The sequence below is a fragment of the Nothoprocta perdicaria genome, unplaced genomic scaffold (genome assembly GCF_003342845.1).
Source record: "Nothoprocta perdicaria isolate Ctin4 unplaced genomic scaffold, notPer1 scaffold_56, whole genome shotgun sequence".
Lineage (NCBI taxonomy): Eukaryota > Metazoa > Chordata > Aves > Tinamiformes > Tinamidae > Nothoprocta > Nothoprocta perdicaria.
In genome coordinates this window covers 3,836,804-3,902,867 of record NW_020455821.1, presented here as the reverse complement: position 1 = coordinate 3,902,867, position 66,064 = coordinate 3,836,804, and the positions used below count along the sequence as shown (strand labels likewise).

Genomic DNA, 66,064 nt, shown 5'->3' with positions numbered 1-66,064 from the left:
GGGATGTGTCACTGTCACACACACATGGGCTGGTCACTGTCACACACACATATGGGCTGTGTCACTGTCACACACACGGGATGTGTCACTGTCACACACACACATGGGCTGTGTCACTGTCACACACACACGGGCTGGTCACTGTCACACACACACACGGGATGTGTCACTGTCACACACACATGGGCTGTGTCACTGTCACACACACACGGGATGTGGCACTGTCACACACACACACACAGAATGTGGCACTGTCACACACACACATGGGCTGTGTCACTGTCACACACACAGGGGATGTGGCACTGTCACACACACACGGGCTGTGTCACTGTCACACACACACACGGGATGTGGCACTGTCACACACACACGAGCTGTGTCACCGTCACGCACATGGGCTGTGGCACTGTCACACACACACAGGCTGTGTTACTGTCACACACACATATGATCTGTGTCACTGTCACACACACATATGGTCTGTGTCACTGTCACACAGACACACACATGGTCTGTGTCACTGTCACGTGCACTGTCACACACAGGCTGTGTCACTGCAAGGCAAACACACACACAGAAATCGGAGGTGCCTGGGCCTGTGCTGCAGCAGGGCACACGCAGCAGGGCACACACGCACACACTGGTCTGGGGTGTGAACACGTCACTGACACTCTGAGGCACCAGGGTTGTGTCATGATGGCATGTGAACACACGAGGCACGAGGGCTGTGTCAGGGTGACACCTGCACATGCCTTTTGACCTAACAGTACGTGTAGCCCCTTTCAAATGTGKGTGTATGTTATGTGTATACACAAGCGTGCACACACAAAAACATGTGTGTAAGTTTGTGTGTGTGCATGTATAGAAACCTCACAGGGTTCAGCTTCCCCTAAGTGTTGGTGGTGGCAAACAAAAGAAACACCCATTTCTAGCATTTGCAATATTTCCTCGAAGACGGGGAGATAACTAAGATTAGATAACTAATCTTAGAGCTCGGTAGGCTCCAGCCGAGGTTCAGCAGTGATTGGTGKCAGAGATAAATATGGAACAGAAGACTGAAAGGGAGCTCCTGATGTTTAAGTCTAGTTTTTCCTACTACTACAATCAGCTAAACTGTGTATCACCTCAGTATTCCTACAGAATAAATGCTCTGGACCTGTCCTAGTTAGAAACTGCTACTGTTTTTCTATATTTCTGACCAATTTATCTCCATATGTTCTGTGCTGACATTGCCATTTGCTTTAAATACTTCTTCCGTCTTTCCTATGTATGTATTTATAGAATGAATTTATAGAGTGAAGCCAGTGTCAGGCTTCATTTTGCTAGTCTGAGCAAGTTAAGCTTTCTTAGTCTTCTCCTGCAAGGTTCTCAAATCCCTCATAATTCCCCACAACCTTCCTTGCTCCTCTTCTGAATTCTGATCATGTTTCTTGGGTACAAGGAGGCCTAAATTAAACTCCATATTCCACATCAAGTTCACCAGTACCTGATACACTAGGATTGGTGTCTTCTCCTTCAGCTGGAAGTATCTCACCTAAGACATTCTTTTTTGGACTTGCCAAGTTACATATGTGATGAAAGTCGGCTCCTTTCCCACATTTGCACCCTGCACTGCTTGTATCTCACACAGTGAAATACTGCTACTTCTTTCTGCTGCTAACACTTCACATGTAAGACACAGCTCCTTGGCATTTCACAGATATATATATATTCAATAGCAGATGCCATGTGTGATTTAACATGGCCTGAAATACAAGCCTACAGCTTGGCTTTCAGAATTTTTCTGTATAGAATTTTAACCTTTACTTTTATTCTGGTGGTGACTTCCATAGTAAGGTTAACCGTAAGTCTTGCAAGCCGTTTGCTTCCTGTGATTCCCTACACGCCAAATACCCTCCACAACACTCGAGGCATAGAATTTACCCCAAACTCCCTGGGATTCTCACCCGAGCACATCCAGCCTTCCCAGCTGAGCTTCCCAAGCAGCTGAGCTCAGCCTTGTTCATGGAGACATGGGCACAGACCATCATCGCTGGCTGCTTGTCTCTTCACAGCCACATGCTGGCAGCTCAAAGACCCCTGATCGACTTCTGCACTGGTCTCTCAGCTCATCAGTCATTTGCAGACAGTGAGGTCCAGCTATGTAACAGAAATCCTTCTTAATGACTTTAACTTGTCTTTACCYGATACCTTACTCCCAGTTCCAGTAGTACCAACCCACATTCAGTACCACATCAAATGCCTTGATGTCCACAACTACTGCATTTTATCTATCTGGACTGTTGGTAAGGAAAGTTTGTGCCAGAGTAAATGGTTTCTACTCTTGCTTCATCCTTGGGAACTTTATTCACCTCCAGCCTTTCATTCTTTCTTTCAAAGTTTGTTCTAAATTATCCCCTACAGTTATATCAAATCTTTTAGTTTATCTTGTTGTTTATTGTCTTATTGTTATTGCTATTGTTATTGTCTTATTGTTATCTTAAATCTTACTGTTTGGTGTTTTGTTCRCTGAATAACAAAAATTGTATTATCTCATTGTGGAATATGTATTTGTCAGAATTATGTCYGTGTGTATCTTTACAGTTTGAAAACATGAGCACAGAGGATAGTAAAATGTAGCAATACACTCAGTTCAGACACACACACATTCCCTCTGAAAACGAAAGGCTGCTAGTCAGCACCASACATCTAGAATATAAAAATACCCTGTGCTGCAAGAAATACCTGTTATGGTATTTAGCATTACTATTCTTGCCTGCTTTTTTCACTTATTACCATACTCTAGGTCTATTAACAGGCACTGAAATCTTTTTCCAGACTGAGTTTATTTCTGTTCATTTGCTTGCTTTTATTTTTTCYTTTTGGTCATATTTTGCCTGCCTTTTAAAAACAATTCTAGCATGAATTGTSCTTCTCAAGGGCAGAATCTAGCCATCTTAGCATGAAATAACAATGTTTTCAGCTATTTGTTCTTGATAGCTCTCAGCGAGGCACAAATTCTTCCAGGATGTGTGTGATATGACTTGTAAATTGACAGATACATTGGGGCTAACACTGAGGTTAGGTGGCGAGTGACAGCAAATTTTTCGGGGCTGCAGTTACGGTATAGCACTGTCAGAATTACATTTTTTTTCCAAAGAATAAATTGTACATGAGTTTGATAACTTTGAAGAAATTAGTTCAAAAGCATGTGAAAATCTATATTCTGAATGTAGTAATCAGTGAGTTRTTTGGACAAGTTGCATTTAAAAAAGGAACTGAAATGGTTCAAATTTTCTTGCATATTTTCATGAAAGTCTTCCAGAGTGCAGCAGAGGGTGCATATATTGAGCATGCGGATGGTACAAAGCTGGAAATGGCAAGAGTCCTGGAACAGGAGTCAAAATGTTATATGGTTGCAAAAGAAAGCAAACATCGTGACAAGATGGATAAACAACCTATAAAATACAGAAAGGAGCCTGTTTCACTCTGGGCTCTGCTGAACCCCTAAGCTGGAGCGTGGTGTCCAGATTTGGCTCTGTTCTGCACTGCGAGGAAGATGGGATCCAGTTGGAGAAAATCCAGATGAAAGCCAGAGCACACGAACACAGGTCTGGAAAACAGGCCCTGTGATGAGCAGTTGAAAGGCTGGCGCTGTTTAGTCAGGGAAAAGCCGACCAAAAGTGACACGAAAGCAGCTGCCAAATGTGTAAAAGGCTGCTGCAAATTCAAAGGGAGTAATGTATTTTCTCTAATTGTGGTGGACAGGGTGCAATGGAAAAATAAAAGAGGATCTTTTATGTGACTAACCAACTGATCTGATAGATAGGAGCAAACTTTATTTAGATTTCAAAACMACTATGTGACCTCTAAGGATATTTACAGTTGAACACAGAAGYACTATGTCTGAGGGGCTGTGCAATCCCTCTCTGCATCCTTGGATGTTTTTAAGAACAAATTAGGCAAATATGATTCAACACTAACCACTCTGACTTAAAACAACTATATTAACTGTGCACATCCCAATACTGTAGGCCTTTTTTAAAGAGTTTTGTCCACACGCTCAAAAAGTATGCATCCCCTTGTTTAAATAGCCAGCTCTAATACTTAGGTAGTCCTTAGAAAGCCAGCCAGCAGCCACCTAAATCTGAATTTTTTTACATTTTTTGTGGATGGGCATGTGCAATTTAGCCACAGTTCAACAAGCTCCAATTGCAGTTGAATGGAGAGAGTGATTYTCCCACCAGTGGTCCTGTTCTGCTAGCAGGTCCACCTGGCAAGCAGTGACCATAAACCCAAGGAAAGGTCCCATCAAACTGTGCTGGGAGTTTCTCAAATGTGGCAGACATTAATTCAAATCTGTGTTTTTTTCCCAGCTAGAAACATGAACAGGAACTAGCATGAGCGCTCTAATAACTGAATAATGTAGTGTCTTTCTCTGACCAATAAATAATGAAGGAGATAACAAAATTTGAGGCTTCTTTGTATGATTTCAGCTGTTCGAGTAAGTAATAGGCACAAAAATGTCTTACAGCGACAACTGAGAGATTTAAACTGAATTTTTAAACTGAATGAGCTCAATTTGATCTATCTTTTCAGCTGATAGACTCAAGTGAAGATTCTGCAGAAGGATGTTTGTTTTAAAGATTAAAGGAATATTGCAATAGAGTTTACTCCTTTATATCTGTGAGAGCATAGCCTGAAATCCGCCAGGTTTCTGCTGAAGARCTGTAGTAAACTCATTGACCTCAGGGGAGTGGAGTTAAATCCACTGCTTAACAGTTTTATGTTGCCAGATGCAATTAAGAAGCTTTTTTTTGTTCTCATTTTGTTCAGAATATTAAGAGCCAGATAGCCTGTCTTAGCAATTATACCTGAAAGCAATGTTGCTAAAAAAGAGGAATGTATTTAGAATCAGCGCAGTAGGAACAGTCACTTGGGATCTTAKTTGGTAGAATGTGATTTAAAAGCACAACTAATAAGCCTCACACATTCGGACACATTTGTTGAACTCCGTTTACTAAGATGAAAAATACAAAAATGAAATACATATTGGAGTACAAATGCAACATTTTATACAATACTTCATTAAGAGCTTTCAAGCTTCTTTTTGAAGTTTCATACAATACCAAGTAATTCCTACATTAAAGTTGTGTTGTCTGTGTTATACAGTTTTTAACCATTATTACATAGCTTAAAAAAAACAAAGCAATACAGTGGTAGCCCAGTAACATTTTAGCAAAAGAACAATTGTTTCTTATTTCCCCATTGAACRAAAGAATTTTCTCCTTACAGGCTGCTCCTAAAGACTTGAAGCTTTCATTATTGCAAGACCAAGTTATGCTGATAACATTTGATCATATATAACTTTGTTACTTGCAGCCAGATAATTAAGTCCTGTGTAAGTATAGATAGAATTGTGCCATAGAAAAGCTCTTTGTATTGGACCCTGAATAAATCAACTTAACAAATTGGTCTGCCGATCTGCTTTAGCAGATTTCTAAATGTAAAGATGTCAGTTATATGTGGAACTCCTGTCCTTTTAGTGAGAACTGACTTCTTCATCTTTTAATAACATTTCATTTTCTTACAGTTACAATATTTGCACCAGATACATAAAATCTCACCAGATATTTAACACAGTCTTCTGTGCACATTTTCACATTTTATTCTTATGAGCTTTTTTTTTATTGCTCACTCTGATCTTCAGGTACATGTCCAATTTTACATTAGAATAAGATCTTATTTTTACACTTCGCTAAAGAAAGTCAAAAACTTCATCATTTCCTGAAATATCATATAGAATTGGTATTGATATTGGTATTGATAAAATTCTCTTCATGAATTTATATGACCTATAACAGACACTGCTGCAACAGAAGCTGAAGAAAATAAAGCAAAATACTTATTTAATCCAGTACAAAGCATGAAATTTTTTTAATGTGTACCATGCATGTAACTATTTATGTTCAAAGTGGTTCAGGAGTAACTAGATATCYGGGCCCCTGGAATCAACAAAAGCCTGGCACCAGAACATTTTTTTTSGGGAAATCCCACCTTGAATTAAACTTTATTTACAAGAAAGCAGTWTTAACACATGGAATCAAGTGGTATATCAATCTATCCTCATATTCTGGATGTTCATGTTTTTGTGACGGTTCCTGACCATGCCTGGCTCTTGGTAGTTTTCCCCGCTTTGTGTTTTTCCTTGTAATTGGTTAATAATGATGTGTGCTTCTGCTTTCATCAGGGACAGAGAGCTCATTGCCTGCACTGAGAGGGCAGGACTGCCCTCTGTAGCGTGTCTGCCAACTGCAGAGAAATGATCCTCAGGCAACTGGAAATGACAGACATGGACACTAACAGAGCATGTGACCACAGTTAAGGTCAGAGATTCAAAGTCTATAGGATTAGGGCTTTAAAGATTCATGCATCAGTTTAACCCTGTGCATTATATATTACTGAYTTAGAAATACCTAAAAAGTTAAATGTGCTTGTAATTCTCTGTGGAACCAGGCTGTGGTAATCCTTTAAGGACATGCTGATAGGCTTCCACCAAATTTACTCTTTTCCTTATCTCCTTCAGAAAATAAATAAGAAGTTTCTTAATTTGCTAAATATATGCCCCCACTGCCAAATAGCTCTGATTTACGCATAGATTGAAAATGTTAAAAACAGTGAGTTCCAACCTCATGTTAGCTCAAATCTAATTTACTCTATAGCTTATGCCACCATATCCTAATGCAGATTAAAAATGGATTAAAGGTCTGATTTTTCATGTAAGTAGTGCAATAATTAGGCATTTTTTTCTAAAATAAATATCRAAAAATAAATCACAGTCTAGATTCTCTCTTTCATGTTTAAATTTATATTTCCTGAATTATATTCACTTTCTCAGAAGACACAGAAAGAATCTACTGTAGTCTCCTCTAAATTAGATGTTGGAATTGCAGAAGGTTATTATGTTTAGATGCTTCCTTTTTACAGGACTGAGACACTTTAATCCTTATATCAGCTGAATTTTGCTTTATAATTTTATTTTATCATGCACTAAGTTATTTAATTTACAAGAATAAGGTATTGCTTTAATTTTTCAGATTTACATTAAGTATAATAGCAAAAGTAGGTAAAACATTCACAGTACAGGTGACCAGCAGTATCGAAAAAAATGCTTTGGTCTGTTTTCAATATGTTTATATATTTTTAAAAACATACTTCTAAAGACCAGTAACTGTGAAACGGAGGCTAAAAGATGACCATTTATTTAGACAACAGTGGTAATGAAAACAACTACAAGACTTCTAAAGGGTAAGTAGTGCAATATCTGCATAAACTCCACTCGTGTTTACTTTGCAGAGTAAATCTGCACAAGTGTGCAGAGCAATAGCAGGAGAACATCCAACTTCAAGCAAAATCCTAGGAACTTGCTCATTGGTCCCTATCAAGATCCCTATCACAATCTTTTCTGAACATTTACATGAACATGGAAATTGTAGACCTATAACTCCTATTTTACAACACTTTTCACTATCCACTTGCCAGCTATACCAACCATTGCTAAATCACTCTCACAATGTTACATCATCCATAGCTAAACAGATGAATTCCTCCTGATTAACAATCAATTAACAAATCCAGATTTAGCTTTTGTTAAATGTACTGATATTTCCATACTCTCCCTTTAGTCTCTTTGCTTCTTCACCTTTAAGTTGTTTCTTCCTTTTCTCTGACTTTGTGCCTTGCTCTTTTCTTTCTCGATTTTCCTGCATTCAAACAGAATGACAAATAGAGAGTTAAGTAAGAAAACCTACTGGAGTAAAAGCTGGCTATGATTTGCAATGAGTAATTCTAAATGAGTCTTATACCCCCTTTTTCAGCTGCAGCAGTTTGAGGGCAAAAGCCAGACCGTTCTGATCAATGCCTCAGGCCTTCTCTATGTGATGATGTTACTAGCAAATTAGTTCATTAGTTTTACCTGTAGAGATTCATCTATGAACTGAAATGCATTCTTAATTAATCCCAAGGATCACAAAGCACAGCATTAGTTCAACTTAATTAGCATTCTAGATATTTATTCCATAGCAACTTTGATTTTATGAGAGTTGCGTTCAGGGATTTCTACCAGAAACTTCAGGAACTTGTCAGTCCATTGAACAACAATCCACAATTCCTCTTTAGACACCCACAACTTTGCCAGCTGTATTGCTGCCCTGGTGCTCAGCAGCAGCATCCAGGCTGCAAATTTGTTGGTGCCAGTCCTACAGCTATCAGGATAACTTATCCTATTGGGACTCATGCAGTCAAATGGGACCCTGGTTTCATCAGACCTGCTGGCACAGGGATGCTGTGAGCAATGGAGGAAGAGAAAGAAATCCAATGATTACTCTTAGTAAAGGAAKACCTATATTCAATGGAGGGATATTTCTGGATTTAGACAAGTAGCACAGTGGAGAGGGGTAATTCTGAATGCCTAGGCTAACAGCAGTAGAACATCAAGTTCATTTTCTTAACAGCTTATGCAATCCCTGTTCCTGAGCTGCAATCATCAACAGAACATTGCCATCACCATCTGGAAGTCCACCTGCTTGCAACAGACACCAAACTGGTTGTAAAAAGATCAGTTATTGGGCCACTTGCCATGGCTTTGCGAYGTTGTGAGGAGGATGTTGCGAGGAGGATGTTGCTGTGTCACATAAAATTTAATAATTTCCACGAGGATTTTCATTTGCACAGACAGGATTCTTCATGAGACATATCTGCTCTCCTTTGCGGATTTTGACAGCAGCAAAGCACTGATAGATTTGTTGATTGTCATGGATAAGTTCCAGAAAACATACACAATTTCTTAGAGTTTTTACAGAAGGCAAAATACGAGGAGCTTTTGGTCCTCAGAAATACTTCCAGACAAATAAAGCAAAGGTGTGAACATAAATAGAATTARTCTCTCAGAATTATAGAATTGTTATGCACACTTTCGCTGGATGCTTGGAGAAGGAGAGGAAACTGGTGCATTATCCAGTTAGCTGGATTCACTTGCCTTGAAGAAAGGGTTCTGCTGAAAAATGAGATACAGGYGGTGAAGTCTTATAAAGAAGCTAGAAACCTTTCATCATTGTATGACTCCTRTGTGTTCACCTGATAAATTCCTGCTGTGTTTTAGAATGTTTCCTTTGAGATATTTTGGATATTGAGAGACTTTCAAAGCTGCAGGTCCTTGGAGAATGCCTCTATGTTACATTGCACARAAAATAAAAGGAGGTGAATTCAGGGATACCTTGTTCTGCCATTTGAGCAGAACACTCAGTAATGAAAACAAACCAAACCCCATTAGGAGTAAATCTATGGACTGATCAAGCATAAATTGAATTGTTCAGAGACAGATAGAGAGGGGAATAAAAGTCATTGGTGATTTGACGCAAGCACACTGCTAACAGAGTTTCTTCAATATGAGAAAGCSTACTAAGGCAGAAGAGGAGCAAGGAGGAGGAACAAATGCCCACAKTCCCTTCTCCAGCTCTAGAGTCACTAAAGGTTACTATAAGAATTAGACTAGATAAAATTGGGACATTAGATTCTTGTTTGATGTTTGAATTGAAAGATGCTCTGTGGCAACTATTTACCCACATACTATCCAGCATCCTACTGTCTCCAGGTTACTTGTCCAAGAGAACACAACAAGCARCAGAACTGGCTGTTTGACATTTGTGAAGAACTGAGTACTTCCTTGAACGGATTTTATCGTTTTTCTCCTTTTTCTGAGTTTAGATGGCCTCTTTATAGAGCTCCCCTCTTTGAATAGCTGTAACTGTAAAGGGAAAAATCAAATGTTTCCCACATGCTCTRTAATTACATAGTATTTCTCTTCCACACAATTTTAGAACTCTGTGCATCTCTAATACTGTACTATAACTTCGAGCTGGGAAGCTATTTTCTCCCAATCTTCTTCCTCCTGCCATCTGCTCCTTTAGTTCTTCTCATAAATAGACAAACATACAGCCTGGGTTAAAGAGAAGCTATTTTCACTATGCCAGTTGTAGGGGTCACTTGGGTATTTGAAAGACAATTTTTTTCTCATCAAATAGATGGAGAGGAATGCGAGGTGCACATTAGATGTTTTGTTTGTGTAGATCAGTCCTCATTCCCAAAGGATAAGAAACCAGAAAGAATCTTCAAGAGACAGAGGGAGAAAAAAAAAAATCAAAATAAATTTGGGTAAACCTGGAAAGATGAAATACCACAATTTATCAAAACAATTTCCTTAATTACTTGGTATGAGAGTGGAAAGCCAGCATTAACTATTTTGGTATGCCAACAGACCTGCTTTACACAGAGCACTTATCTTAAAATAAAAACCACATGTTAACCAAATGACAAAAGCCTCAAACAAGATGATGCAGGTGTCTGATTCTAGTGTAAAATCTAAATAAGAGAGTAATAAAAATGTTTTAAAAATTGAAAGYGCAAACTATTCAGCAGGTTGCTGTTCTGAGCACATTGAGTATCTTTACTATAGTGACAGAGAGAAATGGTTAACAGCTGTGGTATATCTGAGGTGAGGTATTGATGAGAAATTGAACCAAAAATAGATAAAAAGGAGGTTACCTATCGGCTARAGGTAAAGCAGTTTCTTTTCATTTGCTCCAACTTGGCTGTGAACAAGCAGAGAAAGAGAGTTGTTCGTGTCTGCTGCGACATATTACATAACCTTTATTGGGACTTCTTCTTTCAAAGATCTTTGGTAACAAGAATTACCCTTCACGTTAATTTTCCAGCATGGCTGCATGTAGATGTTGAGCCATTATCCTCCTGACTCTCTCAATACTTCATCTCATGGCTGAACTTTGAGAGTCAAGTTTATAGCCAAATATTCTCTGACTGATAGCTTTTATTTTTTATTTTTCTTCCCTCAACTATCCCCTCTTTTCTGTACTTATTTATTTTTATACCTCCAAGTATACTTATTTTTATATCTCTAGGTAGAGGGAATATTATTGGATCTCTTTTTCATCTTCTATCTCCAGAAGCTTTCACAGAAGTTTCTTCATTTGGATCTAAAACACCCATCAAGCATCTTTGCTGACATTACGCAGCATAGATGTCTGCCTTACAGCAATACTTTGCATAATGTGCCTGAAAATGCCTTTTTTCTGTAGGAGACAAATTCAGTCTTGTGCTCTGCAGGACTCAGCTCGGGAGCAGGTTGTTACTACTTTAAAAGAAATATGTGAAGCCACTATGAAAATACTAGAGAAAAAACACTACTTCAGGCATGAAGTATGCAGTGAGATATATTATCTAGAGGATTACTGGAGGTTTAGTAATTAAGAAGAGCTAATCTACACAATCTGTATGGGAAGTTGCTCTTTCTTAATTCTTATTTCAAGGAGTGTTACTTTATGACATCTTAAAGGTATAAATATCATCTCTTGGGAAGTGGTTTTGAAAACAKGCTGATTTGAACTAAATAGATCTACATGTAAACATATCTTGTACAGGCTTTGCCTACTGCACACTCCTTCTGTTTAACCTGCTAGGTTGCTCACTCTTTCACACATCACTAGCTTCTATTCTATTGAGTAATCTGATTAGTAGTTTTACACTGGAACCAATCTTAAAGGTATTAATTCTCCACACCAATTAAAAGAGTACATCTTGAGTTTGCCCACATACTCAATCCTTGATGTTGACTGCAAGCGAACAAGCAACTACTTCCATTTACTCCTGGAGCCAGGGTTTAGGTAACACAACTTGAATAAAATAAAATAAAAAATAAAATAAAATAAAAAATAAAATAAAATAAAAATAAAATAAAATAAAAAATAAAATAAAATAAAAAATAAAATAAAATAAAATAAATAAAATAAAATAAATAAAATAAAATAAAATAAATAAAATAAAATAAAATAGACATTCTAAGACATTCTTGTTTGTTAAGCAAAAGTCAGTCCCGCTGTATTTCTAAAAATTCACAAATACAAACCACCTGTAAGGCCTTGAGGAAGAGCTCTCTGAAGGTTTTCATTGTGATAAATAGATCTTCCAAGGATATTTTTTTTCGGTCTTCACACAGATAATCAGCAAGTTCTTCCTTCTTCTTTTCAATGACGGCAAATTCCTTCTGCAGGTCCTTGGAAGCGATAATACTGCCCTGTGACACAGTTTACAACACAGTTTATACACATTAAGAAGTAATATATTCTGAGCTACCCAGAAGACTCAAGTTAGTTAAYGCAGAGCAACCCATTTTTAAGGAAGTGACAGTTAAGATTGTAAACCAATGTACAATTCTTTCTTCTTAATTGAGCTGTTTGCATTTCCCATCCCTTTTTTTAGGCCCCAGAGCAACTCATTTTATGTTGTTCCTTTCATCATACATCCACATGGAAATTTAACTCAGCCTGGGATGACTAATCAAGAGATTCTATTTAGTTATATAACCCCTTTTTGAGAAGAAGAAATGGTAGAATCTGAAGGATATTTGGGAATATACACAGGGATAAAAAAAAAAAAGAAAAAAGACTGTAAATCTGTTCACTTTCTTTTTTTATTCCCCCCGCAAAGATCAGCTAGTCAAAATATGTTACTGTACTGCACTATACCCATTTATAGTTGCATCCTACATTTCCTTTTTAAGGCCTTCCTTTCTTTTGCCCACACAGATTGCTGACTGATTCTCATCTGTTTCCTTTTCATAACACCACATTACAGGCATGGAAAAACCCCAGGATGCGTCTTCCACAGAGGTGAAGAGGGAGCGTGGTTATGATCTGCTTCCTCCAGAGCTGTTTCCATTTGCAACCCGCAATTTCAGTGCCTTTGAGAAACAGCGTTTTGAAGGGTCTGAGAAAAAGAACGGGAATTGTGGTACACCCACTTCACCTACTTGAATAGATTTTCCGTGCTGTATTTTTAAATCGTCTGTTGACAGAAGTAAACGCTTCTCTATTTCCAGCAATTTCTTCACRTTGGCACCTGCTTCAGCCCGCATAACTTCAAAGTGGATTCTGAAATGTCCACAAAAGGGAAAGTAAATTAAGGCAGCAAGTCTTTTAAGTGATRATTACAGACAATATTATCTCTGCAAATGAATAGAGGATAAATTGCCTAATGCAGGCTTTGCAAATAATTCTCCTCCACTTTGCAGAGGGCCCCTTTTTAAGGTTCTAAAAATTCATCTGAGGAAGATATTCCCTTTGCATTCCCACTTTGCATCCTTTTTTGCACATCAAGCTCCCACTGCCTCCACGGGCAGACTGTGAATGTCTTACTGTTCTAGTATTTATAAAATTTCTCCAAGGCTTCCAGCGTATTTTTATTCATAGACAGTTAACACTCATCTCCTTTGTGCCAATATTGTCTTTACTTAGTTCTTTTCCCTCCCTGCTGTTTTTCTCCCTAATTTATTTATAGTCAGAAACTGTATCTCTTTTCAGACTTCATTTAGCTCACATGGAGACCCAAACATGCATGTTGCATAACCAACACGTTTTGCTGTTCTGACCATCTCTTTGCAGAGACACGAATCCAAACAAAAACTACTGGATCAGCATTACATGACTTGGTGTTTTAAGGTGCATTCAGACGAGTGAGTGGCATTAAAAAGGCCCCTTGGAGGCTTTGCTTTGTAAACAGCTCTCCCAAGGCTGATTAGCAAAACAATTTTATGGCCTTGAGAGTTTGACTAAGCTATAAATTACTTACTAAAAAAAAAAAAAAAAAAAAAAAAAAAANAAAAAAAAAAAAAGAGCACATTTATATTAACTAGGAGGATTTAGATTCAGACAAGTCTTTCCATTATTACACAAACCCAGAGAAAAATGCCGGTTTCAACCTACCATCCAGTTTAAACTCTGTGCAGAGAACTTGTAATGCTTTCTGCTGCATTACTGAGTCAACATAATTTTTGAATTAATTTTAAATAGCTGTTTAAAAATATCAGTATGTCTCCAGATTGCTGTTTACCCCAGCTTCTAGTTATAAAAAAAATTAAAATACTGTAAGGTTACAGAGTTCATAAAAGATTAAAAATGCTAATTCTGAGCTGTAAATTTGAGTTCCTGCACAGTGTAATTTAGCATATCCTCATGTCATTTTTCTGAGCTAACTAGGCTGAGTTGGTGTTAAATTCATGAGGCTTTCAGGCACATGGAAGGAAGTCTGCAGGAACAGGCTTCTTCTTTCCACCCGCATATATACTGTGCTGGTATTTATCTCTGGGCCTCGTGAGGTCCCTTGCTTGCTACTGAATTGTCCCTGCTGTCCTCTCCCCACAGCAGCTCTGCACATGCACCTCCTGAGGGGCTTGTTCACAGATGAGACTGGAAAACGTAAGGGAAAATACCATTTCTATTGCCAACTATGGGAGAAGAATCTGGTGTTTGAACAGGAAGGTGTTAACTCCTTGCAAATCCCACTGAGATACATTGGAGTGACTTGAACCAAAATGCCTTGTAAATCTCAGAACCATTTGGGCTTGGAAGGAAACCTCTCCCACACGGCAGAGAAAGGTTGTGACCTTATTATGCCACCATAAAATGCCTCAGCTCATGTTTGGTTCTAAGGAGATTGGCAATTGATACAGGACAAAGCCAAACAAAAAGTCCTACCCTGCTGCCTTGGAAACTAATTCAAGATCACTGGGAAGCTGCAGCAAATCTCTGTGGTTTCTTTCAACCTCCTAAAATTCAAGTGGAAAAGCAGTTAGTTTGTACAGTCAATGAAAAAGTATGGAAATTTCTCAGAACAGTATCAGGACAAAAATACTAACACTTCAGTTTTGCTTTTTATGAACACTGGGGTAAGTTTAGCCTTTACCAGGGAGCAAACATGTTAAGCAAATCTCAGGAAGGAAACCTAGTATTAACTATCTGAACATTTTATATCGTAGGTTTCCTTTCTGCCCAGGAAACACTGGCAAAGCTCTGACTGTATTTGCAGGCATGGAAGCTCCGTGTAAGGACCTTCTTTTCAGGGTATATTTGAGACCAAGGCACACAAGACTGACTTGACTTCTGTGTCATACCTCCAGAATATGGTGAAGTAGAGTAACGTGGCTTTGGTTTGCTTTTGTCTCTGTTAGCTTGAGCAAGGCACTAATTTTAAAGCCTCCAGCATCTCCACTGTGATGCCCCTTGGAAGATGTAAGAAAAAAGAAAATTGCTTCAGTTTCCAAATCTTGCATTTGAATTTTCTGCTATCTTCAGAAGTACAACAATTATAAAGAAATAACTTTACTTACATAGTTCAGAAAGTTTCCAACTTTAAGAATCAGCTGACAGAAAATTGGCAGTCGGTGACTAGTAAGAAGGGCTGAAGAATAGAAAGGGACATTTTAATAAATTAAATGAAGTATTCTGAAATAGAATGTTCCTTAGGTATGACAACAGTGTTAAAACATTTCTCATCTAAGATTAGGTAAAGCCAGTATTATTACGAATTTGGAAAAAAAGAACAACATAAAACTGGTTTATACAGAGCATGAACAGAAATAATTCAGATGAATGAAAGCACAATGAATAAGTTTATTTTGAGGTATCTTCCCTAATCTATAAAGAAAGCTAAATTTCTCAACAATTTTAGACTGTACACATACCATCACTGCAACCCCTCATGAGGAACAACTACACATGAGAAAGTATTTAAACTTGAGGTGGTCAGTAGCCATCATTCTCAGCACATATTGCTACAGGTAAAAAAAAAAAAAAAAAAAAAAAAAGTGAATGTTCTTTGGCCTCATAAACAGCGTTAATGAGAATAATGAGAGGCTGTGCCTAACGACAGCAGAAACTGGAATACGAACAGCATTTTTGGCAGAGCTAGAACAGAATTCTCACCCACATTCTGGCCCACACTGCTGGGGGCTGAATGAGACTGCAGAAAGTTGTTTGTTAGGACACAGGAGCTATAGTACTGATGTCAAATAATCTTGTATGGCCAAATTTTACATACAAACACATAAAAAATGCAGCAGTTGAACTGGCCCATAGGAAATCAGGACTGCTTAAAGTTACGGATCTGAAGCTATAACTCAAGAGCTAATTTAAAAAAAGAATTGAGTTACAATCAAAATGGTAGCTGATTTTGTATGGAGGGAGTTTATGAAAGTCCAACCCACAAGGATTATGTGCTCTGTAAAACARAACAGATTATGTTTTGTTATTCTGACTGGATCCATCAGAGAGCTAGCCTGGGCTACAAACAACTTGGAGAAGAACCTGGAACAGTTTCATTGCTATAAAAAAATTTTCTGCTGTGCACATAAATTCAACTTYTATTCAAAGAAAATCTAGAATTTGCATGTAGAAAATTTCCTTCTTCTCTATAAGGGACTGCCGGTAKGAATGAACTAACATGTCAGCTTTATTTAGCTTGATAAAAGCTCTTCAGAATAGCACGAATTGCAACTCTGCAGAATGAACTCCGGAAACAGAATCTGTAGACAGGGTTTTGTTATTCGCTATATATTCAGCAATTAAAAGGTTAATTTTGATTAGGTTATAGAATATGATGTGATTAATTCTATTTAGATAGAAGTTTTCTTTGCCTGAGCACTGGACATAAACACATCACCAAGGTACTTACTTTCACAGGCTCCCCTGATTGCTTGTGCTTTTGGCCACAGACAGTCCAGCAGATTTTTTGTTTCCTCACATACCAGCATACATTCAATCCGCAACTGGTAGCTAGGGGAGTCAGTAAGAAAAAAGAAACACAAGCCTGATTAATTGTCTCAAGTCCAGTGAAAGAATTTCCCATTTTAGGCAAAGAGCTGCACCAGTGTTGTTATGTTACCTTTAACGCTCTGACAAGAGAGAGTTCTCATTGAATTGGAATCAAATCCCTACATGTTTCCAAAAATGTCCTAGAAACAATTATAACCTCCTCTTTCAGGAAGCAATGTTGTAATCAAATCTGGCAGTGACTTCCTTGCATAACGAGGCAATAATTTTTGACGATTCCTGGACAGCACAAGGCAGGGCTTTTGTTATTCCTTTCAACTTCTAAAGCAGAAATTCCAACTACTTTGCAGTGCTGTCTTTTAATAGTATCTTTATGGCTCTTCATTGTGGATCAGTGTTGTGGAAGAGCCATGAAAATATTTTATACAGTGCTTTTAAAGCTAGTTATAACCTTGAGAAAATTAAAATCCATGTTTTCTCCAGCACATTTTACCACAAATGGCTGGAAGATAGTCAAGTTTTCACATTTCATGGGGACTGTTCCTTTGATTCACAACATATCACTGTGATATTTTGAAGAACAAGAAGTTTTCTTTCTGTGTACCTCATGTGGCTTGGTAAAAAAATCAAGAGTTGGTCAAATCAGAGCCACTGATATAATTTACTCATGGCTTTGTGGGCTCTTTTTTTTTTCACAGACTGAAATCTCTAAAATAGAGACGGAGAGAATTGGCAGCCAGCATTCAATCTGTAACTACAGATATATACTATCATACAGAGAGTAACTGCGCAACAGCCAACAGTTTTCTCGCTATAATTTACTAATACCTAGGTGAATTTTACAACAGTTTGCCGAAGGCATCAGAAAATCTGTTTGGCCTTTGGGAAGGAGAGATTTCTCACCCATTACTAGTAGAGAACTGAGACCTCTCCAAATAGCCATCACATGAGTTCCCCTGAGGATTGAATGTTACAGACATCCTTCTAATACAGGAAACAGAGAATTCCTATGGATTACCCCTGTAAGACACATGCACTCACAGGCAGAAGTCAAAGAAAATTTTACTTACTTAGGAACTTCAAGGAGATGGAGATAAAATTGATCTGTATTTGCTAGTTCAGATTTTTCTTCTTTGCAAGATTTCAGGCTATCTATCTAAAAAGGAATGAAACAGTAAAATCCCTGTAAAATATTGTAAAATATTTCTGGGGCCCTAATTGCTTCTTACAGAGACTAAGCCGGATTTTCTGAATTATCTGTGTGCACAGGCTTGAGGCAGGTTGGCCATAAATCATACAAGCAAAGTGGTTTGCGAAGACAAGTTTATAGGTAAATCTATTAAGCTTTACTTCACCTGGAAGACTATGATTGTACAGTTTCTTGTATGATAAATCCTTGTTTTATAGGCAGGACTTTAGCATGTTATGGTGCAGCTAAGCCAGGCAATCCCTTTAGAAAAATGGATGCCAACACCTCTCAACTGAACTCTACACTGAAAGTCTGTTTCTTCACCCAGGTTAGCAAATGCTAATATATTGCACCTGTTTAATTAAAATAACAGGAAGCAAAAGCAGGACTCATCCTTTTGGTGAGTCTCACAGTGTGCTATTGCCTCATCTTTGTGTCCATTGACTAACAATGAAGAGACTTGTGGGATCCGGTCACAGTGTCGTGCTCTACCAGTGGAAATATCTGTAGGCAAGCACCAGGCACACTAGGTCCAGCAGAAGCCACGTGATGATAGATACCTCATGCTTTTCAGGCAGCAGTTTAAGTAGCTGCTTTATAATCTCAGCATCAAACTTGGATCCATCCCCTTTGTGAATCATTTCAGCGATCTCTTTATTGGAGCTGTAGGAAAGAGAGATGGCAAGGATCAGCTGTGTAAAGGAAGGTAACTTGAAAAACATAGGAGAGCACATTCCCATCATAGGAATAGGAATCAACATCACAGGAATAAAGGACGTTATTCATATTGCACTTGCCTCCCATTGCTTTTAGGATCTCACTCCTGAAAAGCATGAAAAAGCACATTTTTGAGGGAAGCTTAAAACTAATTTTGTAATAACTTAAGTGTGCTTTCCRAGTTTGGTTCATCATCATACAACAAACTCAGAGTCCTCTCCTTTTAGTATGGGCATCCAGTGGCACTAAGGAGAGATTTACTCCTTATTTTTTTTAATACTGCTTTCAGTGAAGCCAAGGTTAAAGCTGCTAGCTCTTCTCCTGCTGAGGGACATTTAGGAAAATCCCAAAAAGTTTCATCCCAGATCTACTCCTAAAACGCTGGCAGACAATATGTCTTTTTAATGAACCCAAGCTGCTCTGATTTGTGCTTTGGAAACATCAGCTCCCTGCAGCTATCACTGCTAGTAGAGGAGGCAGCTCAGTACAGAGCAGTCTCATCCCGCAAAATGGGAAGTGGGGATCAACTCCTTGATCCCACAGTCTCTATCTGCTCCCAGGAGGGCTTAAATGCTGCCCAGGAAATCATGTAGAGAGTGAAAAATAGCAGCTAGGCTGCACAGAGCTATTTTACACCACTAAGCAGAGCCTGTAAAAAAAGAGAGAGATGAAAGAAAAAATCTTTCAGAGTAATTCTGATTTATTCTTAACACAAAAGAATCTCTAGGCCAAGTTTTCTTTCTGAAGTCCTTGCAACATGGGACATAGCACAAGGGGCAGGGAGAGATCAGAAAATCCATCTTGATACTGCAGTAGTTTAGGGAATGTCAGTGAAGAGATTTTGCCAAGAACTACTGTAGCTTCCAYTCATTTTCTCTTTTTAATCCTTGGGAGATTGTGACTTGGTGGACTTCCATTTATTTAATTATGTAAACTATTCCCTCTTTATAGATGATCTGTGAATAAAAAACTATACATAATTTTGGATTCTGGAGATGTCTCTTCAAAATTAACTAGCTACAAAAGTAAATTGGATTTCTCAAGTAATGAGTCCTGCATACAAATTATATTTGTGTCAATAATACATAAAATAAATACTTTCCTACATGACTTTGCTGGTATTTATAAATATTGCCTCTTTAGGAATTAATGTTGTTCCATTTTAGGTTTAGTAACTGTTTCCAACATGGTATTAATTACCTGGGAAGAGTTTGATGCTGTCACATCTTAGCAGTTAAAAAAGTTAACTCCCTGATAGATAGCAGTTGTAAAATCTCTGCTAAGTTTATTTTATGTGTTTGGCATGTTTATGTTTATTTAGCTTACATGCTGAATCAGAGGCTACTCTCCAACACTTACCATTTAAATTGCTTCAGAAATATATTCAGCAGAAGACTTTTCTTTAGACCTATGAATGTAATCTGGCAAAATTAAAAAAAAAAAAAAAAGAAGAAAAAAGGCAGTCACCTAGACTGAGTTTTTGTGCATTTGTTGGCAAGATTAATTCCTCTTCAATAATAACATTATCAACACTATTCATAGCTGAAATGTGGAGCAATTTACAAAGTATATATGTCATTAGATCAGTTTTAGAAAGAATCAAAGACAAAAGCACAAAGGGAAATGATTTGTCTAAAATATTCCAGTTTATAAGAATTAGCACTRACTTTTCCACATTCTTCCATTATAAATGTAAGATCTGTCCCTTGGCAGATCTAATTCAGCATGTCTAATCCTATACCTATCTATTCCATGCTTTTATTAGTGTTAGTTTTAGGAGGTAGATATCAAAATCTTCTACTTTATTATAAAAGATTGACAACAATAAAGAGTGAGTAAGCTATTTCTTCTCTAAAGAACCTCGATAGGCTATTCGACAAGCAAGAAAACCTGGTACCTCTTTTGATTTCTTTATTTTTGGCCCTGTTTTCTCCTTATGTGCATCTGGCGGAACGCAGAAAAGCAGCTCCAAGCTGGTGTAGTCAGGCTCTACAAGCTCCTTGCTGCCACCTGCCACTGCAGTCCACATGGAGCGGCTTTCTGGAAGAGAAGGATGCTTCAAGATGGACCTCAGAGACAGAGCAGCATTTTCAAGCAGTGAAACTTGTAGCAAGGAAAGCTCTTTAGAGGATGAATGAAATACGAGCCTCATTAGTCCTGGGCAAATGTTAATAATTTAAGAGTGACAGCTCCCATGGAGAGCATCCCAAAGGTTTGAAGGCTAATTAAACCTGGAAAACTATCACCACATGTGGTTCACTGGGCTGAAGGCACCAGATGAACATTATGGATTTCTCCAACTTCTTTTTGCTGTTGTTGATAGTCTACATATTACACAATTGTGGTACCTACACAACGGATGTTGTGTCCTATTAGGTARCCATCTCTCCTTACAGGAGATGCGGACTCCCAAGCCCAGCAATATTACCACAGTTGTTAGGAACCATCCACATAACATGTGTTACTTCAAAACATGAAGTTAGCTCTAATACTAAAATTTTTAACAAAATATTTYCCCTCCTTTTCCTTCAGGAGAGATTGCAATACTATTTCTGAAGGCACTGAGAGTGAATCTGAATTTGTATCTCTGCATAAGAGAATGGACAGTGGGTCACCCTGCTTTTTGCACACTCATTTGTGTATTTTATCAGAGCAACAGGTTCTTACAATGTTCACTTTCGATTTTTCTTAAAGAATCTCTGATGTCCTAACAAGCCGTTTTATTGGCAGTGAGCACAATGAAAAACTCTTACAAGTTATGTGGTCTTGAACTGAATTTTAAAAACTGCAGTAGAAATGGAAACTGCATTCCCAATTTTACATGAGGGACATATTCCTTGCCAAAAGATGAAGAGGTCTTGCAAGCCCCTTTGACAGTCTGTGTATTAAMCATAGACCTTAGTGTTTTTGCAGCAATGTGAAAATCAATGATGATGAAACATGAGTTCATTTAGGAGAAACCACAGGCCATTACTGTTCAACAGATCTTTCCACTTAATGGACCTCAAAGCATTTTGTAAACATTAATTAGTGCAGATTCACAACATCTTACATCTTAAAAAATCAGAGAGAGAGGCTAAGTGGTTAAATAAATGCCACTTCTGGCAGCAACAGACAGAGCTGGACCTTCAATTCTGTACATTTTTCCAATCTATTCTTTCCTCCACTTGTCAGCCAATGCCAAGACTTCAAATTTATTAGTATTGACTAATTTTTCAAGGACTGAGAAAGAGCATGAAAGAMCCAACTGTGCAGTCTGACTCACAAGGATCTAACCCTCAACCTTAATATTTTTTGTTTAGACGTGAAGCAAACAAACCCACCAGCCCAGTGTTACAAGCACGTACGTCTCACCACGTCAGAGGGGAGCTTCTGCCAGTGGAACACCTTCATCCTCAGCGTTGGTGTCTTTGCCTTCTTAGCGCAGGGCTGCCTGGTGCATCCACAGGTGAGGTGGCTGCAGTCGGGATCACTGCACGGCGGAGGTGGTGGGAGAGGCAGGGCGTTTGTGTCCAGCCTGGGAAGCRGTGGTGGGAGCATCTTGCATCCAGGGGGTAGGGCTGGAGGGGCTGGCAGCGACGGCTGCATTGCTGGTACAGCAGGCTGTTGCGGGGAGGATGGGGAAGCCCCTTGCTGGGGAGGTGACATCTTCCCAGGAGACTGTTCTTGCTCCTTGGAAAAACAGGTTAGTGGAGAAAGGTTCAGATGAACCCTGGGGTTCTCTTCTTCCAAATCCATGTCAACTTGAATGCATTTGTTCACTTTTTGAACAGATCTCCTGGGCACTGAATTACGGCGAGTGGGACACTTCTTGCTTGGCACTGTGTTCTCCATGGCTTCCCTGGTCCCGTTCTCCTGCTCTACGAGACAATGGTGAGGTGCAAGGATTAGCAAGGTCACCCCCAGCTGCCAGCTCCTGTTAACTGCCACAAAGAAAGAGCAAAGCAACAGYAGCCTTCCACCTAGGGCAAACAGGAGAAACATTTCTATCTTCCTTACACAGAATACAAGTGACATTGCACTGYACTTTCAACCAGATATTTCAGGAGCAAGCCCTTACCCCAGGGCTCCTTTTCCTCTTGCTCYTTCTACCTCTTTGTTGTGACATGTAAGGAAAGGAAAAACCAAATGCTGTCACCACATCTCTACTTGCCTTCTGACTGCCTTTTCCCCTCTGTGGCTCAGCCATTCAGCAGGATATTTCTTTTAAAGGGGCAAACAGACTCCCACTGTGGAAGTAGCTACAGTCATTGCTGCATGAAGGCAACATCTYATACAGCAGAGACAAAATCATTTCTACACCCTGAAGGGCCACATTACCACAACTTACTTTGACTGCAGGAGGGTGGGATTTTGAGAGAAACTTTGACCTAATAGATTAAACAAGCTACAGCTGAGGAGAACATAGGCTGGGCTCCTAGTGAGCTTATAGCCACAAAGAGAGAGATAGGTAAGCTTAAGAATAGCTAAGATAGTCTTTCTCTTTCAATCAAGTTTTAATATACGGTAGATGCTTACTCTTGTGCTGAAACTATGCAGTTTCTCTTACAGCTTCTTGCAAAAGATGATGGGCTGCAGAAGCAGTCCTCAGCTTGGACGAGTTTTAAATGTGCGAGTCAGTAGAGGTACTTGTAGGCTCAGGGCTTGTGATTGCTCGAGGTAGGAAGCTTCTTTTGCAAAACTTCTGTCTCTTATAGACACAAAGTGTTCTAGGATTCCTAATCTCAGTGGCTATGGTTGGTGTGTGATTTCTCTCCTTTAGCTGGCTTCCGTAGTGACTTCTCAACAGCTGCAATAACACTGGGTGTTAAAGAGGGAATGAGAGCAAACTATCCCAGTGTTAGTAGGGATAGTTTAGTTTAGTTAGTACATTTGCATAGCTTTCAACTGACCATTATTCTCCTAACATCCTAATTTAGGTAGACTTTTGTCTACTTCTGTCATTAAGACSTGCATTAAAACCTGCAATTGACGTATCTCTGTTCCACCGTACTTTAAAACCCCTCCCATAATTTGAAAGTATTTGTCTTTAAAGCCTAGCAGTTTATCCTGGTAGGAGTGTCCAGTTCCTAGGACAGCCTCCATTAAATTGTGAGCCAAAAGCTCTAATGAAAAGAAAGACACAAAAATTTTGTTTGTGGTTTTAATCTTAATTTAGTAAAAAAGTCTTGTATTAAAAGCATTAAATATTAAATCAACTAGAAAATATTCCGTGATTTACATACAAAATGGAATCAGTTAAAATGTGTGCTTAAAATAATTAAACCAGAGACCTATAGTAGGAAAAGAGTATTAAGTGTATTTGCTGTTTACTTGAATTAATTTGTTGTCACCTTCCATAAATATTTGTTCATACAAATAAGCACTAAAATTTTCCCAAAGGTAAACTAGGCTTACATTTAATATATGCAAACAACTTAATGTATCCCCTTCAGGACTCCACAATCTTTGGGCTAAACTTGTACAGATGTTTGTAATTACCCTAGCAGGACAAGTGAGGGATTCAGCTTTGTGAAAGAGCCTAATGAGGAATAATCCACTTTCTGCTAGAAATATTAGCAGTAAAATGAGCTGATAAAAAATTCTTATTAGAAACATCATGTGAAATTTCTGCTGCTTATGTGAATTAATTAAGCTGTTGCAGGAATCAGTAAAAGCCTATTAATTAGGTTTTTTTTTTTTTTTATCAGAATGCTCTTCTAAATTACTACAGGGTTTGGATAAAAAATCTTGTTCTTAAATTCTAATGAATTAAAAATGCTTCACAAGAAAAATAGCTGATATGCTTTGAATGAAAAATAGATTTATAATTATGTACCTTCAAAGATTATACTTCTGAGCCTCTACAGTGAAATCCATGCTGCTAGGAAGATTAAGGCTGTGGTATAACTTCAAGGCATCTTTAACTTACATTGATGATAATATTCAAATGAGTCTGTGGGTATATTAAAGAAAAAATCTCTGCATGAAACTTCTTCCTAAAATATGCAAAAATCCATCTCTGTCAAGAAAATCCCACCTTTATGTGACCAGAGAGGGAGTGGTTTGCTCCTGACAGGTATGAAATTAAGTACTAGTACTTTGAAAGCTACGTTATTCCTTTTGTAGAAGCAACCTGTAAAAATAATTTTTTTTTTTGTAAAAAACTTTTTTGTGTGTGTGTGCATTTACTATTAACAATATTGCTCTTGTGGTGCTTTTCATTGATTTTTTTTTTTTTTTTCATCAACGGTCAAAGTGGTTTCTTTGGATACGATTGTCCCCGTTTTAGAGATAGGGAAACTGAGGCACRGAGGAATGACATGCCTAAGGCATGTGTCAAAAGCTGTAACTCCAGTAACCCAAGTCTTCTCCATCTCTGGTTAGTGCTCTGGCTATCAAAAAGCTATTTAATGTTTGCAATCCAGCAAGTTAACCATTTCTTCCTTTCTATGATGCAGCTACAACTGTGCCTTGATTCTCTCAGACCAAGATACTGAAAGCAAGGGGAGCACAAAGCAGAAGGGCTGGTTTTCTGCTCTTGGAGGTGAAGTCTACATGCTCARTGCTTGTGGGCTAGGTTGTAGGAATGGTCAACAGCAAAAGCTAAAAGGGAACTATCTGTGCTTTGTGGAAGCTGGAGATCCAGCAGGAGCCTTGGGCAGATGGAGCCTGAGCAGCAGACATCTATAGGGGCTAGGTGGGTCAGAGACTAATAATAGCTGGCAGGAGAGATCCTAGGTGGGCTTTGTGCACCTGCAATGCAGCAGTGAAGAAGTTTTGCTTTAAGAAGCCATGTGATGATGCACGTAGAAATGGGGAGGTGACACGGTAGGGCTTGGAGAAAATCATTTTATGATGGGCAGAGAGTTGTGAAAATGATAGAGATGATCCTGCAGAGGATAAAACTGTTGAGGAGTTTTTTTTTTTTTATATCTATCCTTTACAAGTTGCTGCCTGAGATACGGCATATATTTTGAAATGTTGGAATATTTTCCTTTTGAAAATATTTTGAAAAATATTTCCATATTTTGAAATATTCTCCTTTGGTGGGAAGTCTGCTTTAGGAAGTACATATAATTCAGCCATCATGGAGCTATGGGGCATGAAAGGATGTGARTGATAATGAGCAGGTAACGGGCAGACTAGGAGGTGGACTACACGGAACACATGTCACTGTGCCTGTTCATAAAATATGTGCCTGTATTTCACTCATGTATCTCAAAATGAAAACGAATTTCTACAATTATTTTAACTGGGGCTTGTGTTTTTGAAGGCATTAGTGACAAGATATAATAGCTTTTATTGCTGGGCATTTGCTAGGTTTGAGACAGGTCATGGTTTTGAAGAGCTTATCATCTGCTGGCTGTCATTTCCTAAATGTAGTTAAGCTGTGATCTGCACCTAGGCCCTTGTAGGCAGCTGCATGTGTCACAAAAATACACATTTTCTTTTAAAACTACATAACTACATTGCCAATTTTGCAAACAGTAGTTATTCCAGGAGATTGTCACTGCATAGCAATGACAAATACCTTAACAAGCCTATTTTCTATTACTACCTCAAATTTTCCCTCTGTAGTTAAGGTTGTAGACAAGGCAGACTGTTTGCTATAGCATACCCACAGCTTTAAGTGTGATGTGACAAAAACATGGGTTATGATAGAGTTTGTCTTTCGGCGGTTCATGGATGAACTCTCAGGTGTAGGTAAACGTAATCACCATGACTAACGTGTTCACTTCTATTTCATTGCTATGACTGTTAACACATACATATATTTATAGAGAAAGGTTTGGCATGATACGAATTTTATTACTGGTAAGTTTATATGTTGCACTCAAACTCTGTCTGTGTGCAGAAAACCAGAAATACGTAGATCTAGGCTTTATGCTTAGACAGATGAAAAAAGGTCAATTTTCCTGAAAGACAATCTTCAGATTTTTTTGTTTGCTTGTTTTGAATTTTATCCTGTTCCCTCCCAAACAGAGCAGAGGTATTTCTGAGCCCCTGCAGTTATACTGGGTATGAATGAGGACCAAGAGGCACACTCTAGCTGCATGGCATTGGCACATTCTGGAGGTACGGATGCCCTCCACGCCTGGTGCATTGGTRCCTGCATCAGGGGTTGAGGATGAGGGCAGTCGTGAAGATTACGGCAATAGATTTCTCTAATACGGTGAAGATTTTTTTATTCATCTTTCTGTTCACTTAAGAAAAAAGACTTTTAACTGTGCAGTAAAAGGGTGTTAATAAGCAATTCAGCTTGGAAGCTAGAATTAGAATGTAGCTTAATGGTGAAGTATTAGTCTATTGAAGAGAAGCCATAAAAACCACTTGGGTCCTTACCACCCCCACAAAAGAAAAAAAAGGCATCAATTACTTCAACTTTTTTTTATTCTAAAATTTCAAATATTTTATTGAAATTAAAAACAAAACCAAAACAAAATCAAACCCTGAAAATCCATCCTCTTAAACACATCTGAATTTCTGTGAAGTGTTTGGAAATGACTTCTGCTCATTTCTCCCATAACTCAATTTTTTCATGTTGCTGATGTTTAATACACAGTTATTTGACAGCTATAAACTTGTGATGTTCACAGGCTTGTCTATGTAAGGGATTCCACTTGCATTTGCTGTGATAAACTTCCAGATTTTTTGTTTTTAAGGTTGAAACTCAATATTGACTTAAATGAATATAGACCAGTTGAAGTAGTTGCAAGTGCCATTGTTCTTACCAGCAATTAGTTAGAACTTACAGCTGAAAAACTATTGAAAAATCTTTGGGATCATGAGCTTTATATAAAGGTTACAAATGGAGCAAATTCTAGTTGGACAYCTTCCTTTGACCTGCTCTGATCCGGCCCTCCTGCTCTTGCTAAATAATCTCTGTAATGGAAACAGAGYTGCTCTTAACTAATAATTCTAAGTAGAGTGCTGTGCTTTTACCTGCTTATTGGGATGTTATTATAGAGATAAYTTAATATAGTTTTCACAGGTGACTACAGAACAAAGAAGCAGCAGTGGCTCAAAATAACCCAGTTCTTAGCAAGCTCTTGATGGCAGTGGAAATGCCAAATGCTATTTCCTTGAAGACCAAGCTAAGAATGCAGAGAAATAAAATCCCTAGCCCTGTGAAAAGCTCTTTTTAACTCCTCAGATGGAAATGGGAGAAGCTGAAAGATCAGAGAGAGATGTGGACACCTGCTGCAGCAACAGAAGGATTCAGCCTGCCTGGGGTACCTGCAGGTGAGGCTCCATATGTAACACCGGGGTAGCTTTCTTGTTCCCTACTCCTAAATCTCAAAATTATTTTATTCCTTTGGTAAAATAGCAGTGTGGGCCGSAGGTGGCTGGCTGCTTGCTGATAGCCTGGGCTGCAGGCTCCTGATGGAAACCTGCAGGTTGCAAAGCTGCTGGGTAAACATGTTCGATAGTCAGATATTCGTAGTCTGGAGTCTAATTTGAGGGCGGGAAGAACAGAGTAACGGTAGCAACAGGACTGATGTTTGGGAGATGTGTTCTGAGGCTGGAAAAAAAAGGGAAGAGGGCAGACCTGTGAACACGRTAAGGTTAGTACCGCAAGTCACACCTGGCAGAGTTATGCAGTTTTGCTGGAAATCTCTGCCTGCCTCTGCTAGTGAGGCCTCTGATTTCGGCCGCAATGGGGCTGCGCTGCCCCCGGGATCAGGGGATCTCTGTTCTAAACTCATCTTCACTTCTGTTGAAGTGAACCAATTCCCAATACACTCATAACAATGCTGCTGTTAAAGTTACAGTGATTTAATTCATGGTTTAACTCCTAACTTAGTCCAGCAAAGTTCTCAGTAAACGGMCTGCAAGTCCTATAAAGCAAAGCAAAATAAGCTTTAGGCTGAACATTAGTTTAGACACAGTGAGTTACCATATAAAGGCATAGTTTTTATATGTAACAATCTCTTCCACTTGATTCATATTTCAGCACAGTGTCACACCATAGACTCAACATACAGAATTTTAAATTGACAACTATATACAAAACTATGATACAAAGTTATTACAAAACTGAATTGAGAAATAAAAGCTCTGAATTTTTAAAACACAATACTGCACATTCCCAGTTTTAAAGCAACAACAGCATGAAACTACCCATTCTGCAGCTGGAGCACAACACTTCAGAGCAGCTTAGCATGATTTTCAAGCTCAGAGATTTACTAAAGGACAAGCTGAAAATGCAGCTACTAGAGCTCCCTGGAAAACCTCTTTCTGCTGCTTTAGTAACAGGAACTTGGGCCCTGGCTCTCCAAAGATTTATGCACATATCTGCACGTGAGGCTCCTGCAAGACTATGGACATGCTTACACTTAAATATACATAAGAATAGGTGGAAACCAGACACTGTTTATATGGCCATATATTTAATAAAATACATATACTCTATTTCCAAGACTGATCTCCTTGGCTTTAAAAGATTGAGAGGGAAAACACCTCTAAACTCTCTTGGATCTGCTCCAGYATAAATTGTCGGAGAGCGGTGAGGGAGCAGCTTCCACCTGCRGTAGTGCAACAAGTGCTTGATTTGTATCCTGAATTAAGTGGGGAGACACTGCTATTTTTAAAACTCCTCGAAGGGCTAAATGCTGCAGTGCTTCCTTTGGCCACGCTCAGCTCTCCTCTCGGGAGGAGCCTGCCCCAAGAACAGGCTGAAACATGTGTCTCCAAGAAGGGTTCATTCAAGGTCTGACSTTTGCAACCCTCTGCCCACATCTCAATGGGCGTCTGAGCACCCAGAGCTCACGTAAGGCCAGGGCTGGAGGCGCTCAGGTCTCCAGGGARGTTCTTTAGGCTGCCAGGGAGTGAAAGCGGGCGCGCGGGGAAGCTTTGCATCCAGCTGCAGCAGAGGYGGCCGCGGGTGACGCGTGGGTACCGCGGAGCGTCGCTTCCGAGGGCCGGGCAGTGCTGGGGGCTGTTAGCATCTCTCCGGGGCTCCGTTACTTCTTCTGCCTCGCCGTGACACCTGCAGGAGGAGGAGGAACTGCAGAAGGGTCACTACTGCGAAAACGAAGCACTTGTGGCTTCGCTTGTATCAAACAGCCAGGGTGCCGCTACGGAAACCGCCATCGGATAAGTGAAAATTGGCAGATCTAAATTTGCATTTTCTTAACAAAAACCTCCTGTACATTTACAGCTCTGGTTCTAACGCTCAAGAGTTGAGCCAGCCTTGCTTTGCCACTGGGCAGTAGTTAAATTCAATAACACGAATCCTTTGTTTTCCAAGCAGAATATKGCAGTGTGCTTCTACATTTTAAATTACTAAACTTACTAAATTCATGGGCTGATTCTGGTGTCTCTGACAGGAACGCTAGCATTTTGTTGCCAGTGGTTTAGGCTGAGATCAGCCCTCCTCTTGCATCCATATATTGCCTCCCAGATACCCAGAGATGTTTTTTGAGGGAGTTAAGGCTGCATATTGTCATTTTTAAGCTGCTGCTTCTTTAGTAACTGGAGGAAGTACTATTTCTAATGATAGGCACAAAGGCAAAGGCCATACAGGAAGATAAACATTAGCCTGATTACATTCCCATGGTCCATTAGGAAGCTGCCCCCAGACATTGAGTCTGCAGAAGARGAGATGAAACATCTGTTTCTCCAGAATTAAATTAAAACAACAACTAAAAAGATTCTTTGATTCCGTTGTCTCTTTGCAGATGGAGACTGATCTCTTCTCTTTCTCTCCCCTTCTTTGCCTTTTTTTTTTTTTTTTTCTTAATATGCCCATGCAAATACTTCTTTTCCCAAGAGATCGGGCTGCAAGTCAGGACAAAATTATCCTCTGCTCCAGCCTCCTGAGAGAGGGGAYGGAGGCAGGGGCCTTGCTTGGCACTTGTGCTGGGGAATGGGGGATGCTGAGGAGGAAACACGTTCCGTTCACGAAATTAGACTACAAGAGATTTGGCGTCATTGATTCATTTCATAAGAGATGCACATCTGAATGGAAAGGGSAACAAGTAACTATGCAATCTGTAACTATGCAATTTCAGTAGAGTTGACATCTTGGTTTTGTTTCTTGCTTTTCTTTCCACTTCCTATAAATAGAGTCAAACTTTCAGAAAAGTCTTGTGGACAGAGCTCCCAAAATTTCCTTGTGATAAGCGATTGCCTATTCCCAATCCCAGCATTGGTGAGGGATGCAGTATACATGTCCTTATTTAAAACTCAGTTTGCAKATTTTTTCTCTCTTATTTATTTTATTTATTTATTTAATTGGTGTCTAAAGAAAAATTACTCCTCCCTTCTCACTCCTGAAAGCTGTATGAATGCACATGGTTTATTTGCTTCAGCTAATTGCTTTGTGTGTCAGATAAGGATTCTGACATTCTGATACTGAATTTGGCTTTGAGCTGGAGCTGGTAATTTGTTCYTAACATATTTTTTTTCTCCAGAGCCACTGTTTTATTCCATATATCAATTATTCAAACTACAGAAAGTTTGAGTATTTAAAGTCTAGGTGATGTAGAAACTGGTTGCCCTGAAAGTAAACCAAATTTTCMTTGCAAGAGGTGTGTACTGAAATTGCATTTTTACAGTTTTTGAGAAAATGACTGGATCAAAGCAAAGACTTTGTTTATCACACAAAGCTGGATTCATTTGGTTAGAATGACTCATAATTATCTGCAGGGAAAGGCAGGTTGGCTGCTGGTGACACAGAAGACAGACGTGTGGGATATGGCCCTGCATGGAGGGGAGAGCAGCAATGACTCCACTCAACGCAAGATCAACCCCCTGGARAGTAAGAATTGGAATAACAAATTTGCTTTAAATGTATTCATGATTAGACACAAGGACAAAAAGCTTAGCTGATGTGCCAAGTAATGATTAAGTTTGTAAATTCCCAGTGCTATGGTTAGTTTACAAAAATGCTTTTGCAAGGTTACATACCTCAGTGTACCACACAACCTTTTTTTGTTTTATTATCTCCAGTATCTGTGTCAACCTCTGCTTTTAAATGAAAGAAAAACACTAAATATATGTGATCATGGCAAAATAAACGTAACAACTCGGAACTTCTTAAGACAAGCCCATCACTTAGCAGCACAAAGGCTCTTAAATGCAATCCTTGTGACTTTTGTGGGGAGTTTTTTCCTTAAGATAGAAATGCTTATTACAGGAAAGCACCATGGGAGCTGGGAAGGCCAGGACAAGGTTTTCCCTCCTTCCTCAGCCTCTGCACTTCTGCTGTTCCTGGAACGGAGAGAGCACCTGGAGCTGTCAAAAAAAGGGGGAATGGGGGCAGGGAAATAAGAGATCTAGGAGAAATTTATCCCCATTTCAGAAAAAGCCTCAGGAAAATGAAAGTTTGAGAACCACTGCTATGGGAAGTCACTTCTGTTCTGTAGTTTATTTTAAGTAGGGAAAACTGGCCTGCTCAGAAACAGAGATTATTATGGCCCTGAGGGATGTCAGCACCATAAGCTCCGGTGTGGTAGATGCTCAGATGATGTTGTATCTATCAAGAAGCAGACAGACTCCCAAGTGTCTCTTCTATGAGTTAGTCCTCTATTTACTGTGGGCAAAAAGCACTTGGAATAAGTGCTTATGAAGGGGGGGACGGGAATTCACAGCAGTGCTGATGTTGCTGGCTTTATCTGTTTATAAATAGCAGAGAGAGGGTGATTGCTGATTAAGCATCCACTATTAACTGCTCTTAATCACTGCTCTGGAATCYAATGGAGCTTTTGTTTGCACATAACCGTGGCTTGTGGCTGTCTTTAGTGCTTATGACAGATGTGCTTATTGCCATCTTTATTGCATATGTGTAACRGGCTTTTTAATTATTGATTCATCATTACCCTTTTATAAACAACTTATAAATATCAAGAGAATGAGCAATGTTTTCTTTCTAAACCATTTTTATATTAAAAAAGTAACAACTCCATTAAACAGAGTTGGTTGATAGGAAGGGGACTTCCTGTGGACAGCACTGGACTTCTAAGTGGGGAGGAACAGGTAAATAAAAACATACTAGAAAGTCTCCCTGATTTAACTCAGTCCAAGAGTACTATATATAAAACAGGCTACCTGTGTAGCTTTTGCTGTGCCTCTTCTTCTTTTTCCGTTTCCCAGATGTTCTTTGCTTTTCCCTGTCACTACAAGTTTGTCCAGGGGGAAGCGTTGCCGAACAGGAAGAATCGGTAGCTGGCTCCTCTGAAAAGGACTTCTCTTGAGAAGTGTCCAACTGTGAGTCAGTACCAGGGTCTTCATTTTCCTTCACTGTCTCTCTTGACTCACCCTGATAAGCCTCATCAAAGCGAGTGGACTGAGCACTGCCAGGATCTCTTCCGTTCGTACTTAGCTGGAGATTGCTTGGTTGGATCATCTGCTCACCAGCTGGCCTAATGCTCTCTCCTCCTTCAGCATGGGATTCTCTGTCCTGCTCTTCTGAGATGGACCCATTGGACTGGTCTCTTAAAGCGGTGCTCAAACCACTGCTCCCAAACTTTATCCCAGCACCTATACTGGCAGGAGAGAAGGTGAAGGTGCCGCTCTTGGTGCTCCCCTGGATGCTATTCACATGCTGATCGCCTGCTCCCTGCTCGGCCTGACCAGCCCCATCAGCTTCCATCAAGCTTGCAGATGAGCCTTCAGTTTGGCGCTCTGCTGGCAATTTTCCCTCAGCATTTTCTTTAGGAATCACCTGGTTGGAAGCTGAGGCATCTGTAGCATCTTTACCCATCTCCATTAGGGTAGTGGCTGGAGTGGGGATACCTTCTGAGGGATGACCGTTGCTGCTTGGCTTTTTCTTATCGTTGATTTGTTTTCCCGCTGCTTGTGAATCCTTAATGCCCTTTCCTTTAAACAAACAAACAAAAAAAMCCACATAATTAAGCACCACTGCAGAATAACACTCAGAGTCAATCAAGAAGTTCTGTCACAGAGGCCCAAGCTTCCAGCTGCCTACACAGCCATGGGCCAGGCCTCCTAGAGGAGTTATCAGGGTGGGCACAAGGTCATGCCACAATAAATGTATGTCTGCTAATTCTGGACAGACCTGCCTGCCAGCAGCGCAGGGCGCTCCGCTCCATTTCTTAACCACACTGATTGCAGAGCCTCCTTAAATAAAATGCCCCAAGTGCAAATGTTGGAAACTTCTTGCATGCGTGTTTGGCTCGTGCTCAGAGGCAGACGGGAATGAGTAGCTGCAGGTAAAGTCAAGTCTGTGTCCTTACCAGACTGGCTCTCCTCTGGGCTCTCCGCTGGCAAGGTTTTAGGAAGCGCATCCACCTCAGTTCTGTTCTTCGTCTTCCTCAGCGTGAAGCCTTTCCTTATGTCGGCCAGCAGTGCATCGATGACACACACATCCTCCTGCTTCGCTGCTCCCTTCTTAACTGGGAGAGAGAGAYGAGCATTAGCAACATGCCCCACGAGCTGGAGCAGAAGGCGTCCAGCTCTGCCCAGGCAGTGATGCCATCCTGCCTGCTACCTGCTGTCCTGGGCTAAAGCTCTGAGACAAAACCTAGCTGTGAACCCAGCCCCTGCGACAGGGAGGAGGTCCTGCAGGACCACAGTCACGCTCCAGGGTTCAGCAGACCTAGGGTGCACCTTGGCTTTGTCCGTACCTGAGTGCCTTGGACTGGTGCTCAGGACGTGTCACATGTCCCGTTTGCTATTCATGTAGGCAGGGCTGTTATTTTATTTTTTGATAGAGTCAAAATGATCTTGATTTTTCTTTTTAACTTCTTCCAGTATTACTTTTCAGATGTGCCTTTCATTTTCAACCACACAAAGGCAGATTTAAGTTATCTGCAAAGTTTTTGAAACTTGTGCAATCTCTGCTAAACTGGGATGAGACTACTGGAGATTTCAGGGGGAAAGACAAATGGGTCTTGCTAGATTTGGATTTCAAAAGCTTTGTTAGAAAATTAAAAAGTTCAAATAACTGAAAGCTTCAATCTGAGGTTTCTCCTATTCTGTTCAATCAGAAGAATTAAGTTCTTGGCCCAGCTGTAACTGTAGAAAGGCAATTCCTAGCTATGGCTGTAAAACACCTAAAAGCCTTCAGTGAGCCAGCACCTAGAAACCCACAGAATAAATTACCATCCTAGCCCATTAAAATGAAAACAGAAAAATGCTCCTATTGGCTCTCCTAGCCAGTTTTGGATGATCTGTCCATCTCTCTTTAATGAAACGCTTTCTGATACTTACTGACTTTTCCATTTTCTCCCTTCTGTCTCTTAGCCTCTTCTTCTTCCAGTTGCTTCTTCCTCTTTTCTGCTTTTGCAGCCTGCTCCTTTCTGTCCTTGTTTTCCTGCAGTTAGGCAACAGGAGGCATGAGAAAACTGGGTAAACATCTGGCAGAAAAGCTAATGAAGAGAAAGATGATCTGTTCAGTAAATAAAAATGGGTCCTAAGATTTTRTACTGTCTTTCCAAGAGGATGAGAYGGAGGCTTTTGGCTTGTCCAGGACTCTATGCTCATTCTTAATAGCAGGTGGCAGCAGTGATCTGCCTAAAGCAGCCACCAAAGTGCAGGTCCTCTGACTAGCTGAGGAAAATGTGAAAGCCACTGAGGCCATGACTTGCTCCACACTTGTGGCCTTTTAACAACATCTGCTTTTTCCATATCCTTTTCAAGCCTGTTTGCTCAAATTGGAAGTAAACATTAAGTTTTATAATCCTGATGCTCTAAAACTTATGAATTTGACTCCGGAAGACCTTTGTGAATCAGAAGCCAAAGCAGCACGGAAATCATAAACTCCAGAATCTGTCTCTGAAATGCTGTTTTGAAGTTGGACCTTTCTAACAAAGGCAGTAGAGCTGGTCCTGGCTCCATTCAAGCCCTGGCATCACTTTGAGAAGGTAAGCACGGGTCTCTCCTGTCATGAGGTTAATACAAGGCAGGGAGAAACTCCRGCAGGGAAGAATCAATGGGGAATACTCTGCTGGGGTCTAGCTACCTCCTGAAAGGCTACTTCCCCTGCAGGGCCCAGGTGTCCATCCTATCCCCATCTATTTGAGCCGAGGTAGGCAGAAGTCCTGGAGTTGCTCAGCATTATGTGCACAAAAGTCTACCTTCATGGCTCGGATGAAGAGGTCTCTGAAGGTCTTCATGGTGCTAAACATGTCCTCTAAGGACAACTTCGTTGGGTCTTCACAGAGATAATTTGCAAGTTCTTCTCTCTTCCTTTCAATAGTTTCAAATTCTTCTTCAAGCTTTCTGGAAGCATCAATGCTATCCTGAAATGCATTTAGTATACACAGTAAAATGCTGTTCAGAGGATAATGAATGAAGGGCAATTAAAGAAAAAAAAATGGATAACAATGTAAGAGCTTGGAGTAGGCCTCTGTGACCTTACTTTTTAGCTGTAGTAGAGTTTATGCAAGGCAAAAAAAATAAGATAACTTTTGCTACTAGTGACTGAGTTGTGCTAGTTTACATGGAGCACTAGGAGAATGTGGAAAGCTTAATGCCAAACATAATCCCAAGAGAGAGGATTTTCTCTGGAGATCTCTGTTCATCCTGGGCACTTAGGATGAACAGGCTAGCTTGGACAGAGTGAGGAGTTCTTAAGAAGCAGACTTATCAAAAGATATTTGGGGCCTGGAAAATTAATACAAATGGGTTGTGTGCATCACAGCCTCCTTCCAAATCTGGAAGTCCCTCATGAATCTCTTCAGCCACATATTATGTACAGAGGACTGTGTGTTTGTGTGTATATATTTAAGGTGGAAGATATAAAGGAGCTCCATTCACTGACCTGGATAGGTTTCTCATACTGTTGTTTCACATCTTCATTTGATGATGACATCTTTCGCTGTAGCTCCAGCAACTTCTTTAAATTGGCACTGGACTCCGAGCGTATAATATCAATATTAATTCTGAAAAAAAAAATAGAGTCTGTCATTAGTTCACTCCATAATATCTTCAGCAGACTGAACAGAGAATTCATCAGAGCTGGTGGCTTGGTTTTTCCTTTCCTTCCCACCACTTCACTGACTAAGGGTAGAGCTGACTGAATCCTGAGCTCTGGACTTACGCAGCCAAAACTCATGCAAATGTTATTTCCACCCTGGTACTCATGAAAATAGGGCCAGGTCTACCTACAACTTCATGTTTTGAGTAGACAGATGCCAAAAAGAGTCCACCCATTCAGAGGGTTATTCTCCATCTCCATGCTCCCTTCAGTGGCATTAGTTTCGTTTCTCAGAACATGCTGCTTGAACTGCTGGTTCAGAACTGCTTCTGGGTAGCTGGACTTCAGAAGATCCTACTAACATAAAAGCAGTGCAGTATTTGGAAAGGCCTGTGAGGCAGTATTAACTGAATGCACCTCAAATTTCATCCCTAAGTGTTGTCAGCTGTATTAAAAACATTGTATATTATAGTGGCTTGCTTCAGCATTCATCAAACAAATCTTTTGGTCAAAACTAAATAAGATGCTATCTCATTAATGTGCTATACCAGCTGTGTGTCCCAATTTCTGATACATTATTAATATGCATGGGATTTTGTTTGCTTGTTTGTTTTTTAATTTGAAGGAAATGAAACTGCTTACCCTGCTGCTTTTGAAACATTTTCAAGGTCTTTTGGCAGTTCCAGTAGGTCCGTGTGCCTGTTTTCTACTTCCTGAAGCAGGAGAAAGAAAGGTTATTTACTGTACGCTGTGAGCTGAGAGGAAGCCAAGTGGGAAGAGAAATGGGCAGAAGTGCAGAGGAAGGATGCCTGGCCTGCATCCCACTGCTGCCCCCTCTGCAGTTGGATTTGCCTCACAGAGAAAAACAGGACTGCAGGTTCAGAGGGGCAAGGCATTATAMTTCCATGATTATAAAAACCCACGACTGCTGAAGAATCAGACACAATTAGATTTTAACAATACTGATTGTTAAAAGAAAGCTGACCTGCCACTGTCCTCTATTCTTATCTTACTGGGGATTTCTCTTGGTTTCTTCTGTTGGCCTACAGCTGGCCATGGCAGGAGGCAGATCTCTGGTTTGATACAGTCTAACAATTTCTATAGTCCCACAAAGGCATTACAGGGGCTTGATTCTTCTTTGTCTAACTTACTTCCATGGCTATGCTTGCTGAAGGTACTGTGAGCTACATAGGAGCTTGGCCATACATGACTGGAATTGAGAGACCTTAATGAATGAAGTTGTCAGACAAGAATATGGACAAAAAGGGGGAAAAAAAAGCAATGTATAGAATAAGAAAGACATGTGGGTTTAGGGAGATCATGAAAATCTTGAGTATAGTCTGGTGGAAAAGGGACAGGCAATGAAAAAGCAGAAGAATTGAAGGAACACAGATCAGCCTAGAAGTTTTTGGTAGCCACATGTTCTGTGGTTTGTCGCTGGTGATGTACAAATATTGTAGAAATATGAAAAGAAGTTRTTCCAGGAATTGTCATGGAAGATGCTGAAGGGAAGCAGGACAAAAGTCTTCACACAACAAGTTCYCTTAAAGCTGAATAATGCCCCCAAGCAGCAACTGTTAGCCCAAATTAACTGAGAGCCCTCAGCTCTCAACACTGCAGTTTGCCAGGGAGGATATGAATACCAGTGTGTTACATCAACTGGAAGTAGAGCAGGAGGAATGGTTCTTCTGTGGTAAAATCCTCCCCCTTCCCCATTGCCCGGGACTTGGCAAAGGTACCTCCAGAATATGGTGCAGCAATGTAACGCGGGTTTGGTTTGCTTTGGTCTCTGTTAGCTTGAGTAAAGTGCTGATCTTAAACCCATCAGCATCACCTGTGTGACTTCCCTACAAGACAGAAAGAAAGAAAACATAATTCCCATGTCCATCCAAATTACAATGCTGAGAGAAAAGAATAATCCACGTATCATAATGACTGGAGGAAGGGCAGGACAAAAGAAATCCTTACATAGTTCAGAAAGTTTCCAACTTTGAGAATCAGTTGACAGAAGAGGGGCAGACGATGACTGTTCAGAAGATCTAAAAAACAAAACAGGTCTTTAACTGAAAGCTTTTGTCAAACAAGACTGTCTGCTAAACTGGATTAAAATTGGAATTCTGATTCCACTAAATGAAATTTGGATTTTTCAGGTTTGTAACCCAAAGGCCCAGCTAGAACTCACTCTAAATAAACTCAATTTAACTAGCTGGGCTTCACACAAGTTTTGATGACCTTTGCTTGTTTCTTCTTTTATATCTGGTATCTCATCTCCAATGGAAAATAATCTGGAGCTGGAATCTTCTTACTAACAGTCATTACCTTGCTACCTTCTGTGGAAGTATCTTAGATTTATATTGGTATGGGTGAGGATAACTAAGCTAAAACTTTAATCCTAGAAGATTCTGAGAGCCTATTCAGCTGTTCAGTGAAGCCAGGTCTGACAGACCTGCAAACAGCTGCCAGACACGTTCTCCCTGTTCTTGTTCTTGCATGGCTGACGTGCTTATCAGTGCATGAAGGATACCATCCCTGTCCTTGTTTTTTAAGACAGAGTGCAGCAGTGGCACAGTTTCTCACACATTTAGCTTTAAGAAGGAACAGCTCCAAGAGCACAAGTGGACTGCTTGTTAGAAAATTTGGAGGAAGCTTCAATTAATCCCAGCAGGAAGTTATAACTCCAGCTGGAGAAACCCATCATAGGGCATAGTGGAATTGACTCTTCAGGATCTTCTTTCTCAGCACTTGACAAAACTGAGAAAGGGGTAGGAGGCTCCCCTTGCTGCTGTTAGAGGTCTGCAATTAATCCTTAGGAAGGCATCTCTGTGCATGCTGCCCCCAGGATAAGCTAAAGGAGAGACTGCTGGATGAACAGATCTGAAATCTAGAAATCACCATAAGCTACATTGGCTTTCACTTGGTGGATGATCTTGAGAGTAAAACTGTCCAGAAGGATTTTATACCTCTTCCCCCTGCCCACTAAATTATCCTTTCTGCTCTTGAGCAGAAGCTTTGGCCACAGCAAGCAGAAATCTATTGTCAAACTGCAGAGACATTTTGTGTAATCTCTCCCTGTATTCAGGGAGAGAATGYTTCCATTTCAGCATTGGGCACTTATAACCCAAAATAGAAATCTTTTTCTCTTCTGGTTCCATTTGTAGCCAGTGAAAACTAAAGTGTTGCTGCTTTCTGAGGGTATGCTTTTGTGGCATCAGAGGAAATTGCTGCATGAAGATCTCCATGTGGCAAATAACACCGGATGAATTAGCTGTAATAGGGCCAGTTCTGTTGTCTGARTTCAGCTCCTTTGAAAGGGCTGGTGAGCTTCCCATGCTTCACTGTTGGAAGTGATTCAGTGCTGCTGCAGAAAGATGGATGGAGGGAGAAGGAAAGTGATCTCCAGTCCCCAAAAGCTCTTTGACCATCAGTACCTAGAGCTGCATCCCTTATTCTGAAGTAAACTAGTGACGAGCTGCAGCAGGAGGGCAGCTCTGGTGCTGGGTAGCCTCATTGCAAAGTTCTATATGTAGAAGAGGTTTTCTAGTACATTGCAGTTTATTGCGGTAAATAAAATAAAGAAATCCTTAGTTCACATTATTTACCTTCACAAGCTCTCTGGATGATTGCAGCTTTTGGATGRATCATGTCCAGCACAACACTGGTCTCTTCACAGATCAGCATACATTCAATCCGCAGCTGATAGCTAAGGAAGGAGATTGATTAAACATTTCAAGATATTGTGATCTTGGCCAGCATGGTGGCCTTCCTCCTAGCTATTCTAGAAATGTGACAATTATACAACATGGCCATGGTACAACATCAGCCATGTCCACATCAAAGCTCTGTCCTGTGGCTGGTGGAGGGAGGCACAGTTTTCCATAGGAACCTGTCACTGGAATGTAGTTTCTGTTGACGCAGTAAGATTAGCAGAGAGGAGACAGACCATAGTGTGAGATCTGGGTTTTCCCATCTTGACATTGCCTTAAGCTCCACCATGACCTTCAATATGTTATATGGCCTCATTGTGAAGATCTGGCCCTAGGTCTGGGTCAGCTTCTGCAATTTCCAAAGGAGAGAAGCTGCTGGAGCAGCAATCATCTTCCATCCAAGGGGAACAGGGAAGGGATGACACTAAAGTGGAAGGGGGAGTCTACTACATATATCAATCAGTATCTGTCTGTGAGGTTCCTGTAAAGAAACTTAAACTGCTAAAGGCAAACATTGAAAAACATTGGGCTGAAATTTGTGATTAACTCCCTTACCTGGGAATCTGAAGGAGGAGGAGATAAAACTGATCTGCATTTGCTAGCTTTGATTTCTCTTCTTTGAAGGCCTTCAAGTTTTCTATCTAATGAGAAATAAAGAGTCAAGACTGCAGGACTACACTGCATTTACAGCTCTGTGAAGTAAGCAAATCACAATTCTGTCCTGACCTCATGCTTTTCAGGCAGGAGCTTGAGCAACTGCTTCAGCACCTCGACATCAAACTTGGTTCTGTCCCCATTCTGGACCATTGCAGCCACCTCTTCATTGGAGCTGCAGGGAGGAGGAGCAGAATCAACTGTCAGCCCTTGTTCCACTACTACATGCTACTGAAATACATATCCATGCAAATTCTCCATGCTTTGCCTAATGAGGGTCACAGTCATCCAAGAGGAAGCCTGTCAATGATCAGCTGTGCACTTAGAAGATTGATAGTCAAATACCTGCTATGCCCAAAGTTTTGTTTCTGACCCTGGCCAAATGACTCAGAGATCAAACCTGMAGTTTAGATGCCTATCCCTATATATGTGTTATCTTAAAAATTATSTGATTCGTAAGTTCTCTGGTGACTCTGCTTTCAGCACAGGTTTGCTCCACAGAAGTCTTTTATGATCTAAATCACCCTATGTTTATATGTCACCATGTCTCCTCTGTAAATAAGATGTCAAACCTTCTCCCGCTTTCCCCCAGACCTAGTGTTTTAAAAACAGTGATTTTAAGCTAGGAAAGATCCAGCGGTTTCTGTATCACAGATCACAAAAACACAATGGCTGGAATAGATTGTGTGAGCACTTTACAGACACTAGGCAAAAGCTGCTTGAAGTTTTGGCAACTATCATGAAAACTGGCCATATCTTACCATTTAAATTGCTTCAAAAATATGTTCAAATTGAGACTTTTCTTGGAGTCCAAAAATGTGATCTTCATTAAAAAAAGAGAAGATATTTGATATTAGATGGGCTGTCTGCTATGATATTTAGTCTAAAGAAAGAGAATGACTCCCTCACCTCCTTTGGTTCCGTCTTCACTGGTGCAGCCGTTTTCTCCTTGGGAGTTGGTTGTGGGAAGCAAAACAGTTGCTCTATGCTTGTATAATTGGGCTCTATGCTTTCCTCACTGCTGCTACCCACCGAAGCCCACATCGAGTGACCTTCTGAAAAGAAAAACCACAAGAGATTCAGAGAGTTTACAGGGGCAGCCCAAAGCTGCTGGCTTTGGGGGCAACAGGAGTTGCTAGAAGGGAAACTTTACAGAAAATGAACAAAATTGTTAAGGACCCTCAAACTCACTAATAATGCCAGAATCATTAGGAACAATCTGGACCATACACTGGCAGGGTACATTGCTGCTTAACCAGAGGACACTGCTATGTTCTAGGAAGGAAAAAGGCAGCTATCCTGGTGGTACTTTGTTATGAACTTGTATGGTTTGGTACTTTAGGCCAAAATGTGCTGATAATAAAAATGAAGCATGAGGCAGACGGAAATCTTAGAGCCACCATCCCCTCCCTAAAACTGTATTATCCTCCACAACCAGATTAGCATGAGAAGGGCCTTACCCATTTTCTTACTGGCCCCAGACCTGACATTATTTTGGTTCTTTGCATGCCAACAGAGAAATCAAGGTCAAGCTGGCCATTTTTTGTCTGGGACCTTCTAAATTTTTTCATTTTGTAATCTAACCTCCTTATGGAATGCTGGATATAGGACTACTTGACTTCATAAACTAATCCCCACTGTATTTTAAAAAATCTCTTGTCTTTGATCATGACCTAAACTTTGCTATAGAAATCTCCACTGAAGCTGTGGTTAATAATGTGCTTTATTTAGACCTTACCTATGCCACCTTCCAYACAGTGGATGGTTGCTTGTCTAGGCCAAGGCTGACCTTGCCTACTCTTCATTTTTTCTCACATTTCAGGCTCCTTTTTAAATCCATAAGGAGAGGGAAATGTGACCCACAGATTGAGAAACTAATCAATACTTCTCTGGGCTCTCAACACTTTCAGCGTCCTTGAGTTGTGGCTGATGCATCCTCTCCATGACCTGTGCCATCTTTTTCACCATGGCAGATTTCTAGATTTCCTAACATGCACCTTTAGTCATGACTTCCACRTATATATAAACTAGGAGCAGACAGTCTTGAGCCCAGATCAGAGCAGGTTGAAAACTCAAGCCCAGGGYGTGTCATGATGGATTAGGGGAATCTTCTCATCAATCTCCCTACTTTCAATTTCAAAGGATTTTAGTTCTAAACAACCTATTCCAAACCAGTGATCTAGCTGGAATGGTCATTAAGTGTTACTAAGCTAATGATATTTTTTTTTAAACTTTGTAGGTCAGATGTACCAGAAAAAAAAAAAAAAAAAAAAAAAAAAAAAAAGGAAAAATGAGTTATGTTTCTACATAGAATCAACCAGATTTGACACAGTCAAAGAAAACTGTTTTTCCGTTAAGTCACCTGAAAAACAACACTGAGTTTATGCCGGGGCACCCACCTCTCACGACATTGGAGGGCAGCTTCTGCCAGTTCAACTTCTTCATTCTCAAAGTTGGTGTCTTCACCGTCTTGYGGATGGGCCTGGCGGAGCCCACTGGGCAGCTGAACTGGGCAGCCACAACGGCTTCTATCTGCTCTCCTGGGAAGGGTGCCATGCCGGGCAGGGGTGGTGGGGGTGGTGGGATACCCCCCATGCCGGGCAGTGGTGGGGGTGGTGGGACACCCCCCATGCCAGGCAATGGTGGAGGGGGTGGGATGCCTCCCATGCCAGGCAGTGGTGGAGGTGCTGGGACACTTGCCATGCCAGGCAGTGGTGGAGGGGGTGGGATGCCTCCCACACCAGGCAGTGGTGGAGGGGGTGGGAYGCCTCCCACACCAGGTAGTGGTGGAGGGGGTGGGATGCCCCCCACACCAGGCAGAGGGGCTGCAGAGGATGAAGATGTGCCTGGGAGTGGAGGGGCTGGAGGAATATCCATTGTGGGGCATGCAGAGGCCATGGCTGCTGTGCCTGGGAGTGGTGGAGGCGGTGGTGGTGCAGGAGGTGCTGGGGTGGGGGCAGTGGTGGGTGCAGGGGTAAGTGTCTCCGGTGAGGCTGAGCATACTGAGAGCTCGGAGGATGAAATCTCTTCTGCAGCAGATGGCCCTGATGGAGGTGCCGGTGCCTTGGAAGGGTTGTTTGATCTCAGGGGGTTCTGAACTGCACTCACACACACTTCCAGCTCGGTCTGAACACCTTCACTCATGTTCCCAGACAGACGTTTTTCAGCTCGCTTTTGCTTGTTGGGATGTTTCTTGATAGATAACAGCCTCTCAATGACTTCTTCAACTGTGTTCTCCTGAACTGAAAAAAAAAACAGGTGAGGTTCAATGGAGGAGATGAGACTCAAAGATTKTTTCATGCTATTCAACCCTCTGCAGTTTCCTTCCTATTCTGACCCAGCTCAAAGCCCATAAACACTGTTAAGACTGTTGACAAGGCTAGCCAGAATGAGTAGCACGTTGCCAAAGAAGACAGTCCTACTTGCTCCTGCCACCCAAAGCTCTCTGCTACATCAGGGCTTAACCATCAAAGCAAGGCAATGTGATTGCCATGCTCACTGGCATCTGCAGGTCCAGGGATTYACATCAAGGCTTGACCCCATGTCATCTATGAATTTTGCCTCTGTTTCTGCTCAGTTCTTAGGATGCCTCATGAATTCTTTACTGTACGTTTGGGAAGGACTTTTGCAGGTATTGGATAGGAGATAGGAAACAAAGAGGTTAGTGCAAGGCTGGAAGAATGTGCCACTCATGTCAGTCTTACTGTCATTTGCGAGCARAATGGCTCGGTTTACTACAGCATCCAGGGACTCCCACAGCAAGAGACTGGAGTGGTGAGATGGTTCCAGGTGCAAAAGGCTCTGGAGGATGGACAACAGCTGRATGGAGACTGGAGAGCGGCTCACCTGGAAGACAAAGTGCTTTCAGTGAACGAGTTTGGTTCCAAGCAGACTGTGCTAACTTTGCCATTACATGACCTTGCTCCCCACATGAGAGCCTACTTACTTTATTGAAGAGAGATGAAAAGACCTCATGATGATCATTCATGTTTATCCCATCACATATCTTTAACAATTCCTCATCATCTTCTATCTTGAACTCCTCAAATGTGTCACACTGGATAAGCAGATCCTCCTCCTCTATGTCTCTGCAACCGTATAGCATTCATTTTCACTGGAGAGCCCTTCACTGATGATTTAGACGATTGTTATATTTTGAATAGTTTTTATCTCTTTGCTTTTTGTACTCAGGCAGTCAATGTTGAAAATACCTAACTCATATTTATAAAGATTCAAATCCCATCAGCAGTTCCTTTTTCAAACTAAACAAACTTCTACCTACATTCAGCATATAGAAATGAATGTGACATTTTATGCATGTGACATTTTAGCATAATCTAGCTCAGTGTATGCTTCGCATGAAATCTCCTTGGAGCTATAAAGACAGAGGGCTATTTCCATCCTTTCGAAATTTTTTTTTTCAAGACAAAGAAAAATATGCAAATACAATTTCTACTTGAATAAAATTTGCTTTCTGCTATTCAATATTAGCTTAAAAACTAGACTAAAAACTCAAGTTTTCATCTCTGTTGCGTAGTCTCAAGGGAGGAAGTCTACCTTTGCTATCTGGCAGTATTGAAAACAACATTTATCCACTATTTTTGAAAGAGCTGAATGGAAAAATCCAAGCTACATGAGTAACTGCTACTAACATGTAATRCACTCTAGAATTTACCATGGGTGCTTCTGATAGAACATCCTTTTTAAAATAAGAAGCTATGAAGACAGATATGTCTGGGTAGGCATCACTAAAGCATCTTAGCAGCATCCTTCCAAGACAAAGTGCAGTCGTGCAGCACTTTAGAATACACCARGCTGTTCAGGGAGCCTAGAGCAGTAGTTCAGCATCAATCTGAAATGCTGCCTCAACAAGGACATTGTTGTGCCTTGTTCTGCCTGTGCCCAGAGCTTTTGCCAATGCCATCTGTGACAACAGCTGCTCCAGGGACACTGTGGCTGTTTGGAATGTCTTAATGTTGGCCAAAAGCCCCTGGTTCCCACGTTCATGCTACCATGGTCCACTCCACCCAGGTACCTTTCACTGAACACCACTGAAGTCTGATAAGTGATATATTTCCATAGCTGTGTTGCTATAAATCTCATTTAAATGGAAATTTAAATGTTGATCCTTACCTTAGCTTGTCTAAAATATCCAATAACTGAAGCCCTGAGAACAAAAAAACATATTTATTGGTTACTTGGTACTGAGATATTATGATCATCATATAGTGGTATTTTCTAAAAACATTTTACAGAAAGAAAAAGTGAGAATATCTTCATACGGATCTGTCAAAAGAGATATAGGTGCATTTCTCAAATGGGGAGACCTATAGTAGACACATCTGCAGCTGAGTGAGATGTGAAGCATCCCCTTAGGATTATGGAGGGACAAAAGCACTTCTGGAGACAAGACTCACTTCATTCTGAATTAGATGTCTTAAATAAGTCAAACGGATTGTGCAGTCATATGCCCCTTTCTCCCACAGAAAGAAATGGAGCATAGGCCCATCAGTTCAAATAAGCAYATTAATGTGATTAATCCTAACTACTGTACTTAGGACTCCTGYATTCAAGCAATTGGAAGTGATCCTAGATCATGGGTAAACTTATGTGGCAGAACTGAGTGGCTGCAGAGTGAAGAAATCTCAGATCCTATTASAAGGAGTTGCAATCTATAGAAATATGGCCCCATAAAATGGTGCCTATAGAAACATATTGAAGATGATCAAAGAATAGAGTTCTGTGGGGATGCCAGAAGAAATCAAAGCTATGGTAAAACAGCAAAGAAATGTTAAATAGATCTGGTTAAAAATGTTTAAGAAAAGAGTCAAAAGCCAAGGGATACGGCTTTAAGAATTGCACACTTTTGCTCCCTCTCCCTCCTTATCTTATTGATACATTAAAGAATAAAGCCATAAAACTGCCCTGGTGGAACTGGTTTGGAACTGATTTTCTCTGAAGAAAGTTAGGTGCAACAAATATTCTTACCTATGAACTCGTTTCTGATTTGTGTTCTTGTTCTTAGCTCTTCTTTTCCCAATATTATGGCATTGATAGCACTCAGCAGTGTCACCATGTATGGCACGTTATCTGTATTTGAGAGCTCATTCATTATGACACTGAATCGATACTGCTGGTTCTTCACACYCTGTTAATAACACAAGTGATGTTCAGACAGTTCTGTTCAGACAGTTCAGAAACTTCTTCATCTAAATGAAGGCTCTCAAATAGAATTAGCATCCTAAAAGCTCTGTAAGTTTATCCTGCTGAGCACAGAACAGGAAGATATGGCCAAAAGCCACTTTTCCCAGCCACAGAGCAGTGTCTGGTTAGCAGAGGAAGTCAGTGAAACCTAGTGCAAGCCTCTCAGATCCCCTTATGCTTTCTGAAAACAGAAGAATACCCTGGATTTTGGGTCAGTGAAACCCATGGATGTGGCACCTTCTATTTGGTTAATCTGGTAGCACTTTTCCTACCAGGAAGAATCTTGTGGTTGGCAGCAGTCTGCTTGCAGACAGCATCTTGAGCTTCTGCCAACATAGAACCCTCCAGGCCAGAATTCCTACAATTTTCACCCTATAAATCCCTGCCTTTCTTACCAAAATGATGCAAAATGAACCTTATTTCTATTCCTTTTCATAGGTACATAGACCTACCTGCATGAATCAGACCCCAAGTGAGCRTTTGCACATTCTGTGAGGCAGCAAGACCTCCTGCTGCAGTCCAACACTTGCCTTGTAATGATCCAGGGCATCCAAAGCCAAAGCGTGGCCATCTGATGAATAAATGCACAATGCAGCCAGGAGTTCAAATACTTGCTTTTTGACCATGACGTTAGTTGTGTCAAGTGCTGGGGAATAAAAAAGAAAAGAAATAAAGAATTTACAGTAGCAGATTAATGTTCTGAATCTCAGTGTCTTTTCATATTGGYTTAAGACAATGGCTAGAAAAAACTTTAAGAAATAAAGCCAACAGTATATGGAAGATGAGGAAAAAAACACCCTATTTTACAGCTATATCATCCCAATCACAATATGTGGTAGTAGCTTCTAGTGGGAAGAGCAAATGCTAGTTCATTTACTCTACAGGTATTTCAACTCCTGATTATAGCTGTTCACCTACTCCAAGAACTAGGGGAAATGCTGCTAATAGCAAACTCTCAGTGAGTGCAATCACATGTTTTATTTCCAATTTTCAAAGATATGTATTTTCTAGAATGGCAGATGAACCACTGCCATTTTTTCCAATTAATAAGTCTTATTTTTACTGCAGAAATAAACACGAAATAGGCTAGTTATTATAACCAGACCTCATGTTATTTCCTTTTCTTCCATTCCTGTTTCTCTCTGAGRCTTGGGAGGAGTGGATTAGTGGACATGGAGAGTGGATTAGACTATCTCATTTATTTATTTATTATTGCACAAAGAAGTCAGACCACTCAAAAACCCAGGCTGGCCATTTATTTTTCACAGTACAAAAATGCCAGTTTTATATTTCACACTGGTTTAGAAAGCACGTGGTGCAGAGAAAGGAAGAGGACTTTAAAACTGAAGAGAGGAACAAAATACATACTTTCAGCTTAGATGCATTTTARAGAGATATTAAAAAGGGTTTCTAAGGACAGCTGTGATCTCAGCTCCGCAGAGCAGCACAGAAGCTTTCCTCCTGGTCTCCCTGCAGTTAATTGCAGTGCAAGTCCTAGGAGCCACCCTGATGAGTTTGCTGCCTAATGAGGAACAAAGTGAATGGCAGGACAAATCAAATGGTATTACCTGCAATTTTATAGACGGGAGCAAACTGAACAGCAGGGAAAATGGGTTCTCTCGAGTCTAAACCACATCAGACTCTTTCCTCTTCATGGGCTGCAAGTCTCCAAGCCCTTTGAATTTCTCCCTCTCTCTCTCTGCCCTTGAGCTTAACAAAAACTAAATGGCAAATATCTGCTGAAAAGATGAAAGCTGAGAGGTTGGGGGCTTTTCAGGCCTGCTTAAAGCTTGTTCAGGGTTTATCCTTACTCCCTAGGGAGCTAAGAAGACATTCGTGTGGAGATAGGCCCACCCACAAAGGAGAGAGAGGCAATGGCAATGTCATTTCAAAGGAATATCATTTTAAAGAGAAAAACAAGGAAAACAGTCCATGTAATTAATCAGCTGTGATCAACAGCTTGCAAGAAGCCTTTTAACATCTTTGGATATCTAAAAAAGCAATAGAGCAGTAGGATAATTGGAAGACATGTCTATGAAGCATGTCCAGTGAAGGTTAGAAGGATGAACAGCAGAAACTTTTCCTTGAAGTCTCTCCCTGGTTTGTGTACCGGAGGGAATAAGAAGATGTCTTCTTACCTTGGAAGAGTTTTCTGACATAGCCCTCGTTGCTGACAATGTACTCGATCCCCTTGTGGGAGTTCATCACCGCTCGCACGCAGTTGATGCAGGTGAGCTGCAGCAAGGCGTCAGAAATCCTGGACACCCCTCTCCCGGACAGCCTGTCCAGGGCCTCCAGGAGGAGGTCGAGCCCACAGAGCTCCAGGAACTGGACCATCCAGGCATCGTCACTGTTTTCCAGTCGCTTCTTCAGCCCGGAGTAGTTTACCACGGAAGGCATTTGGAGGAGGCGGATGCAGAGCTCCGGCTCGGCATTTTCCAGGTTGGCCTCTGACTGGTCTGTCTCCTGCGGCCCAAGTTTCTCCTTCAGGGCAGCCCATTTCTTGTGGGCACCTTCCTTTTTGATGGACATTGTGAACAGTTTACCCTGAAAGGATAAGAAAAGATAAAGTGAGAATTCTTTTTGGACTGTCCACCAACCCATGCCAGTAGTGTTTTTCCTCCAGCAATCAGGACTTAAACCTCAGCTGCAGCTAACCTCTTCTTAGGCCAGCTCTCACACAAGTGCAACACACACTGGGGCCAGTCCTCTCTTGAGAAGCTAAATACATCTCCCAGTTAACCACGTGCATTACATTCAAGCCCTGAAACCTCTGTAGAGTGACTCTTAGCACATCTAAGCCAGCAAACACGGCTTTAAAAGTAGCCAATTTACACCAGTCAATAGCCACTGCCTATTTTCATGCAGTGAAAGGACAAGGTTGGAAGTGGCATTATCAACTCTGAGCTCTTTATGTCTATTTAACCTCCTTAAAATCTCACTACCCTGGCAAGGTTGTGCAGTTCCTAAGTGTTTGAAGTGGGATGAAGTCATTTTCAGCATATCCTGCTCATAAGAGCATCCGATAACTATGTTATTTTTTGCCTTTGTTTCTTTTGACTGATGTGGAGGTTAATTTTATAGCACTCACTCAATCTTTTCCTGTTTGCTCTAACAGCAAATACATCTGCAAAATGTGGTGATTGTTTGATAATGTGAGAGCCCAACAGGTTGCAAGTGGAGGAACTGCAGTGGGAAGCTATTAAAACAGTAGTACATCTACTCAAAGATAGGGAAGAGGTTTCTCACGGCCCGTCTCCCTGGGGAACATGGTCCACCTCAGCCATTCACTTCACAGCAATGAGTGTGAAGGGCTGATGCCCTGCAGCAAAACATCAAAACCAAGTTAAATAAACCCTCGGTGACAAACTCTGTGTTTGAGGCTGTTTGTTTTTAAACCTATAGTGATTAAGATACAGAATGTAGGTGCTTTTCACATATTTTCACGAACCAGGCAGGGTAACTCCAGCACCTGCCTCCTCAGTGAGCCACACGCCGGGCAGWGGTGTTGGAGCCTGAGATGACTTCAGCTGTCCAGACAGGTACTAGTGTCACATCCCCTCCCTTCCACCCAGCTGCGACCCTCCCATACATAAGGCAGAGGAGCCCCCATTGAGATCAGAAGAACTTGAGGCCCAGCTGGCCCTGAAATGGTCAAATTAAACAGCTCCAAATTATAGGAGAATCTTGCTTTCCCATTGAAATGCCAGCACTAGATTTTCTGGCCTTGCAGAGTGTAAGGAAAACCTTGAAAGTCCAAACTGAAAGTCTCTGAAAGATTTATTTTCCAGAACACCAAAAGAAAAGCACGAATCATTTGCAACTTTTTTACTTTATAGCCTGCCTTATGACTATTTTATTGACAATCAGAGTATTTTGAGAGGTACTGTCTGCTTTGTTGCAACAGAGCCATGTGCACCATGTGCTGTTGAAGGATGAAGTCACAGAAAATCCTCTTACACTTTTATAGAACTGTGGAGAAAACCCTTTTCAGAGTTTCCCTTTTCTTTAAAGGGAAAAGAAATCCTTGGCCAGGAGCCCAGTTGTGCATTTAACAAACTGTTTTGTTAAATGTAGAAAAAGATAGATGGTCATGATGGAAAAATGTGAAATTGCAAATATAGCATATGAGGACATAGTGTACAGCTTTAAAATAATAATAACAAAAAGACCACATACAATGGAAAAAAAAAAAAAAAMCTCATCCAGAGATATAGGCCAGACTTGCTAAGACTCATCACAATGGTCAGACACCAGAGCTTTTACTCACTCTTGGCGCAAGCCAAGAGTTAGTCACCCCTAAGCTGTTCCTGTGAACCCAAGCCCAGGAATTTGGGTCTGGCACGAAGCAAAGGAGAAAGGAAATCCCAGCTCTCCAGCACAGTGAGGTGTGTGGCYGTCAGTGTCACAGTCCTGGGGTCGAGGTGGCATCTTGCTGCTCTCACCTTAGTGCTTCCCCCACTCTCGCCTCAGCAAATTTGCAGTGTTGGGGCTGGAGGATCTCAGAATAAGATGCACCTGGGGCAGAGTTTGGGGCCACGGGGGCCAGTGCAGGAGTAAGCACTCGTGTGTGGCATGGATCCCATGTGGCTCTCCATGACTGGGACATCAGGCTGAGCCAGACTGGTAAATACTCTGGAGCCACCCTGGTGCTACCAGCAGCTCAGGGATGTCTCTCTAGTATCCTAGTATCTCTAGTATCCTTCACCAAAGTCCCTGGACCTTCTCAGTCTCCTGCTAGCAGTGAGGATGGAGAAGAGACAGTGCTGGGCTTTGCACTGCTGTGTTGGGCTTTGCATTGYCGTGCAGGGAGCAGGCAGGGAGCCACGCGCCATCCCAGCCCAGGCGCCTGGCCCCATCCCAGCCCTGACTCACAGCCTGGGACTTGTCCCTCCTCCTGGCACTGGCAGRAGCAAGTCTCTGCTCTCCCCAAAGCGAAAGCACGCTCCAAGCCCAGAATCCGGTTTGGCTCAAGCCTAGGCTGCCAGTTTTAACCCTATTTGTGCCCCAAGGAGCCTCCTCATGCAGCCCTATGAAACAGGCTGCACTGATGGCCCCAAGATCAGGACAGTACCAGCAGCTMCTGAGCAGGCACTGCCCTGGCCACAGAGACTGCGCCCAGGGTTCAGGCTTTCTGCAAGCTCTCTTTCAGTCTAACTTCTTTTCACACCCAGTAAATCACCCTGTTATTTGCACATGACTAATCCTTCCTTATCAAACTTGATAGTGTAGTAGGCTGGCTTTTTTTACCCTCTCCCCAGTTATGCAAATACTCTGTTGTATACACTATCAGTTGCAGWAAGTATTAGAGATTGTAGTAGCATTATTGCCCTTAAGTTCAGCCCACTTCTACAAATTAAGTGAAACCAGTGCAACGGGAGACAGGAAATAATGATACAGCATCCTGTTTACTGGCATATTCTAAATTATCCCTTCCTCCCCACCTGCTCTGCACAGATGTGAGGAGAAGAGAAACAAACCCAGTCAGGTACATCTTGAAACAGCAGCGGCTTGTGGTTATGCACGACGCTGAACAAATTTGATTGATTAAATATTCTCTCCCACAGAGAGCACACTCTTTCTGTGGGGAAGAAAAAAAAGATTGCTTGTGTATCTGATCGTAAAAAGGAAATAAACTAAATGGGAGCAGTGCTGTATAAATGGGAAGGAATAAATATGGAGGAGAGCAGGGTACAATTCTGCAGATGGTGTGATAAATCTGTTTACAAACACAGATATGAGTGATATATTATGAATGCAGCTTTTCTCTATATTTTCCATGAAGCATAGTGTGGCAAGTCTACTCAGATACATCTTTAGTGAGCTGGTAGTTTGCTCTTGTATCTCTGACCATAAGGGCTTATTAGCAGGTAAATGGCCTAACTGGAGCGAGACATATCAGAGATTAACACGGCATGCAACTACTTTGCTATCTCAGAGAGGCAATTTAGCACTATGCAGGCTGAGAAAAGGGAATCATCCTGACAAAGGGACCTGGCACTGAACTTGAAGGGCTGCATATATCTTGCTTTAGCACCCAGCTGGGCTTGCAGTGCTCATGGCCTGCTCCTTGACTGAGCTGCAAGGCTTTGGGCACAAGCTGCTGGTGTCTCTTAGAGCGCCAGGACACATCCTGGTGGCACATTCATATAGCCTGAGGTGGGCACATTCACAGCTCACCACATTAGCTGCGGCAAATGCAATCCTATCCTGATCTTCCTTCTTGTCCCCCATGATTGGCTAAGCCTAGTGGAGATCGGTACTTGAAGAAGTATCAGTATATAAGTTCTGAGGAGCAGTCCCATTTAAAGAAGTTCCCTTGGGAAATATGAAGTCATCAAAAATGCTTGTCCTCTTGCACCCATGCAACACTGCAGTTCGTGCTACCAAGGTCATTTTGGCTGCAGAGCTGTGATGCTCCCTCTCTGCATTCATCCATGCCTGTTCTATAGTCCTTTTCTGTACTTCCCTCCAGTTTTCTGTGCCCTGCTGCCCTCCAGGTAAAAGCCAGCTCATATGGAGATGAGATCCAGGGGAGACAAATCAGGGCATGTCAATACTTCTTCCAACCTGTGAAGCTGTGCAGACTGGAGCTGCACAGCACATATTCAGTCTGAATTGCTGCATACCTCTAGGATGGCATGGATCATTGCTAGGACCTGGAAAGATGTGTGAAAAGGCATCTCCTACCAGGTAATTATAACTAGGTGTAGGGAACAAAGACCCCCCCCTGGTCTTTGGGGCAGGCCCTGGACACSGAGGGATCACAGCCCATGCAGTGTTTCAGGATTGCTGGGACCAGCAGCTCCCTATGGCCCTTTGCGAGGTTTCATGAGCTGAGTGGTCCTTGAGGGACTTTGGGACCCTCCACTTGCCCCAATGAGGCCGTCGCTGCCAGCATCAAAGAAACGCTCTTTTCTGCTGCTCTGCACGGTCCCTCCCTCTCTTCTGTGCCTGTTTCTGGCACTCAGGAGGTTGTTCTGCTTGGACGAGTGCTAATGATAGGTTTTGCTTCTGGCTAGCTCAAGTTTTCACTCCGCCACGGGGAATAGGCAGAGCCTTTGTATTTTGAAACATGTCAGACTGCTCAATCACTAACAAGAAACAACATCCCGGCTTTGTGCTGCCCCCGAACACTTTGGGAAGGCCGCTGGGTTTGTTCTCTTGCTTTCATTTGTACTGTTGTGCTCTCCAGCACAGCATCTGAACAGCACACATACACACAGACTAATGAAATCCTCCTCCCTGGCCTTGAAAAAAGGGGTTTTAGGGTTTTAGAAACCAATCTGRCCCCTCAGTATGGGGCTGCTGGTGCTAGTGGGGTTGAGATGTGTAGGCAGAAGCAGGGCTGGCCATCAGCCCGTGGACAAGCTAGCCCCAAGCCCGGCCTCATCCCTCCTCTTGTGTCACAAATAGTAACCCCAGCGCCTTCAGATCTAGCTGTTCTTCAATCCTCACCATTACTGAGATGAAAACTAGCGATTTAGGATTAAAAAAGATTAAAAGATTTTGGAAAGAGTGCCAAATCTTCTTCAGGAATACTGAAGAGGCTGATCTCTTTCCAGCACAGCAGAGAGCTGCACTATCGAGTGTGATTTTGTGCAAGCAGTAAAAATGTCCATCCAAAAAGCATTGGTCATGAGGGGGTAATAGCAGGATTAACTACACAAGCTGAAGCAGTGCCCATACCTTCCTCCTCCCYGGTAATTACAGGTAAATAAATCCTTGGGCTACTATAGGAACTATATACATCTAAAGCACTTATTTATATATAATGTTTGCACCATCTTAACTTTAAATGGGTTTGAAAAACACACTCAATTACAGCAGAAACACTATCTGAGGATGGTCAATAACCAATTTAGCTTAACCCTGTAAGGTAGGTTTAAATCAAATCAATGCTGCAGCGAGAACTTCTCTTGGGAAAAGGTGATCACAGCCCCGGGAAAAATGGCAGGAAGGGACGTGTGCGTCTCCATTTTGGTTCAAAATTCAGCCAAATAAAAGAGTTTCCCATGGCAGACACAACCCTGAGCAGTGCCCACGGGAGTTAAGCATAGTGGGACCCAAAAGTCCTCTGGGTGCAACATGTGCCAGCAGAGGCAATAGCTCCTGGTTTCTGGTGGTACCTGCTTTAATGATGTTTTCAGAATGCAATTTTTGAGTGCTGATTCGGCAGCCCCATGTAGAGCAGAAGTCACTGAACAACATGGGAAGCACTCAGTAACTCTCTAAGATTCTCATAGCTGCTCCTCAGTGGGAAGCTGTCACGCAAAGAGAAACTACAAAAGCCTCAAAGATGCTTTTATTGCCTTCAAAAAAAAAAAAAAAAAAGAAAAAGAAAAAGCCAAAGCCAAAGCCATACGAAAGCACCTCCACAGGCTGCCGAGAGGACAGAGAGAACAGGACTCCTACCTCTGAGCTGTAGCCAAATTCCGGAGGAAGGATGCGCTTAAAGACTGGAGCAAACTTTCCCTTCCCAGCCCAGCTCCTTCTCGTCCTCTGTGCCAGGCAACCCTCAATCAGGACAGCCTGAATCCCTATGGAGTCTGTGCAGCAGCTTCATGTGACGGCAGGGTTTAGAGCAATGGAAATATCAGTCCTTGGAAGCAAGAAGCTTCTCTGTAGACTCTGGAAAGGCGTCTACGTGTCCTTCATCACAACCCGTGCTGAGTTTGGCTGCTCTGCTGGTGGCTGTGAGAGACAGGCACGGCCGGAGGCTTGTGCACCATCCAGATGTGACCCGCTCTGGGCACTGAGCCGACAACAGGACAGTGGCCCCAGTTTGTGGTGACTGAGATCAGGTAACTGATGTGGTGAAGAAAACCAAAGGAAACAAGAAAAAAAAAAAAGAGGAAGAGGAAGAGGAAGAGGGAGGTAGGGCCAAGAAGCGACAGGCGTCAAGCACCTGCAGCTTGCATCATTCAGAAACTACTCTTGTCTCCGTGAGGCCCCTAATCTGAATTGAACTGCGCAGACCAAAAGTTGGAGTAACAATTTCCTTGCCTTARTGGGGAAACTCTACACTTGTGCTCATGAGCATCGCACCGCTGATTCCAGCCACTCCAGAAGCATGTTCGCTTGTTCGCCCTCGGTGCAAGTCACATATATTTTGGGAGCAGAGATCACGCATGGGCTTCTTAACCAAGTTTCACTCCAGCAGCCCCGCGCTGAGGGAAGTGACTCCACGCACTTCATCCTGTTGTCGGAAGCCGCCTTAGAGTCTGCTTGGAGGATCCAAGATAAGCGTGAATTCCTGACAAATTTTACACCAGCAAAAGAGTTTCAGTTTGTTACGGGCTCTGCTGAAGGGTCACCCACAAGTCCCAAGGTTCAGATTAGCAGCTAAATGCTCTGAGCAGTAGCATGAGGCTCGCAGTAGGTTGGGGAGGGAGTTTAATAAAAAAATTCCTGCCAAGAAAGGATTGTTGATGTTGCGAATTCCAGACTTCTCAATCACAGGAAGGGATTTAAAGGGCTCTCAGCTCCCATCACGTTTCATTTGAACGCTGAATCTGTGAGAGATGCCAGAAATGTCTGTGCTCATACAAGGCTGTCTCTTCTGACATATAAAAAAAAAATGTGGGGAAAAAAAAAGGTTAAAAAGCTGAAATTCAGCTCCAGTGCTAAGGACTGTCCTGAGGATCAAGGATTTGAATGGAAACACCTCAGATGGCAATGAGGAGCCTTCCACGATCCATCTCTCCATTAATGAGGTTCTACCAGACATGTTGCTCTTGGGTTTCAAAGAGTGGGCTGACAGTTTTGCAAATTAGCACCCACGTTACCCAAATTTTCTAGCAGATAATTCTGTGGCTTTCTGAACAGTAACTGCATTAAATTTAGATGAATTAAATCAAGAACTGAAAGCTCCATCTCACCTAATAATAAACCAAAAATAAACACCAAAAAACCCCTCAGAATCTCAAGCTCCAGTGCCACTCTGTTGGCTCTAGAGCATACTGCAGTAGCCTGTCTGGGTGCAGAATGCATCCATGAAATGCTGGAATCCAATTAAATAGAAATAAATACACCCAATTTGCCTTTAAGAATTAGATTATTCTTAATTATAGCAATCAGTACCCTCTTGCTGCTCTGTGTTTATGTGACAAATCGGCTCCTGTGCCTGTGTGGCTTTTTTTTTTTTTTTTTTTCTTGTAAGTCAAGTCTCAAGGATTTTAGGAATGAGATATCCAGCTTGCTTGGGGCTGGTAGAGCCAGATGCCATTGGAGGCTGCTGCGACCACGGTGCTGTCTGTAGGTGATACCCTATGGAGATTCTCATCCACTGTTAATGATGGGCACAGCCAGTGTTTCAAAGCAGGTTTGGAGCGTGAAGACATAAAAATATGTAGGTAGAGAGCCCGACCTCCTTGCTGCCCACAAGGGCAGCAGGACTTTGCCCATCGGAGCATTGTGCTGTCCCGAAGGGAGGGCAGGAGCCTCCGGAATAGCTGCCGGGGACAGAGCCCACAGGATGTGACAGYGATGACTCTTGTGAGGCTTGACAGTGAAACCAGCTGGTTTGCTCCTTCCTGGGCAAGCAGTGACATTGGAGCATCCTCAGGAAGTGGCGGGAGCAGAACAGGGAGCTGCAAAGCTGCCTGTYCACTTCCTACATTGCTCTGCTCTTCTTAGAAGCAGAGGGAGGAGATTTTGCTTGTGTGTGTTTTTGAAAATCCTCCGGTCCACTTTTTGCACACTAGATCCCTGGTTGCTTCTGTGCTAAGTACCATCACTGTAGAGAACGCTAAAATGACCATCCCCTACTCCCAAACCTTAAAGAAAACAAAGGACTTTGCTATTGCCACACACACTTYCTGGAACTGTTGTGGATTTAATGGGAGAGATCTGCATTAAATGTCTAAAACATTGAAGCTTTGTAGGAAAAGAAGGAAATTGCAGCAGCAAACAGCTTCCTGTTGGGGGGAAAGGTGCTTCCCACCAAGGAGAAAGCTCCATCATCAGTGGGAAACTCTGCATTTTGTTTGCACATGAGATCACATTTTCTGGGGGRAAAAAAAAACCAAAAACWTTGCAACAGCAGTTTTACCTGGAGCAAAGGCCACAAGCCCATTCCCAGGTTCCCAAAACACACGTGCGCTTACCCCGGCTCTTGGAGGCTAAATGAGGAGSCCAACATTTATTCAGAGGAAAGGGCTGCACGCGCCACCAAGCCACAGAGCTGCTCACGTTTGCACGAGCACTTGAGGACACTCACTGAGAAGAGCCACGAAGGCACCAGGCTTACGRAAAGCCCATGGAAGCGGCATGTTTTCCAGGATCACGCAGGCTGCGGRCGCGACTCCCTCCCACGAGCCCTGCTTTTCCATTTGGGCAGCTGCTGAATCGCCGTGGCCGGCGTCTCCCCTGGAGAACGGCCCGCGGCGAACACGGAGCCGCTCTGCTCCGATGTGATTCATCACTGCCACACGCCCAGGCAAAGGCAACGTGCACACGACGGAGACCAGGCCTTTCCCTCCGTCACAGGCTCTCCAGGGAGCTTGTCTGCATACGGACACCGCCAAGAGGCACCAGGGGACACGCTCAGCTGCTAATTTAATAAGTTGGGCATTCAAGCTGTTTAAAATAAATTCTTGTGCAGAGWAGGCGTCTGGCTTAGTGTTGTTGCAAAACTAATCCACTCCAAAATTCCTTTCAGATTATTTTCTCGACCACTGAGTGAAAAAGTGTGACGACACTTGAGGGTTAGCTCAAAATTGCAGCTTAACCCTTCTCTCTGCTACAGTACTGGTGGCAGTTGTTCTGAGAGGACATAARACTGTCACTCTTAGAAATTGTCTTTGCAGTTTTAATCCACAGTTTTGTAACCAGTGCACAGATTTTGATGAGATACACTTATGCTGGAGAGAATATGGCTTTGCTAAATACAGTTTTAACTTACTTACAGGATGTCTTACTAATTACACTTTGATCTCCCCTAGTACTTCCTGTGCAATAATTTAAATCAGCAAGTACTTGGTACTGTATTTCTTTGAGAAGAAATTGTTTGTTCAGTCATATCCTTGACTTTTTATAGTAAATTTATAGCAAATTTATGCTATACATTTGCATAGCTCCAGTGAAGCCCAAGGAGCTGAACCACTTTACAYGAGCTGAGCGTGTAACTCACACTATCTCCATCAGAAAGATTGCTGAACTCACCCAATATATAAATATACAAACAACAGGAGGGTAAAATTTTATAAGTGACTCACCTCTGCACTTATGGCTTGCTCCAACGCCTGCTTGCAGGAGTTACCAGAAGAGTGGTGTGGGAATTGCAGGTTTGTAAAACTATTTACCTTTGTGATAGTCCTTCCCCCCTGGCTTTCTTATGGATAAGCAGAGGCCACATTTTGGGCTTGGTTACAGTTGTATATTCAATGCAACTCCAGTAATGGAAACAACAAAAAAAATGGAATTTATTTCTGGGCTTAGAAATGAAGCCTTGGGACTGGATAAATACAAAATAGCTCATGAATATTGGACAGCTTGTTCTGAAATGTGGAACCAAAGTCCATTAGTGCATAAACAAATGAACGGAGCCAAGCAGGCTGGAAAACAGCCGTCAGCAGAGCAAATGGAGCAATTTCTCAGTTAAGCTTCATATATGAGGTGCTGAGTGCTGCATCGTTGCAATGCAAAGCCAAAGGAAGGCAGTTACAACAGCTAAAAGGGAACAAAACCACCTGTCTCCCAGCTCACCTGCATGGCATGTTCAAGTCCTTAGCCTGCACCATATAAGTCATGACAAGTTAAGGAATCTGGTACGAACTGCCGAGCCCATTGCTGAAGTGCTAGGGAAATACTGCAACCCACTTTCTTCTTTATTTCTCCCTGCAAACTCTTTTTGCTCCAGCCAGAAGCACATTTATTTCACAGCATTGCATATGCAGCGGAAAGTTAAGCTGAAACTCTAGAGGACTTTTTCTTTTTATATATTTTTGGTAATAGCAGAAGCAATTAGTCTGCTTTGGGGGATGAATCAGCCATTTCTGAGCAGGAAGGCACAAAGGAGGAGATTGTGGCTTTTTCCCGGGGCGGAGGGAGGATTACTCACACCAGCAACCCGCCGGGACACAGCAGCCAGGGGTTCTCAGCTGCGCTCAGCCATGAGGAATTGGACCTTGCAACSGGGCTGGGGGCACCAGGTGGACCCCGAGGCAGGACAAGCTCTGTGTTGGGCAGCAATGCCATAATGTGGTCACATCTATGAGGACACCTCTCCGCGGTGCGTTGTAGGAGCTTCAGGAAAGTGAGGGAGAGTTCACATTAATAAAGATATGATCCGAGAGACAAAGCGTAAGGAGTTGAGCTTGGGGTTGGATATAATGTGGTCTCATGAGAAGTATCTTGCTGGGAATCTGGGAATCCCTTTGGTTTCCTTTTGGGCTTTGTGGAAAAAAAATAATAAGACCATTATTCACAAAAAAAAAAAAAAAAAAAAAAAAAGCTACCTTATACTACAGAACCTTATACTATAGAAGCTCATCTGGGATGGAGGGGTGCTGGGGTGGTGGAGATCACAAAATAATGCTAATGTAAAGCTTACCAACTTGGGGGAAGACCATGAAGTGAGTTAACAGAGAGGCAGGCCAGGCAGGAGGGATGAGAAGTCACCAGTTTCCAGATAGGAGAAAACATCACAACAGAAGCAGCACAGAGACAGCCGCCTTATTAAAAATAATGCAATTTAACTAGCAGATAGGGGAGTATAACAAAGTTATTCCCCAGCTCCACCAAGACAAACATAACCCGCTCATTGAAGTTAAAAATTAAAATATAAAATCACCTTTGCTGCTCCTGCTGGAAAGAGGCACCTTGTGAGGGGCCAGGAAGACTCTGCTGTTCTCCCCACTGTGCAGGGATCGCATGTCCTGGGTACAGCAGGATTTGTAAGGCAGCTTTTCAGAGAAGTCGGTGCCATTGAAGCCGTGAGCAGTTAGTCAACCCATGGGCTGGAATTTCCCATACATCCCTCTTAGGGATGTCCTGCTGGCACAAAGAACTGGCCAGAGACACTCCAACAAAATATTCCAATGGAGCTGCACAGCAAAGAGCAAGTTCTTCTGTCCTTAAGCATTCCTCCATATACAGTTTAGCCAAAGCAAAATAATGGTTATGCTAAAAAAAAAAAAAAAAACAACTAAATAGGAAGCAAATGCAACATAGCACCACTTGGTGACATCCACTATAATGATACCAATCTGAACAGTGCAGAGGTCCTAACAGCTTCAAAATTTGGTAGTTCTTCATCTGCTCTCTACCCCCTCCTTTTTTTTCTTTCTCCTTTTTTTTTTTTTTTTTTTTTTAAACAGATAATACTGGAGTAACCTCCATTCCAAAGGAAACTGTTACTTCTGAAAACATTTCGCAATGTGCTGGGTGACTCCAAGCCTGGTACAGGGTTTCACCCACTGTGTGGCTTTTCCAGGTCTCCTTTATCATCAGTTGCATAGGTTACTGGGAGTGCTTTAAAGTATACTGTGAAACACTAGSATGGCTTTTCAAACACTATGGCCTGCTTAAGATTTCCCCTGACCTATGGCTTCAGTAGTTCCCACACTTCAAAATGTCAACTCAGGTACCAAACTGCTAGAAACAGTTGAATCTGTGCACAAGCCCGATTAGTTACATCAGATAGAAATATCCCTGTGCTGCTCAGCACAGATCCCTTCCCTGAGCTGTTTGCAGATGTGAAAGGCTATGTTGACAAAATTGCAACAAATGTTCACCTGCCACGTTAGACAACCAATTTCTTTTAACGGCAGCAATTCTTCTACATCATATGCTATGACTCAGGGGCTCATGAATTCCACACACCCTCTTCCTATTTGTATCTCCATTCAGTCCCATAAAATTGGCTCCTTGTCTGCTGCTGACGACATCTGGTAGCAATTAGAAGGCTTGTCTGCTGCTCACTGGATATGTTTTCCTTGGAAAAAAAGAACCAGGCGATATTTTCACTTCAAAACCACAGAAATACAGCCCAGCCCCTTCTGTTTTTTTTTTTTTTTTAATATTCCCTTGAACTTCATCCTACATCTATGACAAAACTCATGCCTAAACTTGTTCCAAAATCACTAGCAAGATGCCGCCATCTATTAAAAATGGCAAGGCCAAGGCTCAAGATTGTCATAACTTTTTTTGCTTTTCTTGGTTTGATTGTAGCACCTTGGTTGGATTCAATCTGAGAGCTTTCCATATAATTAAATGCAGAATTGTGTTCCTGTTCTGTTGCAGTATTTTCTCTTCCAGGACTTTTTCTAGAGACTTGGAGATGAAGGCAACCTTCATCTCCAACACTTAACAAGCATCCATATGATAAACTGTTACACATGCAGTGCTGGAAAACACTGAAATAATCTTGAGTTTAGTGATAATACCGAGATGATTATAATATTCTCGGCCAGAAGTGCCTAGTCATTCCAGCTCCAYTGCTCTGAGCGTTATCAGGAGGGCCTCCCTCCTGCACTGAGTGTGAGGGATATTTCAGACTGCAAGGCTACAGCCAGTGTCTGCAAAATATTTGCCTTATTTTCACCTTGTTAGATAAAAAGCCATGTACAATTTTAATAAATGGAACCTAACTGCTCCGGATGGTTTGTTTGCATGTACCAATTGCAGTATTTTGTACCAGACAGAAGTGGATTTGTTTAGTGCCACTGTACAGTCCTGTGAATTGACTCTGTTGATTCAGTGGGTGGTACTTCCTCTGAGTCATTATTACAAGACCTTGTTATAAGTGTTAAGAGCAAAGATATTAAACTGGGAGTTAAATCTGAGAGCTGATATTAGTATTCAATTTGTCTGAAGTTCCCCGACTGCTTAAGGTTGATAAATGCTATTTGCTGCCAAATCTGCTCTGTGGTGTTGCTCGCCACTGCTGAACTGCTCCCATCTCCTGCTCATGGCTGGTGACACGGGGCAGGTTCCAGTCTTGCACCTCAGCTCATCCAGGAGGGATGCAGAGTGCAAGAAGCGCGGAGCGGCACTGCCAGGGCATCAGCTAGAGCCAGCCTGACAAAAGCTGGTACAAGTTTTGGCTTGCTTGGCATTGCACAGCAAAGAGAACACAGCTACTATTTCCATACAGATAAGAGCCAAAAAAAAAAAAAAAAAAAAAAAAAACCCACCAGGCTGGGAGAGCTACACATAGACTCTGTAAACATAAAGTGAGAGCAAGGTGTATATCGGTACAGATTTTATAACTTTCAGTTCAGAGAGGCTCTGATACTCGCCCTTCACAGTAGACCGGGACCAAGTGAGTTACAGCAATAAGGCATAATCGTGTACAGTGCCTGGATTTGCTGGCTTGCGACGTCCCGTCCTGTCCCACATTCATACGATCTTTTACAACATGATTTTGCGCACGGTTTGGATTTTCTGAGGCCAAATCCTTGGACAGCAGCCTAGATTGCATTATTAACTTATAATGAGACCAAAAAAAGAAAAGAAAAAAAAAAGGAAAAGAAAAAGAAAAAGAAAAAGAAAGCATACACTCAGACCTTCCTGCACCCCTCCCTTCTCTTTCCCTCCTCTAAGTTTCAGCTCTGCCTCTCTGGCAGCCTAAGAGGAGAAAAGAGTTTCCTGGCCAGATAGCTCAAGTAGTGAGCAAGTTCAGTACAACAATTTCAGTTTGACTGTAATTCTGCTGACTCCAATTTTTGTTTTTAACCGACTTAGGCCAGAAGTTTCTGAGCAGAGCACCRGGTAGCCTGCTGTGCCTCACAGCCAGGAATGCAGTTATTCAGGGAAGTTCCTATCATCTGAGGAATCTCAGGARATTGAGATATAGTTCACAGTGCTGATCTTATCCTGGGAGGACCACAAGCCCATTTTGTGGTGTGTCTGGCAGGACCTGTATCTGAGGACTCCTCTGTCTCCCGCAAGCTCTGGAAGTCGGCTCATGTTGCCGGTRTTGCAAGATGCCGCTTCAGCACTGCAGAGCTATTGAGTAAAAGGAGATGAGGAGTCACAGAGCATGGAAGAAAATCTGGGCAGGATTTTGCAGACCTTTACTGAGAGGTACTGGACAAGATAAGCTTTCCAAATAGAAGTTTAAAGTTGGCCCAGTTCCAGAACTCGGCTGCTGGAAACTATATATTAGTACGTGAACTGCCACAGCCTGTCATGAAGGGACCACATCCCATCTATGCATCACATTGTCACCCTATAAACTACATCCCCCCTATACATTGTACCATTGCAATTGCAGTCCAGACCATATTGCACCTATAGAGTATACTGTTTGAACCACGTCCCACCTATATACTGTATTGTCACACCTCTGATTCAGATCCTGTCCCACCTATGCAGTGCATTGTCACATCTGCAAGCCAGACCATGTCAAAACCTATTCAATTTATCGCCACTCCTGCAACCCACCACAACCCACTTATATACAGCATATTGTCACTCCTGAAAGTCAGATCACATCACACAYATAGAGCGTATTGTCACTCCTGCACGCCGGACCACATCCCACCTGTGCATCATACCTGTGATCCGGACCACGTCCCACCTCCGCACCGCACCACTGCACCCGCAGTCCCGACTGCATCCCCCCTCTCCCAGCATCGCGGCACCTGCGAGCCCTCCGGCCGCTCGCGCGGCGCCGGGGCCGGACAACCTTTGTGTCCCGCGGCGCCAGAGCGCGGCCGTGGCCGTTCCCCGGGCACCAGCACGGCGGGACTCGCGGCCGCCCCCTCCGCGGCGCGGCCTTACCCGGCTGGAGCAGCACGGACCCTCCGCCGGAGCCGCCGGAGCCGCCGGAGCCGCCGCGCTCGCCGGTTCTGCCCGCCCGCCGGAGCCGCCCGGTTCCGGGGCGGAGCGGGAGCGGCGGGGCCGGGAGCGGGGCCGGGGCGGCCCGGGGCGCTCCCTGCCTCCGCCGCTGAAGTTTGGCCCCGCTCCGCCTTCTCTCGCCGCTCCTCCCGCCGCCGCGGCCCCCTCCGTGCCGGGGTCCCCGGCCTGTCCCTGTCACTCGCGCTCCGCGGGCATCCCGCACCCAGGTGCTCTTCCACCTACCCCGGCCGAAGGCATGGGGTGGCTGCTGGTCCCGGGCCACCGCTGCTGGCTGCTGGAGCATCCTACCTCTGCACTGGTGCCAGTGCCAGCTGGCTTGCACTCCTGTCCAAGAAACTGGGCTTGTGTCCCCAAACCTGCCTCCTGGGGCCAACAGGGATGGGGGGAAATCGTGAAACCTTGGGACAGGCTACCCCAGTGGTCAGAGATCCAATGTGGTCAGACCCTCATCTGAGGAGCTTGCCCCTTGGTCTGCTGTTTGCCAGCAGCTGAAGTKCTTCAGTTTCTGCCTCTGCAGAAATAGGAGAGGGATATCTTTACCTTCTGCAGAATGCTCCAGATAAACAGTGGAATTAACCCYGCACATTATTAGTCAAGTAGGAGGGTTTGATGGAAAAGTTCGTTTTCCTTCATGGGTCGGGAGTGGTCTCTCCTGTGAAGGGAGCTTGGCTCCTTTCCGGTTGCTGGCCAAGATCCAGCAAGCAGTGCTGGACTTGCAGCCTGGGTGGAAACCTGGCCGGGGAAATCAGGGGTGGGCAGAGGGAGACAGCTGGAGTAAAAGCCACAATAAAGGATTTTGCAGAGCGCTGCCTCAAGCTGGTGAGAGCCAAGACTTAGACCTTCAGGTTAGATCTCAGGAGACTACAGGGTAGTTGCCGGGTAGGAACACAGGCTGGGCATCTTGGAGACATCAAATAAGAAATTGAGTCTTGAAATTTTACTGTTTTCTCATTTAAAAAAACATTTGTTTCCAGTGGGAGAATAGGGAAAGAGAAGAAGACTATCTCATAGGGCCTGCTGTTAGCCAGCACAACTCTTTTGCTACTCTTCTACTCAAAATAAATGTTTCTAAATTGGTATGTTTTGCAACACCCAAGTGGATACCCAATTTGATCTATATAGCAGAATGAAAATGATGRCTGTATCCCCCGGAATCTTCCTCAAAGGATTTAAACGTGAATTTGAAACTGTTATTTGCTACTGTGGAAATTTTCTCTTTTGCTGCTGCTTTTGTTTTCCATTTTGCCTTTTTTTCCTTCCA

General features: G+C 42.1%; 2 protein-coding genes across 2 annotated transcripts; both read right to left on the bottom strand.

Moving 5' to 3' along the window:
• Positions 1-11,923: 11,923 nt before the first annotated feature.
• LOC112955349 (inverted formin-2-like) lies at positions 11,924-44,896 on the bottom strand. The gene is made up of 28 exons (XM_026048626.1): positions 44,738-44,896; positions 44,496-44,637; positions 43,191-44,033; positions 41,701-41,846; positions 41,553-41,614; positions 40,864-40,966; positions 40,693-40,778; positions 40,033-40,133; positions 38,402-38,472; positions 38,173-38,280; positions 37,076-37,146; positions 36,278-36,398; positions 35,592-35,756; positions 34,712-34,828; positions 34,618-34,621; positions 33,750-33,908; positions 32,602-33,372; positions 21,915-22,427; positions 20,465-20,607; positions 19,927-19,988; positions 18,411-18,513; positions 17,732-17,817; positions 16,564-16,664; positions 15,221-15,291; positions 15,005-15,112; positions 14,589-14,659; positions 12,866-12,986; positions 11,924-12,130 (listed from the first exon to the last, which is right to left on the bottom strand). Exons 1-28 carry the CDS (start codon positions 44,894-44,896, stop codon positions 11,924-11,926), a joined length of 4,815 nt encoding a protein of 1,604 aa, XP_025904411.1.
• Positions 44,897-45,920: 1,024 nt separating this feature from the next.
• Positions 45,921-64,766, bottom strand: LOC112955339 (inverted formin-2-like). The gene is made up of 5 exons (XM_026048615.1): positions 64,726-64,766; positions 49,134-49,542; positions 47,526-47,641; positions 46,780-46,939; positions 45,921-45,958 (listed from the first exon to the last, which is right to left on the bottom strand). The coding sequence occupies exons 2-5, from the start codon at positions 49,525-49,527 to the stop codon at positions 45,921-45,923; spliced, it is 708 nt and encodes a 235-aa protein (XP_025904400.1). The 5' UTR covers positions 49,528-49,542; positions 64,726-64,766.
• Between the last annotated feature and the right edge of the window lie 1,298 nt (positions 64,767-66,064).